General features: G+C 36.0%; 5 protein-coding genes and 1 long non-coding RNA gene across 6 annotated transcripts; 4 read left to right on the plus strand and 2 right to left on the minus strand.

Moving 5' to 3' along the window:
- The first annotated feature begins 3,476 nt into the window (after window positions 1-3,476).
- LOC103930338 lies at window positions 3,477-6,162 on the plus strand. Its single transcript, XR_007254468.1, has 5 exons — window positions 3,477-3,902; window positions 4,036-4,139; window positions 4,590-4,685; window positions 4,770-4,916; window positions 5,559-6,162. It is a non-coding gene; the product is annotated as an uncharacterized LOC103930338 (long non-coding RNA).
- Window positions 6,163-14,445: 8,283 nt separating this feature from the next.
- LOC125472424 lies at window positions 14,446-14,835 on the plus strand. Its single transcript, XM_048573840.1, has one exon. The coding sequence runs from the start codon at window positions 14,446-14,448 to the stop codon at window positions 14,833-14,835; it is 390 nt and encodes a 129-aa protein (XP_048429797.1).
- Window positions 14,836-16,836: 2,001 nt separating this feature from the next.
- LOC125472425 lies at window positions 16,837-17,226 on the plus strand. The gene has a single exon (XM_048573841.1). It carries the CDS (start codon window positions 16,837-16,839, stop codon window positions 17,224-17,226), a length of 390 nt encoding a protein of 129 aa, XP_048429798.1.
- Window positions 17,227-22,143: 4,917 nt separating this feature from the next.
- Window positions 22,144-23,319, plus strand: LOC103958481 (PI-PLC X-box domain-containing protein DDB_G0293730-like). Its single transcript, XM_009370742.3, has one exon. It carries the CDS (start codon window positions 22,282-22,284, stop codon window positions 23,239-23,241), a length of 960 nt encoding a protein of 319 aa, XP_009369017.2. The 5' UTR covers window positions 22,144-22,281; the 3' UTR covers window positions 23,242-23,319.
- Window positions 23,320-30,970: 7,651 nt separating this feature from the next.
- Window positions 30,971-31,679, minus strand: LOC103930333. The gene has a single exon (XM_009339657.3). The coding sequence runs from the start codon at window positions 31,609-31,611 to the stop codon at window positions 31,174-31,176; it is 438 nt and encodes a 145-aa protein (XP_009337932.1). The 5' UTR covers window positions 31,612-31,679; the 3' UTR covers window positions 30,971-31,173.
- A 600-nt stretch (window positions 31,680-32,279) lies between these two features.
- Window positions 32,280-35,769, minus strand: LOC103958482 (triosephosphate isomerase, chloroplastic). Its single transcript, XM_009370743.2, has 9 exons — window positions 35,424-35,769; window positions 35,094-35,120; window positions 34,717-34,786; window positions 34,272-34,395; window positions 33,725-33,809; window positions 33,471-33,603; window positions 33,211-33,384; window positions 32,783-32,865; window positions 32,280-32,655 (listed from the first exon to the last, which is right to left on the minus strand). The coding sequence occupies exons 1-9, from the start codon at window positions 35,637-35,639 to the stop codon at window positions 32,599-32,601; spliced, it is 969 nt and encodes a 322-aa protein (XP_009369018.2). The 5' UTR covers window positions 35,640-35,769; the 3' UTR covers window positions 32,280-32,598.
- Window positions 35,770-72,089: the final 36,320 nt, after the last annotated feature.

Here is a 72,089-nt window from a genome sequence, read left to right on the forward strand (position 1 = left end):
CTGTGTGACTTAGGTGTTTTCAATCATCAATCCATGTCCCTTTTCTGTGACAATCAGGCTACAATGCACATTGCTTCCAACCCAGTTTTTCATGAGAGAACCAAGCACATTGAAGTCGATTGTCACTATGTTCGTACACAAGTTCAATCTCAGGTTATCCAAACGCATTTTGTAAGGAGCTCGGATCAACTTGCGGACCTATTCACAAAATCATTGGCCTCTCATCAGTTTCAGCTTCTTCTTGGCAAGCTTGGATCTATCAACCTTTTGGATCCAGCTTGAGGGGGAGTATTGGATGTGTCATTATTAAAAGTAGGGTGGATAACAGCTCAGCTGCTGTTGGTGTTTAGCTGTTGCTTTCGGTCCTCCATCATCTATTGTTTTTATCCATTGCTTTCGGCCCTTCTTCACTGTAAAGCTAAAGTTAGATAATAGATTAAGATTAGTGGGATTGGAGGTCATCATTATGTTGGCTTAGCTACCATGGTCCTCCTTTCTTCTTCACGTTTTTTCTTCTCCCATATATGTTGCATCGTGTAATGTTTTTCAGATATGAAACATACATCAAACATTCAACAAATATTAAAAAAAATCTTCTGGTGAACAATTATTTCACAAATTTGAGTACTCAATAAGACACAGATATCCACTTAATTGAGTTGAGTTCTACGAAAACCTAGCACAGATACTATCATTTGGTTGTTCAGTTTTTCTTGCACATAATACTTTTGAATACATGTAAAAAGAGTAAAGTGGCTAAAATCTTGCTTCTTGTAAAATCGTTTCAGAAAGTGTTTTGCACAGAACAGCCCATCACTGCCATACTCTTTCAACTTGTGAACTTTCTTTCTATAGTCTCATGTGCACCTTTTCCCCAGCAGCCTACAGAATTCATATCTCATGAAAAACATTTATGTGCTTAATAATTGAAGCTCTCTGATTAAGTGTAGTCTTTGTAGCCATTCAATGAAGAAATTTGTTAATATTACCTGTTCTGTGTTTTTCAGGCTTCTTGTTGGCGGCTTATTAGATTGTCAGAATGCTTTGAACTCACATCATTATCACAAGCTCTTCAGGTTGTTTGTGTCTTGTCGTAAGGCCTTAAAACATGTAATTCTGGCTTGTGAAGAGCAGACAGTAGCTAGTCAAGCCTCACATGCTTCAGTGTTCCTTGAGGATACATTTCCTATTTTATGGCTTTACAAGTCAGTTTATGCGTTTCTTGGGACTCAAGAGTCATTTTCAAAAGATAATCGTCGCCCATTTAATGAAATGATCTTGATGGATCACACATTTTTTGTGTTTCTGACATCAAGTAAAAACCAACTTAATCATGCTGTTCATCTCCCTAAAGCTGCTGAACTGAATGCTGAACCTGTCTATGAACATAGTAATTCAAGTGAATCTGATCAGTGCTTGGATCCTTCCAAATGTAATGAAACCAGGAAAAGTGTAGCCATTATTGCTAACAGTTTCACAGAACAGATGCAAAGCCTACTATTTAATTTGAAGGAGGGCCCTTATGACGGAAAACTTGGGATTGATGTTGATGCTCTAAATTTGAACAAGTTTTAATCCTTAAGTTCTTGCCTTAGTGGGTTTTTATGGGGCCTAGCATTTGTTGTGAACCATACAGATGCGAGAAATAGTGATCATGAAGCAAACTCATCACAGTGGAAACTTGAACCCATCACCGAACTCAACCTTTGCATAAATGTTTTTGCAGAATCTGCTAGACTTCTCTTACAAATGTTGCTTTTTGACGATAATCAACGGTCCAGAACTTTATGTGATGCTCGAAATGTTCAAAAGACAGACTGCAACGTAGATTCAGGTGCAGAGGAGTTTTTACCAGAAGGCACTGGTGTTGAGACTGACATTGCACGCGGAAGACTACATAATGAATCAGAAGCTGCAATGACCTGCTCAGCATCACCTGACATCCATGGTAACTCGGGGTCTGGTAGTGTCCATAGAAGAAAGTTACATTTGAAAGGTGCAGTTTTGGCTGCCAGTGCATTGACTGATGTTGATTCATTTGAATTGCAATTTTTAAATAAGCCTTTGTTGAGACGCCTGCTAAAAGATGATTACCCAGATGCATCGTTTTTGTTCAGGCAGTTGTTTGTTGCATCGTCATCTATGTTGAGGTTAAGTTTGCATATGAATAGTGCTCCCCTGACCCCAAGCTTGGTGCATATTTTTACTGGCATCACACAACTCTTGTTGTTGGAATCAGTGGACATGGATCAGGTGCCGCACTTTTTTTATTTTGTGTGTTTAGATGGTGTTCTGAAGTACGTGGAAGAATTGGCGAATCATTTTCCTCTGACTAATCCTACGTTAACCAGAAATTTGTATGACAAGATGGTTCAGCTACAGTTACAGGCACTGGGGAAATGCATAACTTTACAGGGAAAAAGAGCCACCCTGGTATCTCATGAGACAGAGTCGAGCACCAAAATGATCCATTGTCCTATGGGATTTTCTGAAGCTTTTCTGTCTGGCTGGCCATACTTATTGGATGAACTTAAAACTAGGTTGACGTCATCGTTCACAGTGTTCATAAAGAAACCATCAGAGTTGCATCTTTTATGTGCTCTACAAGCTATAAAGAGAGTCGGTGAGCGGGAGGGGTGCACTATGAGTTATGACATACATACTGAAAGTGTATATGGGGGAAAGGTTTCTTCATTTGTTGCTGCTGGCCTGGATTGCTTGGATTTGGTACTGGAGTTTGTTTCAGGTAATCAACAAAACATTTGAGCATTTTGGAACCTATATTGGAAGGTACTGGTCCAGTGTTGGAGCATAGGGACTGTGAACTAAGTCTTCGCCTTTACATGTCTTCTACTAGTCATAATGTTTGTGAAAAAAAATATGAAAGTTTGCTACGAATATTTCATAATTCTATGAAATCACATTGTTTGTCACCACTCTGTTATGTGTAATGGTCATGTCCGCTATTAGTACGTATTTTATATAGATTTCAAGTGCATATGACTAAAGGTTGTTGGGACTTGCTTTTTTGATCATTTGTTTTCCTTTCAGGACGCAAACATTTGAAGGTCGTTCAAAGACACATCCAGAGCTTCATTGGTAGCGCCTTCAATGTTATTCTACACTTGCAAAGTCCAGTAATCTTGTATGAGAGAGTGATCCAGAGGAAAGGTAATGCTAATAATGATCCAGATCCAGGATCAGTCATTCTTATGTGTGTTGATGTACTGGTTAGAATTTCTGGCAAACATGCTCTGTACCAAATGGAGCCCTGGCATGTAGCACAATCTTTACGTATACCTTCAGCACTTTTTCAAGACTTCCATCTTTTAAAACTTCCGGAAGCTCCCGTTCCTGATGATTCTTCAACAATTCCAAATAACCAAGTTTCTAATCCAGTAACAAGTTTACATTTCTCTGGCATAGATAGGCAATACTCGGTTGACCTGTTTTCTGCCTGCTGCCGGTTGTTGCATAATGTTCTGAAGCATCACAAAAGGTAAGTGTATTCCTTTCGTATGAAAAACGTTGCTTTGACTATTAACCTTGGGCCAAGTTGGAAAACATGAAAGTAAAGGGCTGAATATGAAGAAGAATAGCTTTTATCTTTTATATGCATTTTTTGCAAATTGATTATTGAAGAGGGTTGAGATGGCATTCTGAAGTTATCATTTTATAGTTTCCTTCCTCATTAAGTAGACGCCGAATATAGTTGCAATCGTTGTTTTGAAATTTCAAGTGAAAGTGAATGGTGCGTTGCTATACTTGAAGCTTCTGTTCGTGTACTTCTTCATTGTTCGGAGACAGTGGACGCTGATGCAGTCTTCAAGAAAGGTTTCTTTTCATGGGAAGTGGCTGAGGGAGTCAAATGTGCTGGTAGTCTCCGAAGGATTTACGAAGAGGTAGGTAACTTTTCATATACATGCTTCACTAAAGTTGTATTTATCATCTTAGATTTTGGGTATGTTCCATTACATCGAAAGGGAGAACAAAATGAGATCTTCCTCAGTAGATTTTGTCATATCTGTTTTTCAGATAAGACATCAAAAGGATGTCTTTGGTCCGCACTGTGCCCAATTTTTATCCAATTACGTATGGATTTATTCAGGATTTGGCCCCTGTAAAACAGGCATCAAAAGGTAATTTCTGGTACCTTAAAATATTTGTTGTTGTGATGTTCACGAGATTTTTGATGAGCTCAAAAGGCATAACCGATAAGTTAATTATACACATGTATCAATTATATTTGTTATATCCAAATTTAGTACGTTATATCAATTCTCACTGGCCCTGGGTTAAGTTGAAAGAGGGGTGAGGTTGGTGTAGATCCTATGCTGATTAAGTCACTTTCTTCCCATTTTCCTCCCTCTTAAAACTTTTCCGGAAACTTGATTTCGAAATGATGTTATCGCCTTCCAATTTTTATACAATGGGAGGATACTTTTACCCAAAGACAAAGTATGTTCAAGTGACCTATTACAATTTACAATCTCCAAATGCGGTTATCTTTTGGAGTGGATAATCTTGGGGTGACCGAAATACTTTGTGTCAGGCAGAACTAGCTGAACAGTTTTATGTTTAATTTTCAGGGAAATAGACGAAGCTCTAAGACCAGGTAGGTGTATATGCATTAATAGATACTTGCTCGCCAGATGATCTTCAACGTCTTCATACCATATTTGGAGGTAAACAATTTTTATTTTATCAAAGCTCAACGTATGACTTGAAGGGAATTTAAGCAGTCCCACATTTTCTTCTTGTTTGTGCAGAGGGTCCTTGCAGAAACACCTTGGCAGCTCTAAAACATGATTACGAACTCAATTTCCAATACCGGGGAAAAGTCTAACCGAAGCTTCTTCCTATGGTGGGCTATACCGGCATCGTCATTTGACGTGACTGTACGACTCTTGTAACATGTAAGTTGTAACAAATAGGATAACATGTGTATGAGATCATAAATTTTGTAGTCATACCCTTCTCATTCTTTGAGCTACAATTGGTAGCAAATCCTCGTCGAAGAACAAAGCTGTTTGTTCATAATAGGGACTTGGGCCTAACATATGTATGTTAATCGGCCGTCTAATCCTTTTTGGGGTCAGAATTTTATTGCTAATTTAAGCATAAGTTTAAGCGTAAATGATGCATCATCAAATGTTTCCACATTTTTGTTCAGTTTGATTCGCGGTATTAGAGCGTGTTTGCAAACGTAAAAAGCACTTATGCTTACAAGCGTTTTTTTTCTGAGAATTGCACTGATTACAAACTCTACTATATGATCATGATGGATTTTCGCCTAAAATGTACTCAACCCACCCCCTTATTCAGCTGGTCCCCGTTCATTTCGATTATATAGTGGTGTTATGTTCCTAAATGGTATGATTAGGCAGCTGGTATGAAAACGATTGATAGAGCAACCACCAAACCTAATGCTGAGTCCAAAAGAAAACACCAAATACTTGTGCGGTTGAGATTATCAGACCTATATCTATACACAAATCCTTGTTTATATATCAATTGGGTTTCAAATTTCAAATTCCATCCACTTTGCTTTTCTGCAGAAACATCAACTTCCATTGACAAAGGCCATTGAATCTTTGATGGGACATCATCACTGTTGCAAAAGAGAAGCCCCCTCCTCATACCCGGTTCTGGTTTTCTTGGCGGTGGCCGCGGTGCTTCTTCTTCTGTCATCTTTGATCTCCTTCGATGTTGAAACCCCGAAATTTGAGATCAATTGGGGGCTCATAGCCACTCCGTTGCTGTTGCTAGCGGTTGTGCATTGGTTGTCGTCAGAAACTCCCAAGGCGCCATGTTTTGTGCCTCCACCGTGTTGCAAGTGTAGGCACGCTTGCAAGTGTGGCTATTACTAAAATGGTTGTGTTATTTATCCACTGTATCATTAAACACTGCGTTTCATGAGAGTTGGTTTGTCTAGTATGCATTTTAGGTAAGAGGATTGATGTCCTTGGTTTATTTATTGTAAGTAATGAGTTACAGTTGTTAATACTACGTCAAATTTGGGTTAATTATGGTCGTTGTAACGTTATTGAAAATTCGAGTCTTGATTGTAAATTTTGAATGCATTTTTGTTGTATTTTACTCTATCGTTACGTGGTGACTTGGTAGTACAACAGAATCAAAATACAAAGTTTCCACTAAGTAGCTTTTAGCCTATTACACTTCTTTTTTTGGTTCGACGCCCCTCTATGATTTCATGTTCTTCCTCCCGGGGGTGGGAGGATTGAGAAGATTCTATTGATTGCAGCTTTCTCTGAACCTATGGAAAAAACATGAGCACAAAAACAAAGGCCGGGTGCCTAATACAACATCAGCCGTTGCTGGCTTTAGGATCCCAAGAGGAATTTAGAACCTCATTAAAACTCCAAGGTTATCTTTGTACGAAAAATTTAAAGGCATGCAAGAGAGATTTGCAAATGACATATTTTAAGTTAAAAATTCACAAATTCCTCTCCGCATGCTTTTGTAATGTTCATTGAGCGTGTTCTTTATAAAGGAATTGGCAAGTGGCTCTCTACAATAATAATGAAGAGAAGTGTTGCTCTTATACCATTGCGTGGGTTCTAATCCTGTCGGTTTCTTAATCTAATATCTAATTTAACAAATCTATTGTTTGACAAAAAAATAAAATAAAAAATCTAATGGAATTTGAAAAAATCTTACTCCACTCAAGTTGCAAAATCTGCAAATGGTTTTACTAATTTCAGCGCAAAAAAATATGAAATCGACAGAAGGGTTTTCGATATCTGTCACAAAATCTACGTCCGAGTTAATGCCCACACCATCTGTTTTTTTCATTATTAAATTTTGCCTTCTGGTGGGAGAATTGAATTGGTATTGTAATTATCGTATGGCTAAGTGGGTTGATATTTTTAAAAGTTTAAAGTGCCTCCACGGCTCCACCGACTTTATGTTTAGAGACCACACAGATGTGGATGCATGCACTTTGGTCGACATAAAGAAAAATAGGTTTTTTTTTTTTGGTAAACAAAAAAATAGGTTTAGTGACCGTTAAATCATATTAACATAATGATAATGTTAGAGAAACTAAATTTTTTAAATTGAATTGACAAACCAAATGATATAGTTGTAGATGATTGGATTATTAACTGAACATTAATTAACGTGTTGGATTGTTATTGTTGATACATCATTTAGTTTACAAATTTGGTTTAAAAATTTGTTCTCCCTAACTTTACCCTTAATATAAGCCACCTATACTAATCTAAGAGAGAAAACCTAAAACAGAAAAGTTCCAACCTTGAGAAGTTTGGCCGAGTTTCTGTGAATCGTCGCTCGTTCAATTGAAGGTGTGCAAAACCAATGGAGCTTTGCCCCGCCTCCTTTGGTTCTGAATTAATGTCTTACTTTGCCGGCATTGGAACTTTGTTCTTGTTGGTCCTGGGTTGGTGGATATAGTTGTGATGTTTGACTGCTTCTTTCGGTTGGTAGGTTAATTGGTGATAAATTTCAATTTTATTTTGAGTATTTTGATGTTTTATGTTTGTGGTTTAGCTTCATTTATTATTTATGTATTATTTTGTAATCACTGCAGAAACAAATCATTATTCATGCTTTGTTTGCATAACTGGTGTTTCTTTTTGTTTGTCAGTCCTTTCTAGGGCTATGTAGAATGTAATTTGCCTATTTAAACTTTGTTAAATAAAAATTCTCAACCATTGACAAAAAATTTCTAAGGACCTTTAATGAAAGGGTTTTGTAATGGAAGCCGACATAGGTCACTAGGGAGAATAAGCTGTGTCTCTGTAAAACTCTCTTTTAGGAACTTGATTTTGGGAGCCTTGAAAAAAGGGGTTCACAAGGCATGTATGTCTCTGTAAAGTCGTAAGTCTATGTTCGGGGCTGATCCTTCTTCAGTGTCAAAAGTTCAATTTCTTTGGATAAAAAAAAAAAAAAAAAAAAAAAAGACGTCGACAATAGAATTTTAATTTTAATCACTGGATTTTTATCTTTAGGATATTTCATTTTGGCCGGTGCAGGTATCCACATATGCATAAGTTAAAAGAGGTCTTCTTATCTTACGGGTCTTCTTTTTCTTGTGGCCCCATGCATTCCCCTCCACTTCACCCATCAAAACCCCACAACAACTTCACTAAGCAATAGAAACAAAGAAACTTAAAATCAAATTCTAATCATATCGACTTAAAAAAGAAACAATAGTAACATTTAGAGCATCTTCAAAGAAGACTTCAAAACTACCATGTAGACTTACAACAGTAAAAAATGGTAGCAAACTCTTTTCAACCGATCTTTCAATTTTTTACGTGGCTCTGAGTTAATTGAAGACAAAACCTTTTACTATGAAATTTAACAGCACATGTCCAATATATTAAATGATTTTTAATAGATTAATATAATATCTAGTAAATGTTGTTATGTTTTCAACCATTTGATTTGTTGCCTCAATCATCGGACCTACAAAATGGTAGATTTTTTTTTATTAAATGACATTATTATTTACGAAAAATTCTATTTTAATCCTTGTGCAACGTTAGTTTTTGAATAAAACCTTGTCTAAGATTAAAAACTAATTCTAATCCTTGGCATTTAATTGTAGTTTTTGAACATTAAATAGGTTGTGATAGTTATTTAGTTTTTTGTTTGTAGGTTATACATTAATTTCCCATAATAAAAATGTTATTCATCATATATTTTTCATTGTGCGTAAATTTCTCCATATTTATGTATATGCATATTACGTACATATGTATGTTTAGATACTACAGTTATGTATCAATACATTAGTACTGACACATTTGTATCGATATATTCGTACTGAAAGTTATATACTGATACATTTGTACCGAAACTTACGTACTGAAACTTTTATATCTATGAGTAAAATAAGGTACCTAAAGTTATGTACTGATACATTTGTACCGAAACTTATGTACCAATACTTCCATACATATACATAAAATAAGGTACCGAAAGTTATGTATAAATTGTTTTTGTTTTGTTGTTGAATTTTTTTAATAATAAGAATTTGAATTTTTATTAAATTTTTATCTATTAATATGATTGGATGACACATCCCAATCCGGAATGTCCACTAGGACTCCTAATCGAGCTGTGTTGATCGACACCAAGAAGGTGACGAAGCCATAAAGTGTGATGATGTGGAAAAATGTGAATAAATTTAAACCTAAGAGTGCCTAAATACCAGAGTGCGCTGGTGAGTAGGAATGAACCCACTTCACACGTGACGTTAAAGCATAAGTAAGTACAGTGGAGTGGATAAGAATTGTACCCTCAAAAGTAACCACCTATTCTGAGATTTGCCAAGAATCCCCGTTAATACGAACTTTCAGCAATTAAAACCTGGAGGGGCGCAAAACAGAAAGTGTGAGTGGGCAAAAACAAACTTTTTAAAAACCATTTCAATTATCAAAGGGAGTAACCCCTCGTCGTAAAACCTGTATAATTTCCTAGAAAATAGAATATATACATATATCGAAACCATACTCGAATTAGCAAAATCCACATATATGCCATGTCAAATATCTCAGCATTAAATATGTAAGCCAGGTGATATCAATCAATGCAAATGATATGTCAACCGAAGTCACCTAATGTGACCTGTACGACTAAATCTAGAGCTTATCCATATAGCCAGAGTCACCTAACGTGACCTGTATGGCTCAAATCCACATCTCAACAAATATACCTACACACGAGTCGAAATCACCTAAAGTGGTTTGTACGACAGGACTGAATGTAAATAAATACACTTAAGTACTACAATCACGTGAAGACGGTATGAATAATTGCAGGTCACCTACGAGTCGGAACCACTTATAGTGGTTCGTACGATAGGATTGTGCACCTAACTTGGATCGAAGATAAGCGTATGGTGCGGGAGGTGAACATCACGTGAAGGACTGTGTCATAACCACGGGCGGGAGCACTAACACCGAGGTACATGTTTATGAGCTCTCAACACATCTCACATAATCATCAATTTACATAAACAATCTACAACTCACCTGGTACTTACCTGAGCGTCCACAGCGTCAAATCACATTTATGCATACTATACTAACTCATAATCTAAGTATAAAGCATGAGGCATGGCATTTCAAAACATAATTCCATTTAAACGCATTTTCTGGGAAAAATACCAAGCATACATATATATATTGAAAACAAAAGCCCACTCACCTGGAGTTCACGCTACAACTCCCTAGCATAACCATAAAGGCGTTACGAACGATTGGCGCCTAGAACAATTATCAAATCACAACTCAAAATTCTTATCAATAATATATGTAACTTACATAACACACATCCGTACGTAGTTTGATTTGGAAGATCCGCATTATACTTCCAGAACAACATCCTAAAGTTCCATTACGATCCAACGGTCGGATCTCCGCCAATTGCCAAAACCAAGTGGCGGTTAACATTTTACTTTGTGAACTTACAAATCCAATTCGGGAAGATCCGTATATCAGATTTCCGATCCGTAAGTTCCTATAGTCCTCAAGTACTACGTACTATAACATATTAAAGTTTGGTGACGATCCAACAGTCGGATCGTCGATTTACATCTTTACCAAGTAACGTATCTTAATGAATTTAGGTCCAAACGATCAACCTACGTTATACAATTACCAAAACTGAACTTAAGACAACTAATTTAGCCTAAGAATAACACTAACGGCCCCTGGCCACGCTCCACCGTCGGTGGCGGTCGGCCACCCCGACTCACCAAAAAATCCAACTATTTCAAAAAATTCTCAAACTTCACAGAAATAAAGATCTCAATGAGTAGAGCAAGTTTTTTACCTGTGGCCAAAACCAATTTGGCCGGGAAGAGCTCCAATTTTACTCAAACCCGCCGGAAACCCTAGAATGAGTGTGTTTCGATTCAACCACCATACACGCTCCAACGCCTCCATCAATGCTTGGGTTATGTTCCTAACCTTTAGAGAAGCTATTTGATGGTGAAGATCAATGAGAAGGGTTGCAGAAAAATGGCGAATTGCCGTCGAGTGTCCTTGAAGCTGTCAGCTTCGTTCTTCGCAAAATAGAGGCCAAAACCCTCAGATTTTTAAGTGGAAATGAGAGAATGGAGGTTAAGATTGCGTATGCAAGTAAGGGTTGGGTAGAATTCGTGGCAAAAAATCGATGGAGAACGCCGGATTTTGCCACCCAAAATCGGGTCTGCTGTCGGATCGACGAGATGGGTCGTCCAATACCCAATTTGCTGCCTTTCATCTCCTCTCCTTTCCCTCCTTTTCCATCTCTCAGATTAGCCCTCTACTCTTTTCTCCTTCCTGATTCGTTATGTTTTCTCCAATCAATGGGGTTCTCTCTCTTCTCCTCATTCTCATACTCCATCCGCCACCTCCTTTTTTCCTTTCTCAACTAAAATGAAATAAAATAGTAATATAATTATAAATAAATATATATATATATATACACACACGCACACACACACACATATATATATATATACATAAAATAGTAAAGATAACCTTTACAAAAATACTTTTCGGGTTTGTAATTCCGTAAAATTTTAATCGTAGCTCCTAATTCGCTTCTGCTTGTGCCTACACGTCTGTATCGTCAAGTACTTCAGGAATACGCTAAAGGAATATTTCACACACCTCACTATACGTTGATCAACAAAAGTCAAGACCCTCACCTCTAAGGGCATTTTCGTAAAATCACACTTTAAAAATTTGTAAGAACATAAAATTAGGGATGGATCGTCACATTGGAGCACAAAAAAAATACATTTATTATGGATGGGTAAAGAATTTTGAATGGTAACATAAATAATAAATGTGCTATAACTTCTTATATGGTAAATTTTAAAAATAATGGCTTATTAGATTTTGAAAATCATTCGGGTTAAAATCTAAAACCAATCTTATTGAAACCCTAAAATCTAAAAGCCCCTATTATTTAACATATCGGGTGGAGCAAAATATTGTATAAAATGTCGAATTGCCACATAAGCCATCAAATATCGTTTTGATGTTTAAAATTTGACACATCTTTTGAAGAAGCTCTTGGATAAGCAAACTCACTACATTACTTCTAAGAGCTATTTGTATTAGAGAATGTGTCAACAATGTGATCAATCTAATATATTTGCGAAATTTTTACTTTGAGAATTGTTAGTTACACTCTAAAAATCTAATTGGACACTCTTCATAAGAGTATTTGTTTTCTAGTTACAAAAAAATTGAAAGAGTTAAAATTTTAAAATGCTAATAATAGTTTCCTTTACTTTTTAATGATTATTTTTCTATACGCGTGAGCTAATAATTTATAAATAAAGAGAAACGACTTTTTAACCACCAAAACATTCACTCCCCCATTATCTATATATAAAGCCAATGGAAAAGTGAATAGTAATTTTGGTGTCACCAAACTTCAACAAAAATATTCGGACAAAAATGCCCCTATGACAAAAAATTCTAAAGGCATTCCAAAATAATGCATCAAATAAGACAGGAGCATTTTCATCATTTTAATAGTATTTTTTAATCATTAATTTTTTCTGTTTTTTTTTAATTAGTACCTCACAACAGGCTAGCAATAATGTGATTCAATTTCCCTATTTTTAAACAAGTTCAAAACATCTTAAGAGGCGTGTAATGTCGGTTATAAAAAAGGTCATTCGCACACGGATAATAATATGATGAAATTAGTTCTCAAATGATTTTTTTTTATTTTAACAAACGATATTATCTACACTAAGGGGGAGGGAGTGGGCTTAGCCTCACAATGGGCTAGCAATAATATGATTCAATCAATTATTTATTAAGTATAATTTTCTCTATTTTAAACATGTTCAAAACGATATTATCTACACTAAGGGGGAGGGGGTGGGTTTAGCCTCACAATAGGCTAGCAATAATGTGATTCAATCAATTATTTATTAAGTATAATTTTCTCTATTTTAAACACGTTCAAAACATCTTAAGAGTTGTGTAATGCCGATTATAAAAAATGTCTTTCGCTAGCGGATAATAATGTGATTAAATTAGTTATCAAATGATTTTTCTTTTTAAACAAATGATATTATCTACATTAAGGAGGAGGTGGGTGGGTTTAGCCTCACAATGGGCTAGCAATAATGTGATTCAATCAATTGTTTATTAAATATTATTCTCTCTATTTTTAAACACATTCAAAACATCTTAAGAAGCGTGTAATGTAATTTATGAAAAGGTTTTTCGTACGCGGATAATAATGTAATTAAATTAGTTATCAAATGATTTTTTTTTTAACAAAAGATATTATCTACAATAAAAGGGAGGGGGTGGGCTTTGCCTCACAATGTACTAGCAATAATGTAATTTAATCAATTGTTTATTAAATATTATTTTCTCTATTCTTAATGTAAATTCTATAGATATCGACTTTATTATGTGAATTCAGCTGCTTTAATTGATCTATGATGGGTTTCTTCTACCATGATCTAAGATTATTCATTTACTTCAAATATTTGACTTTCCTTTTATCAATATACGCATATAAATACATTTAAAACGTGTAAGTTGTGCATAGCATGCCGTGATTCCAAAAATGTTCGTCATTTTAATTAGTTTTTCTGTGCTATTTTTTTTAATTGGTACCTCACAATATGCTAGAAAGAATGTGATTCAATTTCTCTATTTTAAAACACGTTCAAAACATCTTAAGCGGCATGTAATGCGGGTTATAAAAAAAGGTCTTTCGCATGCGGATAATAATGTGATTAAATTAATTGTCAAATGATTTTTTTTTTTTAACAAACAATATTATCTAAACTAAGGGGCAAGGAGGTGGGCATAGCCTCACAATGAGCTAGCAATAATATGATTCAATCAATTGTTTATTAAATATTATTTTTTCTATTTTTAAACACATTCAAAACATCTTAAGAGGCGTGTAATGCTGGTTATAAAAAAAATCTTTCGCACGCAGATAATAATGTGATTAAATTAGTTGTCAAATGATTGTTTTCTTTTTTTAGCAAATGATATTATCTACATTAAGAGGAGGGGGTAGGATTAGCCTCACAATGGGTTATCAATAATGTGATTCAGTTAGTTGTTTATTAAATATAATTTTCTCTATTCTTAATGTAAATTCTATAAAGACCAATTTTATTATATGGATTCAGTTGTTTTAATTGGTTTATGAGGGGTTTGTTCTAGCTTGATCTAGGATTATTCATTTACTTCAAATATTTGACTTTCTTTTTTGTCAATTGACACATATAAATACATTTAAAATGTGTAAGTCGCGCGTAGCACGTCGTGATTCAAAAAATATCTTCTGCACGCGCGTGAGCGTGTGCATGAAGGCTAGTTTGTCTATAAAACCAAAAAGACTTCAATTCATAACCTCCTTTTGAATTTGTGCCTATCTTTCAACACCTAAAAAACCTTGTCTTCAAATCCCATGGCTTATTATGGAAAAAGCCCAACCAGCTCCTTCTTAGAAGGGTTTTCCTTAAGTCCTCTGCCCTACCCAGTTCTCCTAATCCTAGCAGTAATCTCCATCTTCTTAGGCATCTCATGGTACTCCTCCATTGAGTCAGTTGTGGACAAAGTTGGAGTGCAATTCAATTGGGTGTTTTTGCTCACACCAGTAGTTCTCATCCTCATTGTGAAGGCGCTCTCATATATGGATCCTGATTGGCTCTTCTCCATGTCGCTGTGGGAACAACGCCGGAGGACTCACCATATACCTTCAGAAGGAAGCTCACCTTGGGGTGTTGCTGCTTTCATTGTGCTCTTACTTGTTTTGCTGAATTACCAGTCATTTTTTCGTGATAGTTGGCTCTTTTAGTAAGTGTATGTAATAGTACCGTTTTCTTATGCTCTAAGTTCTACGTTTTGTATGTGTATATTGGAGTTGTATATACTGAAACTAGATCTTCTACTACAAATTTCTGTACTGCTTTTGACTTTCATATTAATCACGATACACACTTTACATAAGAAAGAGCTGTAGATTTTATGTTGTCTGATTGTGAATTTAGATCACACGTTCAAAAAAAAAAAAAACAATGAAAATGATTAGTGATGTAAAATATAAATATGCTATGTTCTCAAACAGCCTATCAATAAAACGTTTCCCTTTAATTATTCCGTTCATATACAATATGATCATCTTGGTTTTTGGATCATTCTATATGATGTTTGTTTAATTGTTTCATTAGCCGAATTTGATTTCTTGGAAGAAATAATTAATTGTTACAAATTATAGACAAACTTGGTACTGAAGCTAGGGTGGTTGTAGTTTGTAAGTGATCATATAAATTGAAATTGAAATATATAAGTAGGTAACATATTTGAGTATGCAAAAAATTACCCCACATCGAAAAACGAGTTATCAAGAATTCGGCAATTTTCTGATCGCGTTGCTAATTATTTTGGAGTGAACCTTCGTGATGAAATTAAGGGTTTGTTTTAAGTTTTACAAATATTTATAATGTTGTCCCGGCCTTGCGTGTGCAATGAAATGACTCATTTTCTTGATCAGTTTGCTGTTAATGAAAAAGTAACTAGGGAGAATAAGATGTTTCTTTGTAAAACTCTCTTTTAGGAACTTGATTTTGGGAGCCTCTTGAAAAAAGGGGTTCGCAAGGCATATATGTCTCTGTAAAGTCATACGCCTATGTGCGGGGCTGACCATTCTTTAGTGTCAAAAGTTCAATTTTAAAATATGTTCAAAGTTCAATTTCCTCGGATACATACCAAAAAAAAAAAGACGTGGACAATTGAATTTTAATTATAATTTTTCAAAAACTTAATATTGTAAAACACACACGTAGGGATCTTTTTAATCAAACCAATATTATGAGATTCATTTGTGGATCACCATATAAAAATCTGTCCAAAACAAAATCCTCCAAGACATTTCTAATCATGAAAGTTTAAAACAACAATTAAAATTGTCAAACATTATGTCCTATTTTGTTGACTTAAAATATGTAAAATAAACTATATATTTCTTATCACTGGATTTTTATCTTTAAGATATTTCTTTTCGGCCGGTGCAGGTATCCACATATGCATAAGTTAAAAGAGGTCTTCTTATCTTACGGGTCATCTTTTTCTTGTGGCCCCATGCATTACCCTCCACTTCACCCATCAAAACCCCACAACAACGTCACTAAGCAATAGAAACAAAAAAACTTAAAATCAAATATCTAATCATATCGACTTAAAAAAAGAAACAATAATAACATTTAGAACATCTTCAAAGAAGACTTCAAAACTACCATGTAGACTTACAACAGTAAAAAATAGTAGCAAACTCTTTTCAACCGATCTTTCAATTTCTTACGTGGCTCTGAGTCAATTGAAGGCAAAATTTTTTACTATCAAATTTAACAACACATGTCCAATTGATTAAATGATTTTTTTTAATAGATTAATATAATATCTAGTAAATGTTGTTATGTTTTCAACCATTTGATTTGTTGACTCAATCATCGGACCCTACAAAATGGTAGATTTTTTTTATTAAATGACATTATTATTTACGAAAAATTCTATTTTAATCCTTGTGTAACATTAGCTTTTGAATAAAACCTTGTCTAAGATTAAAAACTAATTCTAATCCTTGGAATTTAATTGTAATTTTTGAATATTAAATAGGTTGTGATAGTTATTTAGTTTTTTGTTTATAGGTTATACATTAATTCCCATATTAAAAATGTTATTCATCATATATTATCATATATTTTTCATTGTCTATAAAACCACAAAGACTTCAATTCATAACCACCTTTTGAATTTGTGCCTATCTTTCAACACCTAAAAAACCTTGTCTTTAAATCCCATGGCTTATTATGGAAGAAGCCCAACCAGCTCCTTCTTAGAAGGGTTTTCTCTAAGTCCTCTGCCCTACCCAGTTCTACTAATCCTAGCAGTACTCTCTATCTTCTTAGGCATCTCATGGTACTCCTCCATTGAGTCAGCTGTGGAAGAAGTTGGACTGCAATTCAATTGGGTGTTTTTGCTCACACCAGTAGTTCTCATCCTCATTGTGAAGGGGCTCTCATATACGGATCCTGATTGGCTCTTCCCCATGTCGCTGTGGGAACGACGCCGGAGGACTCACCATATACCTTCAGAAGGAAGCTCACCTTGGGGTGTTGCTGCTTTCATTGTGGTCGTTCTTGTTTTGCTCAATTACCAGTCAATTTTTCGTGATAGCTGGCTCTTTTAGTATGTGTATGTAATAGTACTGTTTTCTTATGCTCTAAGTTCTTCGTTTTGTATGTGTATATTGGAGTTGTATATAGTGAAACTAGATCTTCTACTACAAATTTCTATACTGCTTTTGACTTTCATATTAATCACCATACACACTTTACAGAAGAAAGAGATGTAGATTTTATGTTGTCTGATTGTGAATTTAAATCACACGTTCAAGAAAAAATGAACATAATTAGTGATTTAAAATATAAGTATCCTATGTTGTCAAACAGCCTGTCAATAAAACGTTTCCCTTTAATTATTCCTTTTATATACAACATGATCATCTTGGTTTTTGGATCATTCTATATGATGTTTAATTATTTCATTAGCCGAATTTGATTTCTTGGAAGAAATAATTAATTGTTACAAATTATAGACAAACTTGGTACTGAAGCTAGGGTGGTTGTAGTTTGTAAGTGATCATATAAATTGAAATTGAAATATATAAGTAGGTAACGTATTTGAGTATGCAAAAAATTACACCACATCGGAAAACGAGTTATCAAGACTTCGGCAATTTTCTGATCGCGTTGCTAATTATTTTGGAGTGAAACTTTCGTGATGAAATTAAAGGTTTGTTAGGTTTTACAAATATTTATAATGTTGTCCAGGCCTTGCGAGTGCAATGAAATGACTCATTTTCTTGATCAGTTTGCTGTTAATGAAAAAGTTTGTTCAACTAGTTAGACTGGTTCAGAATGGCTCATGAATCGTATTAAAAATGAGGATGTTACTTCTTGTTACAACAGTCAAAGTGCGACTATAATATTTTTTTTACTTGTCGATTATTTTTTTCATGAAGTAGGTAAACATTAATGAGTCTGATCAAAAGCATTAGATAAGTAAATCTTCCTGTCCTTGAAAGTTTAATGAAATAATTATATGGTTTACTTTTAGCGACGTTTACTTAAACTCGATTTTGATCTCTATTTTGCTTCCTATAATTTAAAAATCATCATTTTACTCCCGTACACTCATAGTTGGGTTCACTTTTCCCTTTAGAACTCAATTTTAACCCTACTTTGCCAAAAACTTGAAAGTCGTCTTTATAAAACTCAAAATTTGTTCTATATTGTCATGAATATGTTAATTTCTTACGTAGATTTGATTTGGATGCATCAAGCTAATAAATTTCTTTTCAATTTTTTATCTCAAATTTCTTTTAAAGTTTACATATCTGATTATTGAATGTTGACGCATAATGAAATTTTATAATCAAATTTATTACACATTTGGCATAGTTTTACTAAGTGTAGGGTCTCACATATATTTCAAGATGCGACCTTTAACTTTTAGGGAGAAGTAAGAATCTACAGACCAAAATGGAACAAATTTTAAATTTCAAAAGATAAAATATTGACTTTTGAGTTACATGAAACGAAATGATATCAAATTAGAGTTCATAAGGCCTAGTTAAAAATAAGCATAATTATATATAGAAAGTTGGAGCCACCCAGCCAAAAGACCAGGAATTGAGCCTCATAATCCGGGAGTTTACTGTTTCCAAATGTCTTTTCCTTTTCTTTTCAGCTGTTTGTTTAAATCGGTCCTCTTTCACATCTGTAATCGAACTTAGAAAATAACTAGCAAATTTTACCCCATGTTGTTGCAAGAGCGAAAATTTGACTATGAATTATATTTTTAACATATAAATATGCAAAGAGTGTTATAAATACTAAACAGAAAATGGAACAAATATTTTTACAAAGCTGGCTAAATTTATATAATTTACAGAAAAGACATTATCAAATGCCTTATTATCAGTATACAAAAATGGTTAACTAGTATTCGTCCTTGACAGTGATCCTAAAGAGCCCAATATTTATATACACAAAAAGAATGGGGAATTCATGTTTGAATCAACTATTTACACACACAAAAAAATGTGAATCAATACTTATTTGTTTTGGATAATATATGCCAACATCCTTTAACACATGAGCAAAAGTTTTTTGGTTGAAGCAGTCACCGCAGAAAAAACAGTATTGATCATCAGAAAAAAATAAAAAATAAAAATAGGAAGCTAAAAATGAAAGAAAAAGAGGAGAAAAAACAGAAGCCGAAAGCAAAAGGAAAGGAAAATAAGACAGCAGGAAAGCAAAGAGAAATAAAAGAGACGGGCCTACAAACATACGTTGCTTTATCACATTTTTTAATATTTTTTTGTCCTGCCACCAATTTTTTTTATTATTATTTTATCTTTTTCTGGACTAAAAGAAAGACTTGTCGTGCCACGCCGGGTTTAACTCATATTTTTTAATATTATTTTTTTGCCTTACTAAGGACATGTCATGCCACGCTGGGTTTAACTCACAGTTGCTTTATCACATTTTTTAATACTTTTTTTTTTGTTTTGCCATCGATTTTTCCTGCCATAAGTTGCTTTATCATATTTTTATTGAGAGACAAATTGTCTACCTTTCTGTTTAGGTGCTCTTCCTATTCTCTTTTATTTTATGAGATCACAGTTAACCTACGTTAACATTTTATATTAATTTTTTTAATAAAGATAATAAGACAAAAAACAATAAGAATGTAAAATGTTGACGTAACTTAACTGTGATTGTATAAATAAAAAGGGATATGAAAGGCACTCAAACAGAAGGGCAAACAATTTGCCTCCATTTTTTTGTCCTGCCACCAATTCTTTTATCTTTTTCTGGACTAAAAGAAAGACTTTTCGTGCCACACCGGGTTTAACTCACATTTTTTCAAAAATTATATACCTTGATGATAAAGAGCTTGCAAAGCCGCAGAGAAAAACTGGAAATTCGAGCAACGACTTTTGCTGCAACTAAAAATCAAAGCAGATCGGAAAAGTACACCCAAAGCTTGAAAAAAATTAAAGGGATACTTTGGATGTAGTTTCTAGTCCCTAACATTTTTTGATTAAAACCTTAATGGTATTCAAAGTTTGATCAAAATCCCTTGACTTTATACACTTCATTATTTTACTATTAATATTTATAATTTTATAGTTTGACATTAATTGTTTGATATTTTATGAGATTTATAATCCTATAAATTTAAAATCCCTCATTATAATACTATTAGAAACAACTACAATAAAAAAATTCAAACATTTTGATTGAATAAATGGATAAAAACTATGTAACAATAAGAAATAATAAATGGCAAAAGAATGTATCCATAGTGTTAAAAAATTGGTACATTTTACATATAACAAAGTGGTACATTAATAAATAAGAATGGGTACATTATAAATAAATTAGGGTACAAATAAAAGATTAAAAATTATGAGTACAAATGAAATTTTAAAAAATATGGGCGTAAAAAGAAATTAATACATGGGCACAAATTAAAACTAAAAAGAAAATACTACAAATTAAAAAAAAAAGGTTGCAAATTAAAAGTGGGTACAAACTAAAAATATAAATATATGATGCAAAGTTTAGCCATAAAACATCAATATACCATATGTAATTTTTCTATCATTGATTAATTATACAATATCACGTGACGGTAAACACATGGGCACAAATACAAATAAAACTTTAAAAAATATGGGTACAAATTAAAACGGAAAAGAAAATTGGTACAAATTAAAAAAAAATTGCAAATTAAAAATGGGTACAAACCAAAAATAAAAATATATAATAAATAATTTAGCCATAAATATAAATATACTAATTCTAACATTTTTAACACTAAAGGAATATATTTTAAAATAAAAAATATTTCATTATTGAAATAATTAATGATGTTATTAATACCCAAGGACCTTGATCAAAAATTGAAAAGGAATAATGTTTTAATCAATGGAGTAACAAAAGGAGGAATGAGAACCTAATTTCTCCTAAATTAAATCACACACAATCAGAAAAATAGAAAACTCACCGGTAAACGTTTGATTGTATCCTTAACTTTTTTTCTGAAATCAAAAATCAAAACACATTAGAGAACCACACATAAACCACGAAAAAAAAAATTGAAATCCCATGTGGCAAGAATACCAAATAACTCACCAAGACCCAATCAAAAAATTCAAATCTCTACTTGGTTGTATTTGTAATGAATTGAATATTAAATTGTGGCTATCTTATGTTATTAGCGTGACTTTGTTACGAAATATGAATGTATTATATCGTTATGAAAATATTTTATTTTTACTTTTCGAGAAAATGGAAAGCAATGAACAAATGGTGGATTTCCGTATGAAATGAGCAGGCAAACACTATGTCAACTTTGTCATGGTTGAAGCCGTCCAAATGGAACAATGGATGTCATGGATAAACCATTAGTCACAACAATGGAAGAAGATATTCGTCATCACTATCTTCTTAGGAGAGCTCTTTTACTGTGTGGGGATCGCATGGAATTGGATGACACCAAATACAATGATGTATTTGTGAGAGGTGAGGGCATTCCTACGTAAATTTCTTTTTAATAATGTGAGCAAATATTCGGATGTCTGATTAGATTAACTCTTACATTAAATAGGGATCGCAAGACATTGAATGAGACCAAATACAATAAGGTATCGTACTCTTGTAAGAGGTGTTACAGGAATGATGCGGTAATTAAGGGCATCAGTACATAAGTTTGCTTTCTAACTTTGGAAATATTAAGGAAATTAGACGAAAAACCAACTCATATAACTGTGGAGAGCCAAACAAGTGGACCAATCAAGGAAAAAATACACAAACGAATACAAGTGGGTCAACACAAGAGAAGCATCGATTATAACTCTCCACCAATAACTCAATCAAATGGAAGACTTGCCAAGACCAATAAAAAAAAAACAACACATTTGAAGATAAAAACATATAACAAGATTTCTGTAGAACAGAAACATAATCAATTTTTACAACAAATCAATAAATTTATATACTCTCACCCTAAAAAAAAATCTATTCTCTCTAAACATTACAATGCTTCCTTTTATATCCCATAATCATAATATTTCTCTGCTCAGCTTAATCCATTTTCATCCTCAGAACAAGAAGAAGAGGAAGAGATAAACCTAACTCTTCTTCTTCTTCTTCTTTAATTCTTATTAACAATGGGTTCCTGCTTCCCTAAACAGCTCGAACGCCGGAAGGCGATCTCAACAGAGCGGAAAGTGCTACATGATCTCCACCAAAGCGTTGGTGAGAACTTCCCAGCATGTGCCTACAGGCCTCCAGACAGGAAAAATTGGATAGCGGGGATCAACCCAGAAAAAGTCCACGTAAACAAAATTGTATGGCCAGGAACTCACGATTCTGCAACCAACAAGATTGGAATTCCATGCATCACTAGGCCTTTTGGACAATGCCAAACAATGTCTATATACAAACAGCTTGTCACAGGCACTAGAGTCCTTGACATTCGGGTTCAGAAAGATTGCCATGTGTGCCATGGAATTCTCGTCACATACCACATTGAGGTCGTGATAAAGGACATTAAAAAATTTCTGTCAGAAACAGAGTCTGAGATCATACTTCTCGAAATCAGGACGGAATATGGGCACCAAGACCCTCCTGATTTCGATAAGTATTTGGTGGATCAGCTCGGGGAGGTTCTCATCAACCAGAATGACAATGTGTTCAACAAGACTATTTTAGAGTTGTTACCGAAGCGAATAATATGCGTGTGGAAGCCAAGGAATTCACCTCCCCCTAAGGCAGGCGGGCCTCTGTGGAATTCTATGTACTTGAGGGATGATTGGATTGATACGGATTTGCCATCAACAAAATTCGAGAACAATTTGAAGTGTTTGAGTGAACAACCTCCAATTTCATCAAGGAAATTTTTTTACAGGGTGGAGAACACAGTGACACCTCAGGCTGATAACCTTGTGGTATGTGTTAGGCCTGTGACCAGGCGGATTCACGAGTTTGCGCGGTTGTTTATAACGGAGTGCTTCTCTAGAGGTATTGCAGATAGGTTGCAAATCTTCTCTACTGATTTTATAGATGAGGATTTTGTTGATGCATGTGTTGCTGTTACATACTCAAGAATTGATCATGGGAAAGCCTGAGTTTTCATGTTAACTTGTGGCATATATATGGTAAAACAAAGTATATAGAGATTGGGTATATCTGTGGTATGTGGTATGTTGAAGAATGTTAAAGTCCCACCTTGAAACCTGAACAAATTGGATAGAACTTATATTGAGTGGTTCTACTGCTAATTCCATCAAGATCTTTTGATAAAACCCCACAACTTTTAGAATGAGTTACATTTAATATCAGTGTAAATATATTTTTCCACTATGAGATAGATTTTTCCAGTGTGAGTTAAACCCTTGTAATTATAATTACTAGCTACTTTTTTGTATCAATGATCCATGAAATTTGGCCTCTTATTTATTAATTTTTTCTTATATATTGTAATATAGAAAGATCTAGAGAGATTAGGATCTTAAGAATCTTTTATGTTAATAACCAAAACAACCATTAGAATCATGAGTTTATTGCAAGACTTCACCTTGAGGGAATGCCTGAGCGAAAAGTTAGTATTTCATTTGCATGTGTATATTAGGGTTTAGGGTACCTTCGTAACATATCTGACCATTTTGCGTGTGATGTCTGTTAAAATACATACCTTCGAAGTTTGATAAAAAAAAAAACTCTTCAAATAAACATAAAGTTGTTTATAATTTATTCAACTATAGATGTTATAAGAATTGCAGTAATTCGAAACTTATGCTATAGTTGCAAGGTGTCATGGCCGCAGTCCATGTTCTACACTTACGCTAGAGCACAATTATAGTATGACATATTTTGACTTTCATCATTTGCATGATTTTAGAATTCAAATATCTCAGTTTTCTTCTTTCTATGGTTATTCAATCAAACTTAATTAACCATCTCAAGTGATTTATTCTCTCTTTTAAATGAACAAATAGGTTATGACGTTGTCTCAAACTCTAATATTATTGAACTTTCAATGTGATGAGCAAATGATAAAATATCGGAGGAAACTATTATATGGAAGATAAGGGGGGGAGGGTTTGGGAGGGGGCACATCCATTTATTTATTCACTGAAACTACCCAACTATTGGGATTAATTGCTAAGCTACATACCTTCTTCTTGGTTACCAAAATTTCATCTGTTTGTTTTCCCCAATCTCCCAATCCTTGTTTTCCCAATCTCCCAATCCTCCCTCCGAGGGTTTTCTAGGGTTTTGTCCTTGGTCATCATTATACTTGCATTCCAAATGATGCACATATTCTCCTGTTTGCTAATAACGTATCATGACCATATAAATTCAACGATGGAAACCATTCAATTTTTTAATCTTCAATTCAAGATCACTCATACGACTAAAATGATTCTTCTTAGAATAATTTATTCAACTACATATGTTATAAGAAACGCAGTAATTCGAATAGACCAACTATTCCCCAAGATGTTTAGACTATGGTTGCAAGGCACCATGGCCGCAGTCCATGTTCAACACTTATGCTAGAGCACAATTGCAGTATGACATATCAAAACCCGACTTTCAGATCATTTGCATGGTTATTCAGTCAAACTTAATTAAACATCCCTAAGTGATTTATTCTCTCTTTTAAAAGAACAAATAGATTATGTTATCTCCAACTCTAATATTATGGAACTTTCAATCTGATGAGCAAATGATGAAATATTGGAGGAAACTATTATATGGAAGATTAATAAGACAGGGTTTGAGAGCATATCTGAGGGGCACAATCATTTTTATTTACTGAAACTACCCAACTATTGGGATTAATTGCTCAGCTACAAAATTTCCATTTTCCCCAATCTCCCAATCCTCCCCTCCGAGGGTTTTGTAGGGTTTCATCATAAATATGTTACTTACTACCTACATTATCAATTAGTCTTATACATTTGAATGACTAAATGATATGTGATTCAAATGAGTTTTTGTAGGAATAATCCTCAAATGAAGGTTAAGATATTGAACGATTCCGATTATGAAATTTGTACGGTAAATTTACATTATTCACAAAGGAGAAATTTCCCCAAATGGAGAATAACTTTTATCCGGATTTTTAATTGTCTTTCTAATCTTCTAATCTTTACTTCAGTCATTTGTTTTTTGTTTTTAACTACTGCGTAGGATTCTAATTTATGGAATTTGTTTCCCTAATACCCAGATGGTTTAGATTTTTTTGCTGCAAATGGAAATTTGAAGCTTAGAGCAAGTGGCCCTTGATCACAGTGATGAAAAAGTGTTGAGTCTTTGCATATATAATGGCATGGGTTTGAACTCCAACAATCGCTAATCTAACATCTATTCTAACAAAATCTATCATTTAAAAAAAAATACAAATTGAAGCATAAACTGGAAAAAACTGAAAATTCCTATGTGGATTATCTTCCTTTGTCTTACCACAACGGCAACCAAGGAGACATACCACTAAATGAGTCGTGTATTTTATAGGTAATACTCGAGTACCCACTAATAAATAGTTACCTTATGATTTTGTCAAATAATATTTTAACAGATCTTTTATTGTTTTATACAATAATGGGCATATTGTTAACTTTTCCTTGGTTTTAAAAATAAAAAAATACGTGATATTTTTTTTATTGGGTCACATCAGGAAGTAAGTACATATAGTACTTATTAGTAAGTACCAAAGTATTATTCATATTTTATGGGTAATACTTAGGTTACTAAAATATATATAAAGTAGAACCAATCTTGAGTATAATTTTTTTGGATTCCAATGTTCATCTATATGTGTATGGATAAAGTGAGCATCCAAAATGGTGAAGCACTCAAAATATCATAAATTGCCCCTTTAGAATTTCAAAAATTACAATTAAATTAAAAGGATTTAAAGTAATTTAACACATTTTAATTTTGAATGAATTTAAAATTTAAAACTTTAGAAAAAAATAACCAAAAAAACCTCCACATTAGTGGGTGGTTTATGGTTGACTTCTAATTTAATTTTGAATAAATTTTGAATAAAAAAAAAGTTTCCTTTTTCTTTTATTCATTTTTGTAAAAAAAACCATAAAAAAAACGTTAATTTAGCATACCAAGGACCACTGTTCTAAAAATCTTCTCCTAGCACCGCCTAAGCATTAGACGGCTGGTCACCACCCTGATTAATGCCTAGGCGTTTGAAAATTAAGAAAGGGTGTCTAGACCTACTGAGGTGCTCGCCTAGACCACCTAGGCACCCCCCAGCCCGCCCAGATTGGCCTAGGCACCCGCTTAGGTTGCGACTCACTTAGACAGAAAATAGATAACTTTCATTTTGCATTTTATTTTATTTTTTCAATAAATTGTAAGAGACTTGTTGAATACTTAAATGAGCATACATTATGTGCTTGTTCCCTATGTTTTCATTATGTTCCAATACTTCATAATATTTATGTCATTCTATTTTGTAGTTTATGATGAGATTATATATACTTTAAGTATAAACAAACATTTATTTACATGAAATATAATGGATTTACTAGCCGCCAAGGTGCTAAGCCCCAGCCCACCACTCGACTAGCATCTAGCGTCTTTTATAACCTTGCCAAGGCCAGTTAAGCATGTAACAAGAGGCTAGTGATACATCCTCAATGGGGCATATAATTAATGACACAAGGTATTTTCTCCGTTCAATCCCCCAAACAAGAGTTCTCCATACCAAAAGAGAGGCAATAAAGTGGCTCATCGATTAGCATGCTTGGGACTTTCAAGTGAGCAACGAAGAGTGTGGTTTGAAGAACCCCTGATATTATTATAGATCTCTTATGGAGAATAGTTTATCTTTGTAACTAAGGTGCGGGACACTCTTTTCCCTTTGACCAGGTTGAAATTCCTAGAAAAGTTTTTATCGAGGCCCATTTTTTTACACCATATCCTCCATGTACTGTACAAATTTCAAATTCCTTTATAAATGAATATTGTACTTTGAACTCAAAAAAAAAAAAAAAAAAAAAGCGGCTAATGAATAATTAAAACTAGTGAAACTCATTTGGTGAGCAAGTTGCTCAGAGCAACTGTTGGTATAAAAAAACCAGATAGATCATGTGATTTGCTCCAAGTGTTTCTTTTGGTTTTATGGCCAAAGAGAGGCTTGAGAGAAAATGTGAAAATATGCGTGTTATTGTTGAAGGCTCGACAGACAGTTTTTGTGTAAGAATTTATAGATTTGCGGTGATCTTGACTTCTTAACCAAACTATTGAGCACTAAATGGGATGTTAGATGGGTTAGGTTCATTTTGTGCCTCTGGGAATGAGAACTTTGGATTTTTTGTGTGTTATACTTGCCTAAAATGTAAATACAAAAAAAGTTCTTTAGACATTGTAAACACGAAAATTCTTTAATGAATGAAACAAGAACACGTGTACAAAGTAGATTTGTATTGATGAGTTTGTAGGGTTACAATCTTTATTTACAATTTTCCTCTGATTCAGTCTTCAAATTTGATGTAAATGCGTAGGTTGTTGATCCAAGGGTTGCGATGACTTGATCTCGGACAAACGATTGCTTCAAGTTTTGAGCTTGAAACAATGCATGGATATTCTTCACCTCTAGGTTGTGTATGACCTGCGGCTAAGGTGATGTTGATGTGGGATTTTGTTGATTCAAGGGTTTTGGTGACTTGATCTTGAATCAAACGTCGTTGCAAGTTTTAAGCTTGCAACAAAGTCTTGAAGGAATCAGCACAAGTTCTTGTGGATTCTTCAAGGGAATGCTTCGACTTTGATCGAAAGAAAGCTTCGGCTTTGGTTGTACATTCTTTGAAGAGAGCTTTGGCAGCATATTAGTCTTCAAAGATTTGGCAGAGGTTCTCCTTTTGTGAGAATTTCGGCCCTTCAATGTAGAAATTGTCGACCTTTATGCTTGTCTGAGGACCTTGTATTTATAGATTTCTCAAAGCTTTCCTTTGGATGGATTTGGCTTTGATTTGTATCTTAATTCGTCCATGGGAGAATTTAGGCATGTTTTGTGTCTTAATTTCAGCCACTTTCCCTTACTTGGCCGAAATCTATAGGGCTTTCTTGCCTATTTGCGAGCAATCTTCAATTCTTGCTTGTTTTGTAAAGATACTTTAGCTTTCATTTCGGTTTTGGGAGCAATTTGGGCCCCTTGCCAATTTTAAGGAGATTTCTTCATTTTGGCCGAATTTTAGGGAAGTTTTGAGTTTCCTTTGCTTGATTTGTGCCACATAACATTGATGACTTGTCCATTTGTGATGAGTCATATGCAACGTGGAGCTTTGTGATGCATCATTTGCATGCAACGAAATTTACATGTCTACGATATAGTCCCTTGCAACTCTTATTTCCTAGATAAAAACCCACCTAATTCTAAACATCAAAATAAAATCCAAATTTGAAAAAGACTGCCAAATAGAAAAGTAATTAACCTATTATTACAAAACATTTATAACTTGTGCCACAATATTCAAATCAAATCAATAAATATTATTACTTACCTTAATTATAATGAACAATTAATTATTGCACATCCTATTACCCCTAACTATATAAATATATACACACACACATAAATACATTCAAAAGTATATCATAGTACTAAAATTCAATATACATATAATTAACCTATATGTATATAGTACTACTATACGTTCAAATATATATATGCGCAGTACTAACAAATATGTTAAAAAATTATTATATGTAATTAGTTACCTATTTGTAAATTTATGATTAGCAATTAACAGTATTTTGTAGGTAAATTATTATTAAATAAAATAATATTGCGTTATTATGTAGATAAATTATTTTGTATATGTTGGAGTTTGTTTATTATGTAGGTAAATTATTTTTCATGTATTTTGCATAGATAGGGTAAATTATTTTGCGCAATCTAACATTTTAAAATTTTAATAGTAGGTGCACTATTTGAATCAAATAACATTTTTTTTTTAGGTAAATTATTTTGTATGAAATTTTACATATATTAGTCTTTTTTATTTTTATTTTTTATTTTATGTATGTGTGTGAAATAATTTACCTACATTAGTATGTAAAATATAACTTTAGTGACTTAATTAAGCATGTCAATATATTAGACATGTTATATTGTTATTATATATTAGGCAATGAATTTATAACAAATGTTTTTTTAGTAAAATTATTAATTCTCCCTTATAATTTGCATGGCATTAATTGTGTACATCAAACATTCAAATAGGAGTATTTTAGGCATTCAGAAAATTTTAAATGTGTTAAGTCAAACATAATTAATGAATTTGCTGATGTGGAATCTAATAAATGAGTTTTATTCGAGTAAAAAACTTATGTCGGGTCATATATGGAGAAAATTAAGTTTTATGGGCTAAAGTTATATTTTCAGTAGAAAAAATGACTTTAATCACTTCATAATTGAAACAGAACTACCATTATTGAAAAGAAATGTGTGGGCTAGGACCCAACCAACATAAGTAAAACTGAAAATGAAATACGCTTAATGTGAGAGAAAGCGACAAATTAGCAAGATTCAAGCCATGAAAGGCAGGATAATGCTGAAAGAAAAAACCAACTATATATAATATTGGGCAGAGTCAAGTAAGAGACATTGGGCCTCAAAGAGCTGAGTGTAAGGTTGGAACTAGGATTCGAAGTTCCCTGGTGGGGAGGGAGCAAATAATTTAAGGAAAACTAATGAAAATGACTTGAAAACTTTGAGTTTTAATGATAAGGACAAAATAAAGGGTAAAGTGAATAGTACCAGGTTTGACCTTTTAGTGTAAAAATGTGGTTTTTCGTTAAAGTGAACAGTACCGTGGGTTTTTCGTTAAAACTCCCTTTAATTAACTTCTAAAATATTCAACAAAATGAAAATATGAAAAAACTTATTTTATTTGTTGTAAATAGTGTTACTTTAGGAATGTGATTAGGGCTGATTTCAGTTCAGGGATCGAACCAAAAGCCCAAGCCCGAATACCGAATTCGAAAGAATCGGCTGCCAAATTCTTACGAGTAACTAAATTCTTTTCTAGGGCTAGGATGATGCCCAAGCATGAATACTTATGGTTTTCAATGACTATTTGATGGATATTTAGTTTTTATTGGATGAATTCTTATTCATTATAAGAATTGAATGCTTTATGTTTAAGTTCTCTGACTGGTCACGTTAGGGTTTTGCATATAGTAATTTGAAGATAAATTTGAGGCGTAACTGTAGTATGATTTGATTAGATTCTTGTGAATAAGGTTTGTGAATCACATAGATGCTATAACAAGATTTATGATTTGCATGATTTTCTCGTTCTCTTGTACGTAATGAGTTCTACATGTTAAATTTATGGCCTAACTGGATAGATTGCATGTTCGAATATATGACATTTGCCCTAACCAAAGAGAATTATATAGTTAAGGATAACTATGGCCTATAGTGCCTTAATCGGACTTAGATACAGAAATTTTTCATTTAAGAGATTAAATATTCCGTTGAAAGCATTGAAACCTAAACTAGATTGTTTGTGGTTGATTGTGAATTCCTAGACTTTCATTCCTTGCCTTATAACCTAACGTTTTCTTCTTTTTATTCTCTATTTTTGCTTATTTGTTTTTTTTTGTTTTTTAAATTTGCTTATAAAACCATCACGACAAACTCTTCACAACTTGAATTGAATTGTTAAAGATCGAAAATAGTTTATTTTTTGCGTTTTATATTTTTGAAAATTTGTGTTTTTAAATAATTAAATCTGGTTTAATTTATCAATTGAAGATTGAATTAGAATCTTCGTTAAAATGACACTTGGAGTTACAAAACACTATACTACAACTATCTTGTGCACTTGCGTTTACACCATAATCGTATAAGACACAATTATTGATACTTTTGCCATACTTGTGCATTTATGTTAAAAGGAAAAAAATAAAACAAAAAGGAATGATGCTTCACACCCAAGACGGATGGTAAAAGCTAAAATGCACGGGCATTTGTTTATCCAATTCCAACCCATTACATCTTAAGTTAACAAACGATATAATCAATCCGACCTCCCACCAAACCACTTGGAATGAAGCGACGATTGGTAAGATACCAACACCAGAAGCAACACCAACAAGACAGCAACACCCCACGGCGAGCTTGAACCGCCGCCACCGCCGCTGCCAACTCGGTGAACCAACTCGTGCTCCCGACGCCGGACTCCGAAGTTGAACCATCCGCTAGAAGAAATCGAAGAATACGAAGCTACCAAAAATACCAACAAAATAGGCAACGATATTAGGAAGATCTGTAAGTTGATGGCTGTGTGTTGCATTTGGGACTTGTAGTCAGTGTACTGAGAGAGCCATAACAAAGCAATGACAATGGCAAAGATGGTGAGCAAATGTGGGGGAGGTGCAGAGATTGAGGTTAGGGTTTGGCCAGTCCAACCTTGCTTCCACTGTGGGCCCCTCCTCTTAGGGTAGAACCACTCCATATTTGTCCTCTCAGGTGCCCTTGCACGCTAGGGTTCGTGTATATATACGAAGTAAATGGGGGAGTGTGGGTTGTTTAGCTTGAGTTATACACTATGTTGTGGCTTTGGCATATATGCTTTGAGTGTATGCTTTGTTTCTGACAAACTTTTACTTTGAACAAATGCTCTCTCTAGATGATTTGATTCCAAATTGGTTTCTTAATCAAGGATGAATCCGTGCAAGTAATTGTCACTAATCATGTGATATATTTGATACCTAATTGGTTTAGATGTCCTCTGTTTTGTTTGACAAACGACAGGACGATATTCTATCATTGTGGGGGATCGAACTTAGGTGTAGAATCACGCTGTTTAGTCAATTTAACTAAGCTCATGTTTGTAGATGTCATTAGTTGAGAAATTTCCGGTGTCTCACGTCACCGCATAATTTTTGTAGATGTCATTAGTTGAGAAATTTTCGGTGTCTCACGTCACCGCATAATTTTCAGTGCGACTCGCGTCGCCTTACGATGTTCACCAATCTAGTCTTCTGTTATAACACAAATATCTATTTTTCATTACCAGACCCTACGTCCACAAAATATCAATCATTTTTTAGCTTGAAATTTGTCGAAGAAATTATTTGTTTTACAATATTCATTCACCATATTACCTACGTGAGATGAGAATTGAGATTAGGGCAGGAAAGAGAGGACCCCAAAATGTGGATTTAATTACGAGAGGACCATTTTGTTCAAAACGTTCATGCCACAGAAAATAAAATGACTAGTATTTGCTCTCTAATGTCCACCAGAATAAGTGGCCCATGGAAAATGGATAGAAGATATTTTTCCATCTTTATAAAGGGGGAAAAACTTCCAAAACGACCCGAAAAAAATGAGAAAAAGAAAAATGAAACTTCCTTATGATAAACTAGCTCATACATTTGTTACAACATGCTTCAATCTCAAGGCATTGGCCCTTTATTTGATCTTGGAACCACCATAATCAAGCAGCAACTTTCTTGGCTGTCACAGAGTTGACGATAGTAGCGAATTCAGGACCCTAGATGAAGAAACTCAACTTGTTAGTACCAACTACAATGGAAAACAAACAGAAATGGTGCTAAACAACCTAATGCTTTAATGGTTTTATGTTCGAAATATCAAGGCAAATAATTGCGGTAGTATACCTTTAAGGATGCACCGCCAACAAGAAAACCATCAATATCTTCCTTCTTCGCGAGCTCAGCAGAATTGCCTCCATTTACAGACCCTGTTATCATATCCAGATTTAGTTTAATTTACTACCAACACTCAGATATTCATTCAGAGCCAAGACTAGAATATCCCAACCAGCTGACTGTCGAGCAGAATCATTATGTCCACATGTTTTGATATTTACCACAAGAACCCGTTCGAATGTTTCCTAAATTTCTTACATCTTACAGTTAAATCCATAGATGGTGCCCTTATAGCCAAGCCAAAGACCACAAATATTGAAAGTCTATAGACACATATTTACATAAACTGGCCCCTCTTGAACTACATTCGGAAATCTGCAGAGGTAACATTTTTAATAAACAGACAATCAATCAGAAAGTTGCAGGAAAAAAGTTACCTCCATAAATAATTCTTGTTTTAGATGCAACTTCTGCTGACACGTTCTGTTTCAGCCAATCACGAACAGCTACATGTACTTCCTGAGCTTGTTCTGGACTGGCCACCTTACCAGTCCCAATGGCCCATACAGGCTCATAAGCAACAACTATTTTATCCCAGCTCGGTACTGCGTCTGTGCACAGCAGACATATTAGTGTTATACAAAGGATAAGCTATTAATCTTGACTGCAGAATCATTAAAAAGAAGAGTGAAGTTACCAGCAAAAGCCTTCAGTTGCTGAAAGCAGACATCAAAAGTTTTACCCGCTTCCCTTTCTTCTAGCTTCTCACCGATGCAAGCAATTACTCCAAGGCCCTCACTCAAGGCATAGGCAGCTTTCTTTCCTATAAACTGTAGTTAAAAAACTTCAGTAACATTTTGAGTACTTACAGTAGATCAGAAAGTTCATTAATTTTTTTTATCCAGGACACCTCCATAAAAGTTTAAACAATAGGTTCGGGCAAGCATTCACCTGATCGTCTTCACCAATCACATGTCTCCGTTCTGAGTGCCCAAGAATAACCCATGTGGCTCCAATATCCTTCAGTTGTTCCACACTGCAAAACCGAAAAGGGTATTTATAGTAATTATGTAAATTCATTAAAGTGAAAGCATGGACAAAAGTGTGCAAATGCATTCATAAGAGAACTCAAAACTTATATATACTACTGCTAGAAGACTTGAATGTTTAAGTCACAATCCTGAAAGGACCACTGACTTCCCTTGAAGTACAAGGACTTAATAACTTTTTTCTATTGAATCCAAATTCAAACAGGACTGGTATAATGTTTAATTGCATTCTATCGAGAAACAGTCTTCCCGACATAATAGTAGAAGATCTTCGGAAGGGGGCGGAAAAGAAACAGAAACGATGAAACCACTACCCACCAAGTTTAAAATGTCATAATGAGAATGGTCTCCAATCACACAACCAAATATTAATTTCCAATTGCAAATGAACTTATATGTATATGTGAAGAACAAACTACTACGGAATTTAACAAGGAACAGAAACTAACCTGATTTCTCCCGTGAAAGCCCCACCCTTTCCAACCCAAGAATTTTGACCAGATAATTCAATACGATCTGTTAACGAGCTCTTCACCTGATCTAAGTAAAGAAATGGTGGTGCTACAACAACATCTGTACATATTATAAGAAAACTAAAAGTTATAAACATTACAAACTTATAATCTGAAATGAGATTGGTACAAACTGACTTTTACATGCAAGGTAACATGTTGGAATTGCCACCCTACATCTATGAACAACACCTTTTTGCTCGCTATATATAGTTATCTTCTAAAGTAACTTACTTTTCACTTCCATTCATGCAGAGTAATCTTCCCACCCGGACTTTGGTCATTCATCATGTATATGTAGCGACAGGAGTAAAGCAATATTTTAAATCTACTGCAAACTGAAAGATGTATATAAGGAAGATCAAACAGAACATTATCTCACCAACATCCGCTTCCAATTTTGCGCTGTTCAAGTCAGCGACTAGCTTTCTTATGGAGTCTTTTGTGCCATTCTAAAATGAAACAGCAAAAAAGATGAAAATGTCAAAAGACGAACTGAACCATACTAAAAGGGTTTGAAATTTGAATTCCTATGCATCTTCAACATCCAACAAAAGAGGCTAAGAAAATAGATTAAACAAATTTTACAAAACTAGTTAGTTATGTATCATTGAAATTAACAACTAAACTTAAAATACTGGGGCAGCATTATCGATTGACAGATGGTAGTTTTTCACAGATGCTATCGAGGAATCATGCACAGAACAAAAACAAAGGTAATGCAAAGCAAATAGAAAATGCAGGAACAGGGGTACTTACACACTTCCAGTTTCCACCAACAAAAAACTGCAAGCAAAATCAAAGATACAAACATTTAGAAAACAATCCGAAAACGATAATCTATAGCATTTCAGAATCCACAAATATGAATAAATTTTGAGTACATCCTGTGAAAATTCCAGATATTTATAGTGAAGGACAGCTGTATTCTTAGAATAAGGACTAAAATGTACAACATTTCTACAAAAAATCAGCAAACAATAAGAAACTTCTATCGATTAAGATCGAAGATCCTTCCTTTCAATTCCACATTTTCTCGGAAACCAAACAAAACACAAGCAAACTCGGATAATGAAATCAATTATATACCTTTCCCGTGCCGGCCATGGCGACGACGCCTCTGGAGGCCTTGCGAGAGGAGGAGGAGAGGCGGAGGTGGGAGTGAAGGTGCTGGAAGAGGGATTGGGTGGCGGAGAAAGAGTGAGAGAATTCGAGCTTGCAGCACGACGGACGGAGGCCGGAGTAAGAGGAGAGCGATTTAGGGCTGGAGAGTTGGGAGGCGAGAGATGTGGAGGCCACCGCCATGGATGCTGACTCAGTGAGTTGGGAGCTTCCGAGCTTACGGTGTTTTGCTTGTTTTGCTTCCTTTTTTTTTTTTTTTTTTTTTTTTTTTTTTTTTTGGGTAAATGGGTGTTTTGCTTGTTTGGTGCGAGTGAGCTAGTGAGTCAGTGAGCGAAGCCTCGCCACCTGTGGTGGTTAGGTTTTATGGTGACCAGAAAGGGTTGTGAGCGTTCACGCGGTTGATAGAACGTCAATCCACGCGACCTCATATTTTTTTTTTTTTTTGGATAACATCGCTTTACTAGCATAGACCATCTCCAATCGAAGGTAGGTCAGATGACTCGTTTTAGCCCTTTAGCCCTCCAAGAAATTAATATTTTAATAAACAATGCAGGACCATATTTCTTACCGTCTCCAACCGAAGGCCAAGCCAAACACAGCCCTGTCACAAAAAACCATCTCCAAACGAGGGTCAAACATAATTTATTATTTTAATTGAATTATGGTTACTTAAATTAAATTACCTCAATAATTTTATGTTATGGATTGTCAATAATTTTCATGTTGTTAAATGTTTTTAAAAATGTTGTTTAAGTTTCTTGTTGTTAAATTTTTTGGTTAATCTCAATTTACTACTATGAAATTTCATGGTTTTCAATATTTGGTACATGAAATTTTTTTTCATCCTAAAGTCATACCTCAAGTCTTAATTTTGGGACAGTTTCATACATCTGTTAAGTTTTCCGTTAGAACTTTTGCTAACTGATAACGTGGCATTCACGTGGACAATAACTAGGTGCCACGTGTCAATATAGGCCTACTTCAATATTAAAAAATTCCAAAAATACAAAAAAAAAAAAAAAAAAAAAAAAAAACCCACCAGTCTTCTACCACCCCCACCCTTCCTTCTTCCGTCTGCAACTCGCACCCATTCCCTATCTTCTCTCTTCTGCACCTACAACACCCTATTCGGCTCCCCCTTTTCTCTCCCTATTTTATCCCCCATTCTCCACAACCACCACCTCACCACCATTCCTCTCCTAACCCCCACCCTCCTCTTCATCCTCCTTATCCTACACCCTAACCCAAACCCAGACTGAAACCCCTACACCCTTCCCTCCCTTCTCTCCATTCCTCCTTATCCTACTTTCTCAAATAACAAATATATCCTTGAGAGCAAAATCTCTCTCGATTCGAATTGAAACCCCCAAAACCACTCTCTCTTAAACCCTAACAAGAAGCTCACTCTCCCCTCACGCACACCATCGAGCTACCCTGCGATCTTTAGAACTTAATATGATAAAAAAAAACCACCTCCAATCTTCTCGCACTTTCCTGCGTCTCTCTACATCTCTCTCATCGGGTTTCAAGTAACGATTTGATTTTCTCCCTCGTAATTTTCTGCTTTGATGGGTGGTTTAAATTTTCAATTTCTTCCATGGAAGACGAAGGCATTTTAGTATCAGTACAATTGTTGGGGCTTTTGTTTGAATTTCTACCCAAGCATAGAAGGGGTGTAGGTTGTAGAGAGGGAAGAAGGAAGGGAAGGGGTTGAGGGGAGGTAGAGGATGAGCGGGTTTTTTTTTTTTTTTTTTTTTTGTGTTTTTAATTTTTTTAATATTGAAATAGGCCCATATTGACACTTGACGCTCAATTATTGTCCACGTGGGCGCCACGTCATCAGTTAACAGAAGTTCTAACGGAAAACTAAACAGATGTATGAAACTGTCCCAAAATTAAAACTTGAGGTATGAGTCTGAGATGAAAAAAACTTCATGTACCAAATGTTGAAAACCACAAAACTTCAGGCCAGTAAACTGAGATTAACCGAATTTTTTTCCTATGTTGTTTAATGTTGTTTCATGTTACTTAATGTAAAAAAAAAAAAAAAAAAACAAAAAAAAAAAATGACGTCAGCATGTAATGTAAAAAATAAATAAAAAAATAAAATAAAAATCAAATATGATGTCAGCATATGGCCTCGCCTCGGGTTGGTTGGCTGACCGGGGCCCACAAGCCCTTTGGCCTGGTCCTCGGTTGGAGACGGTTTTCGAGCTATTTTTGGCCCTTTGACCATCTGGACCCTTCGGTTTGAGATGGTCTTACCTTCAAGTTTATCAAAAGGGCAATTTGTGATATTATGTGGCCTGTGCAAAATTTATAAAAGGCCCTTCTTATAAAACATCTTAATGTTGAAAAATTGTGAGAATGAGTGAATGCCCATAGTAAAGGAAACTTGGGAATAGTATGGAATAGTAGTGAATAGTAGGGAATAGTTTGTTGTGTGGTCATTTTTCAAAAGTGTAATGTCACGAGTGTTGTTTGATTTGTCACAGGTGTGGCTTTTCATTTTCTATAAACCTTCACAGATGTGGCTCTATAAATAAAGCACTCCGTGTCTAATCAATACATAGCAACTAAAAGAGAAAAGAACTGAAAACAATAATATTAGTATCTCTCCCTTCCTCTTTTTATTTGCAATCCTTTTGTGTTATAGCTACGAAACAAAACAGTGTGATATTTTGCACCCGCTTCGCTCCTATTCTTAGCAAAGGTTATCTTTTTAACTTTTGCATATTTATAACATGTTTTCAGCACGACTCCCTAACCTTAACTAGTTCTTATCTCCATTCGCCGAAAAAAGCTTCCTCCAAGGATTTTCCTGTTCTTCTTCTTCCTCTGCCTCACCTGCCTGATGTACCCTTGTGAAGAACTACTACCACTATGCCTGCTTCTAGTTCTCAATATAACAATTACTTATATCTTTGATTTCTTGTTTGGTATAGCTCTTGATTACTAACACATTGTTTATTTATGTTAATTTTACTGCGATCGAAGATGATGCGGTATCATCGCCCATCTTGAACTGCAGATTTAATTTTACTGCAATTTTAGGTGGTGCGGTATAATTGCCCACCTTGCTCTGCATATTAAAACTTCCTATTGCTTAAGTGGTGCAGTACAATCGCCAATCTTATGCTATATTGTTTCAATGAGAGTGGTACGGTATAATCGCCCTCCTCATTAATCATGTAAGTCTCGAGCCTGAAGTTTCAAGTGCTTATCATTTTGGCCTGAAGATTAAAATGAAAAATTTGTAAAAACTAGAAGTTCTAACACTACATTCCTCTAGAATACATATTATTACAAGTTCTTACACATCTCATTTTTCTTTCAGAAAATGAAAGAAAATGGCGAACTTGTCAAAGCTTGATTTTGTTGTTCTGAATATTACTGGGAAGAACTACCTTACCTGGGTAATGGATGCCAAGATCCATCTGGAGGTATGGAATTTTGGAGAAACCATCAAGAAGGAAAACAGTGTATCCTTTCAAAATCGGGCAAATGCCTTGATCTTTTTTAGTCGCAACCTTGATGAAGAACTAAAAAGCGAGTACCTAACTGTTAAAGATTCATTAGCCCTCTGGAAAGCACTGAGAAATATATACAATCACCAGAAAACGGTAATTTTCCAAGGGCTCGTTATGAATGGACACACCTAAGGATCCAGGATTTCAAGTCGATGGCTGAGTACAATTCTGCAATGTTCATAATTAGCTATATGGGGAAACCATCACTACGAAAGATATGCTGGAAAAGACTTTCAACACATTTTATGCCTCTAACGTGCTCTTACAGCAGCAATGTAGAGAGCAAGGCTTTACTAAGTACAACAGCTAATATCTATGCTCTTTGTGGCTGAACAAAACACTGAGCTTCTGATAAAGAATCATCAGTCCCAACCTACTGGATCAACACCATTCCTAAAAGTGAATGTTGATTCCCTTGAAGTGAATACCACATCCTCTAGTGGTAATAATTACAAACAAAGATTTGGCGACAAGCGAGGCTGGTAGAATGGAAAGGCAAGAATCATGGTGTCCAGTTTCACAACCAAGTTCCAAGGCATAATTTATGTCCTAGCTTCAAGAATGCAAATCGCCATAAAGGCAAAGTTTATATGAATAACACTCCTAGAAATCCTGAAGGAGTTTTCCATAATTGTGGTGGCAATGGACACTGAGCGTATACCTGTCGTACCCCAAAACATCTGGTGGACCTGTATCAACCTTCCCTCAAGGAGAAGGGTATCGAAACCAATTTCCTCGACCAGGCTAAACCAATGGATATACTTGATCTATTGTTCGATTTAACAGGGCAATTGAACACAACCCACTTGGATGTCTCAGACTTCATTCTGGAAAGAGGGAATGAAATGTATCGGTTTGATTGAATTATTTCTGTTTGATGTATTCTTATTATCTAAATTTGTAGTTTAAAGCTCACATTTCAATTCAATAAAAGTGGCATTTCAATTTCCTTTTATTATGAATAAACTGTGGTTCCCTTACTCAGAGAGCATGGATAAAAACTGTGGTTGTTCTCAAAATAAGAGCAATGACAGAGATATTTGTCTTGCAGACAGTGCAACCACGCATACAATACATAGAAAAAATTTCTCAAGCTTGATGCTTACAAAAGTGAAGATAACAACAATATCATGCCAATTAAATGTAATTGAAGGCTCAAGAAAAGCCCAAATCATGTTACCAAATGGAACAATATTGTCCATACAAAATGCATTGTACGCTATTCGATTTACTCAAAATTTGTTGAGTTTTAAGGACATACATTTACATGGATACCACATTGAAATGAAAAGTGCAGAAAATGTGGAATGTTTATGCATTACCTCCAATGATACCCAGAAGTGTACATCAGAGAAGTTGCGTGATTTATCAAGTGGGTTGTATTATACATATATAAAGACAATTGAAGCACAAATGTCATGAACCAGAAGTTTATTGATTCAAAAATTTACATGCTTTTGCATGACCGTCTGGGTCATCTAGGATCCATGATGATGAGTAGGATCATTACCAACTCTAATGGACATCCATTATTGACCAGACACATTGCTATCTCAAATGATGACCATTGCAAGGCTTGTTCTTAAGGGAAGTTGGTAATTAGACTATCACAACTAAGGATTGATGCTGAATCCCTATCATTTTTTGCAAAGAATTCAAGGGGATATTTGTGAACCTATTCAACCACCTTGTGGACTATTTCGATATCTTATGGTTTTGGTTGATGCATTTACCCAATGATCACATATTTACCTTTTGTCTACTCGAAATGTAGCTTTTGTGAGACTTCTTGCTCATATAATTAAGTTGCGAGCACAGTTCCCAGATTACCCCATTAAGTCAATCTGACTTGATAACACTGGTGAATTTACGTCTCAAACATTTGATGATTATTGCATGACACTAGGCATTGATGTTGAACACCATGTTCCTTATGTCCATACTCAAAATGGTTTAGCAAAAGCATTTATCAAGCGACTTCAATTAATAACTCGCACTCTGCTCATGAAAACAAAATTGCCAGTCTCTGCATGAGGACATGTCATCTTACATGCTGCATCATTGGTTCGATTGAGAGTGATGGCCAACCACCAATACTTATCAATACAACTCGTGTTTGGGCATCAACCAAACATTTCACATTTACGAGTTTTTGGTTATGTTGTTTATGTGCCTATTGCACTGCCACAACGCACTAAAATGGGACCTTAGTGCAGATTGAGAATTTATGTGGGTTTTGATTCACCATCTATCATTAGATATTTGGAACCCTTGACAGGTGATATGTTTATAGCTCATTTTGCGGATTGTCACTTTGATGAAACAGTCTTTCTGTTGTTAGGGGAGAAAAGACCATTCCAAAAGAATGGCAAGAGCTAACATGAGTTGTACCCACCTTATCTCATTTTGATCCAAAAGAATGGCAAGAGCTAACATGGGTGAAAGGATCGTTCATCTTCAAAGTATTACTAATCAAATGCTAGATGCATTTAATGATGCTTCGAAAGTAACAAAATCATATATACCAGCTGCAAGTGCGCCTGCAAGAATTGATGTCCCTGTTGGACAAAATAAAGTGGCAGCGAATGATTCATCTAATGCACGCCTGAAGCGTGGTAGACCCCCAGGTTCAAAAGATTCAGCCTCTCGAAAGAGAAAGATGAGGGCATAGCTGAATCCAAATGGAATCATTCAAGAAAAGAAAGTGAAGGACAAATCCACAATTCATGATTCTGTACTTTCAAAAAAAAGAAAATGTCCTTGATGAGACACATGTCCATGAAGAGATAGAAGTACATGAAAGAAAAGAAATCTCCATAAATTATGCATGTACTAACGAATTGTGAGATCGAAATGAAATAATCATCGACAACATTTTTGCATTCGCAGTAGCTACTGAAATCATATTAAGTGATGATATTGAGCCCTACTCGATTAATGAAAGCAAACAGAGACAAGATTGGCCTAAGTGGAAAGATGCAATCCAGGCAGAATTAATTTCCTTGGAAAGGTGAAGTGTTTTTAGACCAGTAGTCCAAACCCCTCCTGGTGTAAACCCCATGGGTTACAAATGGGTATTCACAAGAAACCGCAATGAGAAAAATGAGATTGTAAGATATAAAGCACGACTCATTGCGCAAGGTTTTTTACAAAGACTTGGAATTGATTATGAGGAGACATACTCTCCTGTAATGGACGCAATTATGTTCCGTTACTTAATAAGTTTAGTGATTTCAGAAAAAACTTGACATGCGACTTATGGATGTCATCACCGCGTATCTATATGGAGAATTAGATACTGACATATATATGAAAGTCCAAGAGGAACTTAAGTTGCCTGAAACGACTAACAAACCACGAGGTATACTCTCAATCAAATTAAGGCGATCATTGTATGGGTTAAAGCAATCTGGACGAATGTGGTACAATCATCTCAGTGAGTATTTGATCAAATAAGGATATACCAACAATGTCATTTACCATTGTGTATTCATTAAGAAATCAAATTCTAGGTTTACTATAGTGGCATTATATGTCAATGATATGAACTTAGTTGAAACCCCTGAAGAGCTCAATAAAATTGCTGAAAATCTGAAAAGCAAATTTGAAATGAAAGACCTAAGGAAAACAAAATATTGTCTCGGCCTGTATATCGAGCATTGTGCTAATAGAATTTTGGTCCATCAATCAACTTACATTGAAAAAATCCTAAGATGATTTGGCATGAACAAGGCTTATCCACTCAACACGCCAATGGTCATTCATTTTAAGAAAGATCCATTCCGTCCAAAAGAAGATGATGAAATGGTACTTGGTCCAGAAGTACCATATTTGAGTGCAATAGGTGCTTTATTGTATTTGGCACAATGTACTAGACTAGATATAGTTTTTTTAGTCAACTTGTTAGCAAGGTATGACTCTGCTCCAACAATTCGTCATTAGAAGGGAGTTGAAGATGTATTGCGATACATTCGTGGGACAATAGACATAGGCCTCTTCTACTCAGAGAAATCCACAAATGACCAGATTCTTGTTGGATATGCAGATGCTGGTTTTCTCTATGATCCGCACAAAGTCCGCTCACAAATTGGATATGTGTTCACCAATGGAGATACATCAATTTCATGGCATTCAACAAAGCAAACATTAGTTGCTACATCTTCCAATCACTTAGAAATACTTGCTTTAATTGAAACAATTTGTGAATGTTCTTGGTTAAGATCAATGATCCATCATATCCAGAATTCATGTGGTCTACCTTCAAGGACAGACACTCCAACTGTCATTTAGGAAGATAATGCAGCTTGTGTTGCCCAAATGAAGGAAGGATTCATCAAGGGCGATAAAACTAAACACAAATATGTTCCAATGAAAATCTGGCAGACCTGTTCACCAAATCTCTACCAAGGTGCACGTTTCAGAAGCTAGTGCAGAGAATCGAATTACATCGGCTTACCAATCAGCTAAATTTGAAGAATGTGAAATTAGGGTGAGATACAATTCAGGGGGAGCATCCATGATACATGCCTGTTGTACTCTTTTTCCTTCGCCTAGGATTTTTCCCACCGGGTTTTTCCTATCAAGGTTTTAACGAGGCAACATAAGCATGCTTAACACTATATCAACAATCCAGGTAAAGTTGTAATTTTTTTCCTTCGGTATGGTTTTTTCCCACTGAGTTTTTCCAAGCAAAGTTTTAATGAGGCAACTGATGTTGATATGTGGGCATCAAAGGAGAAGTGTTGTAAAATTGTAAGGATGAATGAATGCCCACAGTAAAGGAGATTTAGGAATAGTAGGGAATAATTTGTTGTGTGGTGCTTTTTCAAAAGTGTTATGTCATAGGTGTTATTTGATTTGTCACAGGTGTGGCTTTTCATTTTCTGTAAACCTTCACGGATGTGGCTTTATAAACAGAGCACTCCGTGTGTGATCAATACACAACAACTGAAAGAGAAAAGAACTGAAAGCAATAATATCAATATCCCTCCCTTCCTTTTTTTATCTGCAATCTTTTTGTGTTATAGTTACGAAACAAAACAGTGTAATATTTTGCACCTGCTTCGCTTATGTCTTTAGCAAAGGTTATCTCTCTAACTTTTGGCTATTTATAACACTTAAAAGAAAAGTGAATAATGTATTCATGCTAAAAAGCAATACCAAATTTTTTTTTTTAAAGTTCACTAACTATCAGTTTTTGAATATTATTAGATGTAAAGAAAGCTACAGAGATATTATGTGGCCATGTGCAAAATTCATAAAGGGACATTTCTTATAAAACATCTTAAAAGAAAATTTAATAATGTATTGATGCTAAAAAGCAATACCGAAACAAACTTTAAAGCTCACTAACTATCAACTTTTGAATATTATTAAATGTAAAGAAAGCTACAAAGTAATCATATTACTAATAATCAACTGTAAGTTCAATCTTAAGAAACCAAATAAACAAAACTTAAAAAGTTTAGCATTGAAGTTGCACTTAAAGATGGTTATTCGTGCATTCTTTGTTGCAACATCATCAATTAAACTTTCATAATCAATTTTGTCTAAAAAACCACTTTCAATCGATATTAAAGCAAATCCATTTAACCTTTCTTGCAACATGGTTAACCGCAAGTATGATTTTAATATCTTTAACTTTGAGAAACTCATTTCCGCAGATGCAACGGTAACAGATACAGTCATCAAAATTCTATATACAATGCTTGTAGTCGGAAAACAACGCATCCTTTTCAATTTTCAAGTAGTTCAATATGTCAATGGATGTCTTCATTTCTTTTGGCAAATGCTCTTGTAAAAGTTTCAACTTTACAAATAATGCATCCTTAGGATAAAAAAAAAAAACTCATCTTTCTTGAGAAAGTTTTAAAGACGATCACAACAATCTTTGAATTTATCATTGTCCTTCGAATTCAACCTTTTTGAAGTGAACAAAAACCTAAATATATCATCATACGCTTGATATTCTTCAAACCTTCTCTTCAGTGAACCAATAACTTGATCTATTATGTATAAGAAGTAATGAACCCTAAAAGATTCCACTGCTGATTGTTCAATTGATTGGGATGATTCATCATCATTCTCATCAAGGTGTCTCTTTCTACGAACTTGACGATTTTCTTGAATCACGGGATCAATTCCCATTTCAATAGGAAGTTTTTTAGCATTAATCATGGCCTCCGCAAACCCAATTTCTCTGTACTTTACAAAATAAGCAATCAATCCTTGTTCTTGTGCTATATCAACATTAATATGCATGTCTTTAGATTGTAAATCTTTGCTAACCTCATTAACATCAGCCAATATTTTGTACCAAATAGTCATGCGTAGTAGAAACTCAAAATTCCCAATGTCATCTATTGCCAAAGATTTAGCTACACTTCTTGTTACTAAGTCATTGTCACTTTCTACTAATTAGAGTAAAGCTTTTTTTTTATTTGTAAAGTTTGGGATTGAATTGCTTTAACACTTGTAACACATCCTTCACATCGTGTGGCTAACAATAATTTGAGAGTTAGTCCTTTTATGTTTTCTTTCAGAATTAGCCATCGGTTCGTAGAATTCGCGAACAAGCTGTAAATACGTTGCACTGCTCCAAATAAGTCTTTCGCTTTGCCACAAAAGTTTGCCATATTACAAAGTGTTAAGATATGACTATGACAACCACATGGAGCGTACATTGCCTAGGATTTATATTCAAAAGCCTCATTTGTATACTTTGGTGTCTTCGTCTCATATTTGACCCATTATTATAACATTGCCGTCTCACATAATCAATATCAAGATTAAGAGCTTTTAATACATGATGTAACTCTTCGAATAGTCCTTGTCCTAATGTGTTATTCATTATCAAATGTTGCAAAAAATATTCTTCTACTTTTATTGGAGTACTATTCACATCCATACATCTCAAGATCAATGTCATATGTTCTTGTCGGCAAAAATCAGGAGTACAATCAAGTATCACGGTAAAATATTTAGCTTCTTAGATCTTTTGAATGATTGCAGGTTTGATTTTACATGACCGCTTAGATTGATTTGCGTCTTAAATTGCACAACTTTGTCCATTGTTTCATTTTTTGCGATCTAAGATGCAAATCAATCCAAGTGGTCATGTTCAAGATGTGATCAAAACTGGTTTCATGTTCTAAGCCTCACATTGAGATGTGTCCAATCTTTGTAGCCCTCATTTGCTTATTGACATTTGAGATGCCATTTCTTGGACAATCTGCAACAAAAATAGAACACTTTATCAACATCATTTGAATACACTAGCCAATAGTCTCTATCATGTTTCTCTCCATTGGATAAGTATCGAGTGTAAAAGGCTACATTAAAATGCCTATTAAATGATTGTACATTATTTTGAAAAAGAATTTGTGTAGCCTAGTAGATCAAATTTGTATAAATAAAGGTCTTCCTTCATTCATAAACACACGAAAAAAAATTCAAACACCTCAATCCATAAACAGAGCAAGCATCTGAAGCTTTCTTCCATCCTTTTTTTTCATCTTTAGTAAACTTTCATCCTTGTAAACATCATTTGTAAATATTTTTGTATATCAACAAAGGAGTAAGTGTAAATATTCAAGCAATTTTTTAGTCTTAAGTAACTTTGCTTTCTTTCTTTTAATGTGTTTGTCTAATTAGACTTTCAGACAAAAACAGAGAAACACTATTGTAGTTATATTATTATCTTGCTAAAATGACAATCATACTTTGTTTAAGTATTCTGTTACAGTTGAATGTTTGTCATACAAATAATTGGACATTAACCTAGGTGCCTATGAGTTTAGCTCTTGTGGTTTCATACCTACATTCTGAGTGGCCTTTATCTTGAAACACGTCGAGTTTTATGTCTAGTTGTTATATTGGTCATTTGACTATTTAACTGAGCCTCTACCTTGATTTTGGTATTAGAGCCAAATTTAGCATTTTAACAGTATAATTATAATAGTAAAGTACATTGAAGACGGAAGTCATCAACACAACTAATATCACACAATCACTTAATTTGGTATGAATACTTCTATTATTATCCCTGCAAACATTGTCAACCACAATTACTAGGAGTTTATTGTCCTAGATATCCAACTAGAACTAGAATAAAAAGAAGATTATCAAATATTTATATGCATAGACTCTGAAGAAACAAAAAAAATTTCTTAGTGCATTGAACACTTCAAGTTCAGCATAATATATTAACATCAAGTAGAGCAACTGATCATACTTTGTAGATTTTGTGAGAAGAAAGAGTATTTAAGAAATCTTTTAGCAATAGCTTTAGAGAAACGTATGCTTTAGTTTATGATAGGTTACCTTAGTTTAGAAATTAGTGATTAACAAAAAAGAAAAATCTCAAGCAAATAATATTGTAGATCTTATTATTAGTCTAACAGAAAATATGAAATTAGAAAATATTAAGCCTAATTATTCATTAAACTAGTTATTAGACTACTTTTAGAAAAACTCCATAAAGACCATTAGGCAGGATTTAGATTATATTATATCCCAATTAAAAAATAACTAAAAAATATTCCGATATTTCCTAGAAAAATAATAATAAAACAACTCATAGACATTATGGATTGGAAGCCCAAACAAGTAGAAATTAGATCACCAGAGATAATTAAGTAATTAAAATTAGAAGTTCAAAAAATACAATTAGTACAAAAAAAAATTAACAAAGCAAGTAGATAAGTTGCATAATAAAATAAATCCCCAAATGAATAGAAAATATATTCAAACTTTGTAAGAAATTAGTATATTAGATAAAGAACCAGTTAGTTTAACAGATTTTGCATCACAAGTAGCTAGTAGTAATATTCTAATTAGACAAAATAATTAGGGCTCATTTGAATATACTACTCTATAAAGTGATTTTACTCACTAGTGGTTTTTGTTTGTAACATTTTTCAATAGCCTTTTATGAGGAAGCAGTTTGTTATTTAGCATGCAACCAATTAAATGCTTTTATATTGTATAGAAGTACTTATTAATTAAATAGAGTGTTTGGTTGGAAAATGAAAAAGAAAGCTTTCATTAATAATTCTCAATTGTGACGACCCGTCCCAAATTATTGTACATATTTATTTCCGAGTATGTAAAGTGACGATTATGCCCTCGAGGTTTAGTTACGGGGATGTACGTACATAGTTTTAAATTATTTTTCTCGCTGACGTGATTAAATTATACTTGACGTCACAAGCGCGTTGATGCAAGTTAGGGTCGAATCGGGTTCGTAACGAAAATGTTACGAACAAATAGGTGTAATTGGGTAGAGTTATAATTTTGGGTTGTCCATAACATATCCACCAATCATCTTCTTTTCCTACAACCTTGGACCCAATTAGAATTTTTAGAGTTGTTTTATTTCTTTTGGACCAATTGTTAGGCCCTAAATCACATAGCTCAATCAGGCTTTGTGATCCTTCTATGTTGCCCAATCATGTAACACACATATACATACACACACGTGCAAACCTTCTTCTCTCTCTCATCTTCTCGAATTTTCTCTCCCGTTCGTACACCCGAGCCTACCAACTCTCAAACTCACCAAAAACTACACGGTTCAAGCTTTTCAAGGTCACCATCGTGTTCCTCTCAAACCTACGATCTCAACCATACCAATAGTTCGAGGAAAGGATAAGTTTTGCACGGGAACTCACGAGCTCCGGCAAGGTGCTCTGTTACTCCATTGTGATCGTGGGTGGACGTTTCATGGAGATCTAAAGCTCAAGGAAGTCTTTAATCAACTCTATAGAGACCCTAGAGTAGATTTAGGGTGGAATTGATGTCGAGATAAAGGGATTCACGAAGTTCTAGTTTGGCCGGATTATACCAAGCTTTATTTCGACCACTTCCTATTGGGTTTAGGTCCCCAAATAGGTAAGATTGTGTTCTTCTAGTTGAGAGCTTCAAATCCGTATAAAATTTGTGAAGTTTGGTTGAAAAATGAGTGAGATATTAAAGTTTTAAGATTTTCCAGAAACCGGCGACAAAGACAGTGGTCGGCTGCAGTTTCCGATGAGTCACCAGAGAAGACAAGGAATAATCCGTCAACCTTGAAGGAATATACTGACGGCGTCAGGTAACTCCATTAGTTTTTAAACGGAATATTCTAATATTTAATAGAATATTCCCTAACGCCGTTAGGGAATCCGTCAGTATGCCAGGCACATACCTGTGCGTGGCCCGCCCGTGAGGGCGCATGGGACATCGGAAAATTTTTCTAAAAATATGGAGGTGCTCATGGTATTGAGTAGGCCACGATGGTATATTCAAAGACCCCAATTGAGCAACGTATGAGAAGTTATTACACGATTTTGGTTATGTGCTTAGAATTAACATTAAATTAGTTGCTTCACATATAAGTGAGACGTTTCCGAAGGACGAGTGTAGCCAAGTGAGACTTGGGGGTTACGACCCTGCTACATACCAGTGAGTCGGTTTTTGGTTTTCTATATATATACGTATATATGTTTTCCATTTTCCCAGAAATGGTTTTGAAATGGCTTTACGTTTTAAATGCCATGTCAATTGCATTACATTTTAGTATATGCATTAGTATAGATATGCATATTATTGCATGACGCTGCGGACTCCGAGGTAAGCTTTAGGTGAGTACATATTGTTGATATTGACTGCCATGTGTATGGTTATGTTTAGATGCATTTAGTGCTCATTATCCTGCACCCCGATGCTAGTGCTCTGCCAAAGGCCAGGGCCTAGCCTTCACGTGATCGTTCACTTCCCATACCACACGCTCACCTTGGATCTAAGGTAAGTGCCAGCCTGTCGTACATACCACATTAGGTGGTTCGGACTTGTAGGTGACTTGCAATTTATCACACAGCTTTCATGTGATCGTAGCACTTGAACGTACTTATTTACATTCAGCCTGTCATACAGACCGCATTAGGTGGTCCCGACTCGTGTGTAGGAATTGGTATATGAGCTATACGCTCAGCCGTACTGGTAACGTTAGGTGACTCTGGCTGACATATCATTTTACATTGATTTATTTCACCTGGCTTACTTATTTCATTGCTGAGATACTTGACATGGCATATACTTGGTTTTCACTACTCTCAAGCATGACTTCTATATACGTATGTATTATTTTCTGGGAAATTATACGGGTTTTACGGTGGGGGGTTATTATTTTCGGAAAGTGAAATAGTTTTAAAAAGCTTTGTTTTTGCCTATTCACGTTTCTATTTTGTGCCCCTTCAGGTTCTAGTTAGCTGGACTGCATCTAGGTTACCTATGCTCTGAATATGTGTATCTACAGTTCAAATACCTCCACTCGCACTTATACACTTGTCTAGTGTAAGTTAGCTAGTTTGGTTTTTATTTACTCACATTTTCATATCACTGTCACTTTCGCACTGTGCATATGGCTACATCATCCTCACGTGACGACCAACATGCCTCGATTTAGGTCGGGGTGTGTTAGTTTGGTATCAGAGCCTAGGTTTGGCAGTCCTGTATATTTTATGAATATTTTAATCATTTTGATGTTTTATGTCAGAACCATGCCGCCTCGTAGAGAGCCATGTACTTCATATAAGTCTAATTTTCCCGATGTTGCCCAACTTGGTGAAGTTATAGCTAATGCTATTCAGTCCACACTTCGGCCTCCCAGAGAACTCCCTTGGAAAGTGTATATAACTTAAAGTTGAATGATTTCGTTGGCACTAAAGGACCCGAGGGAGCTGAGCGTTGGCTCAATCATGTCGAGAAAACCTGTCGAGTGATGTAGTGACATAGGAATTTCCTTGAGGATAAATAGGTTGAGACGACTACTTGGTTTTTGGGTGAGAATGATGCATCTTGGTGGAGGCAGGAATCTTTTTCAGTTTTCATCGGAAAAAGCTGCAGATTGGGAGGTTTTTAAGCATTTATTCCAGAAGTGATTTGTACCTCCAGAGTATTTAGATTGTAAGAAGGAAGAATTCTCGAGTTGGAAACAGGGGAAAATGTCTGCTAATGAGTATTATCGAAAGTTTACTGACTTGTCCCAATATTATCCGGAGATTGATGAAAACCCTGCTGAGATGCTTCAACGATTTCAGTGGGGTACTTGAAAGAAATGGCGTTCTATGGCGACTACGACTCCCTGTTCTACATATCTGGAGTTTTATGAAGTTCTACTTCGGGTTGAGAATGCTCTACATGATAGTGAGGAGGAAGAATAAAAAGATAATAACCAGAAGAAAAATAATAATAAAGATAAAGGCTAGTTATCACAGGGACCTCGCAAGACGCAAAGTTTTAAGAGAAGTGGTACTAGTTCTGGTTCTTCTAGTGGGGGCTCGAGTTCCACTGCACTGCGGAGAGGCAGCCGTTTGGGAGGTTCCAACTTTCAAATACAGAGAGATTTTGGTGGTTCTGGTGGTCCATTCTGCCGTAGATGTAATAGTCGACATTTTGGGGAATGTAGGCAAGGCAACAAAGGATGTTTTATTTGTGGTCAGACAAGACACTAGGCAAATCAGTGCCCATAGACTCAACATAAGCCTCAACCATCTACCTTGCCACCACTAGTTCCAGGGCCTAGTGGTTATACCCCGACGGGTTATGGTGGAGCATATCATTATCAAGGTGATATAGCTCCATATTAAGAAGGACAATATCAGTACCCACATGATCCGTATCACCAGGGTGGTTACGCTCAGTACCCAAGAGGTGAGACACCATATCCAGGTGGTGGATCATAGTGGTATCCAAGAGGGCAGTCCCAGAATGTTGAGGTTGCTTCTAGCAGTGCAAGGTCATCGAGCTAGCCTAATCTGCCTGGTCAGGGATGTGGGAATCAAGCTAACAGAGGTCATGGAGGATGGCAACAGCCATAGGGCTATGTTCACCACATTATTCTGCAGGATGCGCAAAGTAATCCTGATCTTATTATGGGTACATTGAATATTCTTGGCCATTTTGCTAGAGTATTAATTGATTATGGTGCCACACACTTTGTTATTTCTCATACGTTTGCTCAAAAGACACAACCCCACCCCACACATCTTGGTTATGAATTAGAGTTTTTTATGCTTAGAGGTGATACATACTATGTTAGCTAGGTATATCAAGGATGTCCTATTCTAGTGGAGGACATCATCATGCCAGCTAATCTTGTTCCATTACATATTGTTGATTTTAATGTTATTCTAGGCATAGATTGGTTACATTACAATCGTGCCAAATTGGATTGTTACGAGAAGACGGTCATTTTCCATAGGCCAGACTTGCCTGTGGTTACCTTTATGGGTGTACGTAGTGGATTAAAACACGACATCATTTCTGCCATGAGGGCCAAGCGGCTATTAAGGAAAGGTTGTCAGGGTTATTTGGCTCATGTAGTATTGAACGAGGATACTCCTATTAGAGGATGTACGGGTAGTCAAACATTTCCTTAATGTTTTCCCAGATGATTTACCTGGATTACCACCAGATAGAGAAGTAGAGTTCACTATTGATTTACTTCCAGGTACAGATCCTATTTCCTTAATTCCTTATCCAATGGCTCCTGCTGAGTTGAGGGAATGGAAAACCCAGTTGCATGAATTGGTTGATAAGGGTTTCATTCAGCTTAGTACTTCACCTTGGGGAGCTCCAGTTTTATTTGTTCGGAAGTAGGACAGGACTTTAAGGCTATGTATCGATTATCGACAGCTGAATCGGGTAACGATTAAAAACCGTTATCCATTGCCGCGTATAGATGATCTATTTGACCAACTTCGAGGTGCCTGTGTGTTCTCCAAGATTGATTTGAGGTCCAGGTATATTATCAATTAAAGATCAGAAGTGAAGATGCCCCTAAGACGACTTTTAGGACTTTATATGGTCATTACGAATTCCTCGTGATGCCATTTGGGTTAACGAATGCACCCGCATCTTTTATGGACCTGATGAATCGAGCATTTAGGCCATACCTCAACAAGTTCGTTATTGTCTTTATTGACGATATTTTGGTGTATTCTAAGTCAAAGGCAAAACATACTCAACATCTCACTCTAGTTTTGAAGAATTTGAGGGAACACCAATTATATGCTAAGTTTAGCAGATGCCAGTTTTGGTTAGATCAAGTGGCATTTTTGGGGCATGTAAAATCAACTCAGGGTATTTAGGTGGACCCACAGAAAGTAGCTGCAGTTGAAAATTGGGAGCAGCCACGAACCGTCACCGAGGTACGGAGTTTTCTCGGCTTAGCTGGTTATTATCGACGGTTTGTTAAAGATTTTTCAACTATAGCACTACCACTAACGAGATTGACTAGAAAAGATGTTAGATTCTAGCGGGATGATGATTATGAACGGAGTTTCTGGCAGTTAAAGTATTGCCTTACTCACGCACTTGTTTTGTCGCTTCCAGACGACAGTGGTAATTTTGAGATTTACAGTGATGCTTCTTTGAATGGTTTAGGTTGTGTGTTAATGCATCATGGCAAGGTAATTGTGTATGCCTTGCGACAGTTGAAACCTCACGAGATGAATTACCCTACCCATGACCTCGAGCTAGCAGCCATTATTTTTGCCCTAAAGATTTGGAGGCATTATTTATATGGAGAAAAGTGACAAATTTTCACAGATCATAAAAGCCTCAAGTCCATATTCACCTAGAAAGATCTTAACCTTTGACAGCGGAGGTGGATATAATTACTCAGTGATTATGATTGCACGAATGAGTACCACCCTAGTCGTGGAAACTTGGTGGCAGAAACGCTTAGTAGGAAATCACATGGCCGACTTAATGCTTTATATGCTTGCCAGATCCCTCTTCTCACATAATGAAGATTTACTGCAGTTAATTTGGGATTGATAGATTGGGAAGAAGCTCTACTTGCTAGTTTTCAGGTCAGATCGATTTTGATAGATCACGTGCTTGATGCTTAAGCAGGGGATCTAGAGTCTCAAGAATTATCAGAGGCAGTGTCACGAGGAAAAAAAGAAAGATCTCATGATCTGGGAATCTGATGGCATGCTTATGCAGGAAAAACGGATGTACGTGCCGGATATTGCAAAACTAAATAAAGATATTCTCGATGAAGCACATATATCGCCATATGCGATGCATCCTGGGAGTACCAAGATGTATCACACTATTCGATCTTTCTGCTACTGGCCTGGCATGAAAAGAGAGATTGCTGAAGATGTGAGTCAATGTGCAATTTGTCAGCAAGTCAAAGCTGGGAGGACTAAGCCTTTTGGATTAATGCAGCCACTTCCCGTTCCCCAGTGGAAATGGGAAAATATTACCATGGATTTCGTGTACAAGCTTCCTTATAGATGAAATGGTTACAATGGCATCTGGGTGATAGTGGATCGGTTTACTAAGTCAGCATACTTTATACCAGTTCGAGAGAACTATTCTTTAAGCCGATTAGCTGAGCTATTTATATCAGAGATTGCTAAGTACCACGAAGTTCCAGTTGGTATTATTTCTGATCAGGATCCTAGGTTTACTTCCAAGTTTTGGGTGGCTTTCCAGGAAGCTATTGGTTCGAGACTGCTTTACAGTCCATAGACAGACAGGCAATCTTAGAGAACTATCTAGACACTAGAAGATATGCTAAGATCTTCGGTACTACAGTTTGGCGACGTTTGGCATAAGCGTTTGGATTTGATGGAGTTTGCCTACAATAACAACTATCATTCTAGCATCGATTTGTCACCTTTCGAGGCACTTTATGGTAAATCCTGTCGTACTCCTCCATGTTGGTCAGAAGTTGGTGAGAGAGTGTTAATGGGCCCAGAGATTGTTGATGAGACTACCCAGAATATTCAGGTAATTAAAGCTAACCTGAAAGTGGCCCAAGATTGATAGAAGAGCCTGGCCGATAAACACGACACTGATGGAGTATATAAAGTTGGAGATTGTGTATTTCTAAAGTTATCTCCATGGAATGGCGTATTACAGTTCGATAAGAAAGGTAAGTTAAGCCCTCGCTACATTGGACCATAATAGATCACCGAACGAGTCGGTAAAGTTGCCTACAAACTTGAGTTACCTCTAGAACTATCATGAGTCTACGACGTTTTTCATGTTTCTATGCTTCGTCATCATGTCTCCGATCCATCACACGTGATACCTCCTTAACCATTAGAAATTAATCTAGATTTGACAAACAACGAGGAGCCAGTGAAAATTTTAGATTGGAAGGATAAGGTTCTTAAGAACAAGACTGTGCGTATGGTGAAGGTTTTGTGGATGAACCATTCAGTCGAGGAGGCCACCTAGGAGACTGAAGATTGTATGCAAGATTTATATCCATGCTTATTTTATGGCTATTGATATGTTGATGTGGTAGTGCACAGAAATTTCGGGGACGAAATATTCTTTAAGGGAGGTAGGTTGTGACGACCCGACCCAAATTATTGTATATATTTATTTTCGAGTATGTAAAGTGACGATTATGCCCTCGAGTCTTAGTTATGGGGATGTACATATATAGTTTTAAATTATTTTTCTCGCTGACGTGATTAAATTATACTCGACGTCAGAAGCGCGTTAACGCGAGTTAGGGTCGAATCGGGTTCGTAACGAAAATGTTACAAACGAATAGGTGTAATTGGGTAGAGTTATAATTTTGGGTTGTCCATAACATATCCACCAATCATCTTCTTTTCCTACAACCTTAGACCCAATTAGAATTTTTAGGCTTGTTTTATTTCTTTTGGACCAATTGTTAGGCCCTAAATCACATAGTCCAATCAGGACTTGTCATACTTTTATACTGCCTAATCCTGTAACACACATACATACACGCACGTGCAAACCTTCTTTTCTCTCTCATCTTCTCGAATTTTCTCTCCCGTCCATACTCCCGATCCTACCAACTCTCAAACTCACCAAAAACTACACGAATCAAGCTTTTCAAGGTCACCATCGTGTTCCTCTCAAGCCTACAATCTCAGCCATACCAATAGTTCGAGGAAAGGATAAGTTTTACACAGGAACTCAAGAACTCCGGCGAGGTGCTCTGTTACTTCATCGTGATCGTGAATGTTTCACGGAGTTCTAAAGCTCAAGGAAGTCTTTAATCAGCTCCATAGAGACCCTAGAGTAGATTTAGGGTAGAGTTGACGTCGGGATAAGGGGATTCACGAAGTTCCAGTTTGACATGATTATATCAAACTTTATTCTGACCACTTCATGTCGGTTTTAGGTCCCCAAATAGGTAAGATTGTGTTCTTCTAGTTAAGAGATTCAAATCCGTATAACATTCGTGAATTTTGGTTGAAAAATGAGTGAGATATTAAAGATTTAAGATTTTCCAGAAACCGGCGACACAGACGGCGACCGGCGGCGTTTTCCAGTAAGTCACCGGAGAAGACATTGAATATTCCGTCAACCTTGATGAAATATATTGACAACGTCAGGTAACTCTGTTAGTTTTTAAACATAATATTCTAATATTTAATGGAATATTCCCTAATGCCATTAGGAAATCCATCAGTGTGTCAGGCACGTGCCTACACGTGAGGGCGCGTAGGACATCAGAAAATTTTTCTAAAAATATGGGGGTAGGCCATAATGGTATATTTAAACACCCAATTGAGCAATGTATGAGAAGTTATTACACGTTTTTGGTTATGTGCTTAGAATTAACGTTCAATTAGTTGTTTCACACATAGGTGAGACGTTTCTGGAGGACGAGTGTAGCCAGATGAGACTTAGGGGTTACGACCTTGCTACATACTAGTGAATGGGTTTTTGGTTTTCTATACACACACACACACACACACACACACACACACACGTATATATGTTTTTCATTTTCCCAGAAATGGTTTTTAAATGGATTTACGTTTTAAATGCCATGTCAATTGCATTACATTTTAGTATATGCATTAGTACAAATATGCATATTATTGCATGATGTTGCGGACACCCAGGTAAGCTTCAGGTGAGTACATATTGTTGATAGTGATTGCAGTGTGTATGGTTATGGTTAGATGCATTTAGTGCTCATTATCCTGCACCCCGGTGTTAGTGGTCCGCCCGAGGCCAGGACCTAACCTTCCCATGATCATTTATCTCCCGCACCACACGCTCACCTTGGATCCAAGGCAGGTGCCAATATGTTGTATAGACCACATTAGGTGGTTCGGACTTGTAGGTGACTTGCAATTTATCGCACAACCTTCATGTGATCATAGCACTTGAGCGTACTTATTTACACCCAGCATGTCGTACATACCACATTAGGTGGTTTCGACTCGTGTGCAGGAATTGGTATATGAGTTATAGGCTCAGCCGTACAGGTTTAGGGTTGGGGCGACTCCAGCTGACATATCATTTTACATTGATTTATTTCACTTGGCTTACTTATTTCACTGCTGAGATACTTGACATGGAATATACTTGGTTTTCACTACTCTCAAGCATAACTTCTATATACCTATGTAGTATTTTCTGGGGAATTATACGGGTTTTACGGTGAGCGGTTATTATTTTCGAAAAGTGAAATGATTTTGAAAAGCTTTGTTTTTGACCACTCACGTTTTCTGTTTTGCGCCCCTCCAGGTTTTAGTTAGAATTTCGTGTTGGTGGCTTACGAGGACTCTACGGTGGTTCTGAGAGACTTCAAATAATGTAAGGATTTCTTTACCTTGTATAATTCTTACCTAGCTGGTTGGACTGCATCTGGGTTACCTATGCTCTGAATATATGTATCCACACTTTGAATACCTTCACTTGCACTTATACACTTGTTTAGTGTAAGTTAGCTAGTTTGGTTTTTATTTACTCACATTTTCATATCATTGTCACTTCTGCACTGCGCACATGGCTATGTCATCCTCACGTGACGGCTATCATGCCTCGATTTATGTTGGGGTGTGTCATCAATAATCTTTTCACAAGAGTGCAAAATGCATACAGTCCTATCTATATTATATTCATGAGAATAGGCGAGCAGTCTGTAAAATTTGAGAATTGATGTTATGATTCATAATACATTCTAAAAACAACAATCATGCATAGTATTTGTTATATAATATTGTAGGATATGTTATCATTAAAAATAACAATCATTAATGTTGCAGGTAGTTTATTATCAGTAAGTTAAAAATAACAATCATAAAAAAACAACAGTCATGCATAATATATTATCAGTAAGTTTGGTTCATGTTGCTTCACAACAATCACCAAACAAATATATATGAAAGGCAATGAACGATCTCCAAACAAATAATGCAAGAAATATCTATAGAAGGTCAATGAACGATCCCCAAACAAATAATGTAGAAAATATCTTCGGAAGGCAAATGAACGATCACCAAACAAAATTATTTTTGTTTGGTTCAAAATTTACAATAATTCCAGCAAACATAACATATCACCAATTAAATTCACACACTAAATACAAATTTAAGATAAGAAATAGCATATATACGTTCACAAAATTTTCAGATGATGAAGTTGTAAAGAGATTTGGGATAGATAGAGCTCAAGAGATGGGAGATCAAGAAAACTGCTCTAGCCTCCAAAATAATCTAAATATAAATAAAAACCTTTAGGTTTTCAACATGCATTCTAAAAAAAGTTGTTGATGGTAGTTTTAATGTTTTTTAAAGTGTAATTGCTTTTTAGACTTCGCAAAAATTTAAAAATAGAGATAATTTTGGAATTGAAAATTTTGCATGCAAATGAAGCAAAGTGTTTCCCATGTTTTCTCTGCGCATCACTTTTAGGAGGAAGCATCTCCTTGGTGTTTCTTGGAAAATGCTTCTTGCTACTTTTACTTCCAACTAAAAGCACTTTTAAAATATTTGACAGACGACATTTTTTTTAAACTGAAGCGCTTTTACTTATTAAGAAAAGTTTTTGGCTCTTTCAAAAGTACAACCAAACGAGTTTTTAATCGTTCAATTAGTTTTAAATTTAGCATAAAAATTAGATCAAATAGTAGAAATCAATCAAGTTATACATAACACATTTTCATCATTGCCACCACCTTTATTACAAAATTAGAAAATTTAATTTTGAGTACGCATAATCATATTAGAAGACCTAAGATTAGTCCCTTTGATAATAGAAATAAAACTTTTCAAAAAAAAAAAAAAAGGAAAAGAAATAGTGAGAACAGCAAATATTTATCCCATTGAGGAAGAAGTAGAAGAATCTATTAGAAGAGGATTTGAGAGAACTCAGAAAAATAAATATATTTGAATCAGTTACGCTTATTTGAAAATAAAAGGAAAATTGTAAGTACATTCAATATGAAATTAGTTGTATTGATAAAGAAGTCATACTTAAATTTAATTAGTAATGAAGCAGTTAATCAATTGAAAAATATTACATTTTAGCAAAATTCATATAGGCACCATTATGATTAAAAAATTAACTAGAACACAAATGGGTACAAAAGCTTTAGTGTAATTACCAACAACAACAGCTGAAGTCGATTTAAGTTCAATTTTAGCAGTCATAGATTGTATTTCGAATATGTTACGATAATTAATGAATTTAGTAAATATATTAAAGTAAGCATAAGAACAAAAAATTATAATATGAATATAGAATATATAAAAACTTTTCATTAGCTTAATGTACATAGGAAAAATATCTGATAAATATAATTATAAATTTCATTTAGAGTTTCAAGATTTAGTTCAAACATTTGGAAGTAAGCATGTAAATATGATAGAAGCAAAACTTCTACGTAATAACATTTTAGAAAGAGCCCAATGGATATTACCTAATTTACAAGTAGCAAAAATAGGCAGTCAGATCATGTACAAATATATGAAACTACTTCAGGAGACACAACAATTAAGTTTAGTAATTATAAGCAATTAGAGAATTTAGAAGATGATGAAAGTAAAATTGAAAGAATTCGTGAAAGTATTCATATGCCTTTTAATAATTTAGATATTAATTTATCGAACATAATTTTGATCATGCATGAGACAAGTTCATAGAAAATACTAATAATTTAGATGAGAAATAATATTTTGAAACTATAAAAAAAATATGATTTATGACTACACAAGATCTCAGATGAAGAAATGAAAAATTAATATTAGATAGAGGAGTAGAACATATTTGAGGAGCAAAAAAATACCATAATTTATTCGAGTTAAAAATTGAATCTAACTTAGAAAAGAATAATGGAACATCAAAAGTAGATAATAATTCAATATACACTATTAGAATAGACCAACTGTTTTTTTTTAGGCAAATAGGTGAGCAATATACTACTGAACAAAGAGGAGTAGATTACAAGGATGAAAATTGTCATATCCTGGCCCAGGCCCCCACCACAACCCGGGCCCGATCCACCACCGTAGCACGATATTGTCCGCTTTGGGCCCCGACCACGCCCTCACGGTTTTGTTTCTGGGAACTCACACGAGAACTTCCCGATGGGTCACCCATCCTGGGAGTGCTCTCGTGCGCTACTCGCTTAACTTTGGAGTTCCTACGGAACCCGAAGCCAGTGAGCTCCCAAAAGGCCTCGTGCTAGGTAGGGATGGGAATATACATTTAAGGATCACTTCCCTGGGCGATGTGGGATGTCACAATCCACCCCCTCTTAGGGGCCCGACGTCCTCGTCGGCACATTTCCGGCCAGGGATAGGCTTTGATACCAATTTCACATCCCGGCCCAGGCCCCCACCACAACCCGGGCCCGATCCACCATCGTAGCATGATATTGTCCGCTTTGGGCCCCGACCACGCCCTCACGGTTTTGTTTCTGGGAACTCACACGAGAACTTCCCGATGGGTCACCCATCCTGGGAGTGCTCTCGTGCGCTACTCGCTTAACTTTGGAGTTCCTACGGAACCCGAAGCCAGTGAGCTCCCAAAAGGCCTCGTGCTAGGTAGGGATGGGAATATACATTTAAGGATCACTTCCCTGGGCGATGTGGGATGTCACAAAAATTTGGTTGGACCACCTAAAAAAAAGTAGAAGTGATGACTCACCAAGAATCGGTTATTTCATCAGCATCTTCATTTTTATCTAAGATCGAATTTGATACATGTAGGTGTATATAGTTTAAATCGATTGTTAAACTGCCAATTCAATCACTTTTCAATATCCAATATCTCCATCTTCCAGTTCTGGATTTTAACTTGAAATGAATAGATTCTAGGCATCTCATTTAACAAATTCTTAGAAAATTGGTTAGTCAAGCAAATTCTGTCACATCCCGGCCCGGGTGGCACTACTTCCCGGGCCCGATCCACCACCGTAGCACGATATTGTCCGCTTTGGGCTTACCATTCCCTCACGGTTTTGTTTTTGGGAACTCACGAGCAACTTCCCAGTGGGTCACCCATCCTGGGAGTGCTCTAGCCCTCTTCTCACTTAACTTCGGAGTTCCTACGGAACCCGAAGCCAGTGAGCTCCCAAAAGGCCTCGTACTAGGTAAAGATGGGAATATACATATAAGGATCACTCCCCTGGACGATGTGGGATGTCACAATCCACCCCCCTTAGGGGCCCCACGTCCTCGTCGGCACATTTCCGGCCAGGGATTGGCTCTGATACCAAATTGTCACATCCTAGCCCGGGACGGATCACACCCCGGGCCCACTCCACCACCGTAGCACAATATTGTCCGCTTTGGGCTCACCATTCCCTCACGGTTTTGTTTTTGGGAACTCACAAGCAACTTCCCAGTGGGTCACCCATCATGGGATTGCTCTAGCCCCTTTCTCGCTTAACTTCAGAGTTCCGATGGAACCTGAAGCCAGTGAGCTCCCAAAAGGCCTCGTGCTAGGTAGGGATGTGAATATACATTTAAGGATCACTCTCCTGGGCGATGTGGGATGTCACAATCCACCCTCCTTAGGGGCCCGACGTCCTCGTCGGCACACACGCGACCAGGGTTAGGCTTTGATACCAAATGTCGCATCCCGGCCCGAGGCAGAACCATTTTCCGGGCCCGCTCCACCACCGTAGCACGATATTGTCCGCTTTGGGCTTACCATTCCCTCACGGTTTTGTTTTTGGGAACTCACGAGCAACTTCCCAGTGGGTCACCGATCATTGGATTGCTCTAGCCCTCTTCTCGCTTAACTTCGGAGTTCCTACGGAACCCGAAGCCAGTGAGCTCCCAAAAGGCCTCGTGCTAGGTAGATATGGGAATATACATATAAGGATCACTCCCCTGGACGATGTGGGATGTCACAAATTCAATACAACTGGAAAGCATTCTGACTTTAAGCTAAACACTATATTGCTAAGAAAAGTGCCCCTATGGTTGTGAATGTCAGAAAAATGAGTTTTCACTATCCACCCCTCATTTTGCTAAATGAGATGCCTAGAATCTATTCACAAAAGTTGTTTTTCACTTTGAATTTGCTAAATGACTAATCCAATATCTCCATCTTCCAGTAGCTCACTAATAGTTCATTGGATCATTTGAATTAGTGAGCTACTATTCTGTGTCCTTTAGATTTATTTTAGTATGCTATTGACTGGAAAATATTATCTATATGTTATATTTATCAAATGACATGAGAATCAAAGTGAAAAACAACTTTTGTGATCTTTTAATCTAAAGTTAGATCCCCTACTCTGATTTATGAACCAGGAAAAGGAAATAGGGGAATTAAAGGTAGCCTAATATTTATGGTTTCATAATCTTTAGCATGTGCACCCTTTTTTTTAAAAAAAGAAAAACAAAAAAAAGAATAGATTCCTTGGTTATATCCACTAGGTATGTATATCACATAAATTTATACTCCACAAAGGAGCATTATGATTGAGAGAAATTGCTTCTAACCCCGTTATATATATATATATATATATGTTGTGAAACAAAATATGAACATGGAATTGAGGTATCAACTGAAAGTGATGTGTATAGCTTTGGTGTAATTCTACTCGAGATTATGACATGAAAAGACCGACAACTGATGTTTTTGGTTGAGCTTGATTTAATGAAGTGGGTGAGTTCTGCATTTGATGTCACATTGAAGGAGGATGCATAGCTGATGTTTTTGGGTGAGCTTGATTTAAGGAAGTGGGTGGCTTATGCATTTGATGTCATATTGAAGGATGATGCATACTCGAGCAGCACACCTGGTGCTGCAATAGAGCTCAAACTATGCAACATTCAAAGGCTTGAGGTAGGGTAACGTGCAGAGGAAAGAGTCCACAGAGATGCCCCTGATGTCCTCGATTATGCCAATGTTGAAAAAATGCATGAAAATAAGAGAAATTGAAGCTACAAGTTTAAGTGTGGCTTCAAGATGATACAATATAGTGGAAAAAGAAGACAAAATTTTGAAAACTAAAATTTGAAATTTAGTAACTACTTTTATTTCAAAAAAATGAAAATTAGGAACTAAAACTTAAAAACCCCCAAATTTTGAGAACTTATTAAAGTAATTTTTATTTTAAAATTAAAATAAATTATCAAATAAAACTTTAGTTAAAAAAAATAAAAACAAAATAATTATCTAAGTGCAAAATAAATTAATATCTTGGAGGCTAAAGAATATTATTATGGACATGAGTCTATATTCTGGAAGCATGTTATTAGAGAAGCAAATTTTATTTTGGATGCAACAATATTAGTGTAGGCTTTAAAAGTACAAACTCTTATACCCGGAATAGATGTTTGCCGCATGTGACTAATCGGGTCCTCTTGTTTGATTGCAATGATGCTAGTGGAGTGGATGCAAATTTTTGCCGTCTTCTGATTTGACGAAAATGCACTTGCAAAATAATAACACCTAAGATTCAAACCAAAAGCCTCAAGCGCCCAGGATGAATGGGATAGGGCATTGGCCGAAGAATCTTCGATGCCAAAGTTAGAATTTTGAAAAAACTATGTTTAGGAGTTTGTGGGTAGCAAATGACTTAGCTTTTTAGTGGGATAATATGGCTATTTATAGGGGAGTGGCCGGCCTTATTTGGAGAATAGTGGTTGGCCACATATGTTGTAAATTACATGATATTATTTCCATTAACATGGCAATTAATCCTAAATTAAATAAGAATTTTGGGAGTTACCTTTTGAATAAGGATTTGATGAGGTGTGATGAAGGGAATTTGAATAAATACCATTCTAATAATTTTTTACTCTTCTTTGATTGAGCTGTTATTGTCTGCTGCATGCGTGTGGGAACCGCTGTGTGCCTCGAGGGTAATTTTGTCCCTTTTACCCAAAAGTTCACGTGTCACCTCCTTAATTTTCTTGATTATTTTTAGAAAGATGGGGCAACTAGATCTAAGCCGGTGACGCCTGCCGTGCTAAAGGTGGCTAAAACGATTACTGATAGGATTGCTCAGCGTAGAGGTTCCGTCGTGCCATCAGTGCTGAAATTTGTGCCTAAACGTCTGTTGGGAGCTAAATCTAGTTTATCTTCGGAGAGGCTTGCCATTTTGAAAAGCGATAAGGTGGACTCTATTGTTAAAGTGGCACCTAAACCCACTCTCATTGCTGCTGAGACTAATTCTCCTGCTGTGAAAGAGGAGACTGCTAGCGTGGGCAGTTGTGAGAAATCTACCAAACCTGTTTATGGGGAGGTTACCGAGATTTATGTGCTCTTGAAACCAGATTTGCTTGAAGACATGGATATGTGTGCCAAGTTTGTTAACGGTGTTAGAGGGGTTGTCTGCCCAAGTTCCTTTGCAAAGCATACGAATCAATATAAGAGGACTGCTCTGTTTGCCATGATGCAAAAAACAACGATTTTGGTTGCCGAATATATGTTCCTTGACCAAGGAAGTGGTAACGACTATGATAGCTGAGGCTTATTCTTCCGCTGAGAAGATGAACAAGTTGGAGTCTAAGCTCGTCGCTTTGAAGAGGTCCATTATCTCTACCCTCATTTCTCTGCATCTTGAGACTGTTCACTAGGAGATCGTTGACTTGAAGACTAGGCTTGACGCGATCCAAGTTAAGTTTGAAAGTGCAGATAATGAGATTGGTTGTTACATACCGCAAATTAAAGATCTTGAGCGTACTATTTCTGAGCTTCATTCTACTGCTTACGCAAAGAATAAAGAGTTGATTACTGCTTATAATTAAGTGATCTACTTCCAGAAAATCGTTAAGGCTTGAACCCCAAGTGTTGGAACTCCAAGGTGCGTTGAAGATGAACGAAAGTCTAAAGAAGGAAGTGGACGAGCTGTAACGCATCTTTGCTGGCCTACTCTAAAATGTGAGAAGGTTGGACTTGAGGCTTTGCTTGTTCAGAGTTAGGCCGATTTCTATAAGCTGGGTTATGTAGATCATCTATTTGGTAGGCCTCTGACTTTGAGTTTGTTAGGAAAGACTTCGAGACCTTCTCTATTTCTCTGGAAGACTTGCTTGCCTTGACTTTTGAGGCTTACATTGGTGAAGTAGTCGGAGAAGTTGGTGTCCAGGCTATGGCAGTCGGGGATGAAGCGCTGGATGATGCCGTTATTAAGAGTGTGACGGCTTCTGAATGTGTGGCAATCATGTGGGAACCGCCGTGTGCCTCGAGGGTAATTTTGTTCCTTTAACCCAAAAGTTCACGTGTCACCTCCATAATTTTCTTGATTATTTTTAGAAAGATGGGGCTGCTAGATCTGAGCTGGTGACACCTTCCGTGCCAAAGGTGGCTAAAACGATTGCTGATAGGTTGCTTAGCGTAAAGGTTTCGTCGTGCCATCAGTGTTGAAATTTCTGCCTAGACGTCCGTCGAGAGCTAAATCTAGTTCATCTTTGGAGAGGCTTGCCATTATAAAGAGCGATAAGGTGGACTCTATTGCTAATGTGGTGCCTAAGCCCACTCCCATTGCTGCTGAGACTAATTCTCCTGCTGTGAAAGAGGAGACTGCTAGCGTGGGCAGTTATGAGAAATCTACCAAACCTATTTTTGGGGAGGTTACTGAGACTTATGCGCTCTTGAAACCAGATTTGCTTGAAGACATGGATGTGTGTGCCAAGTTTGTTGATGGTGTTAGAGAAGTTGTCTGCCCAAGTTCCTTTGTGAAGCATACAACTCAGTATAGGAGGACTACTCTGCTTACCATGATGCAAAAAACAGCGATTTTGGTTGGCGAATATATGTTCCTTGACCAAGGAAGTGGTAACGACTATGACAGATGAGGCTTATTCTTCCACTGAGAAGATGAACAAGTTGGAGTCTAAGCTCGTCGCTTTGAAGGGGTTCAATATCTCTGCCCCTATTTCTCTACAACTTGAGACCGTTCACTAGGAGATCGTTGACTTGAAGACTAGGCTCGACGCTATCCAAGTTAAGTTTGAAAGTACAGATGATGAGATTGGTTGTTACATACCTCAGATTAAAGATCTTGAGCATACTGTTTCTGAGCTTCATCTGCTGCTTATGCAAAGAATAAAGAGTTGATTGCTGCTTATAATCAAGTGATCTACTTCCAGAAAATCGTTAAGGCTTGAACCCCAAGTGTTGGAACTCCAAGGTGCGTTGAAGATGAACGAAAGTCTAAAGAAGAAAGTGGATGAGTTGTAGCGCGTCCTTGTTGGCCTTCTCTAAAATGTGAGAAGGTTGGACTCGAGGCTTTGCTTGTTTAGAGTTAGGCTGATTTCTATAAGCTGGGTTATATAGATCATTTATTTGGTAGGCCTCTGACTTTAAGTTTGTTGGGAAAGACTTCGAGACCTTCTCTTTTTCTCTGGAAAACTTACTTGCCTTTACTTTTGAGGCTTACATTGGTGAAGTAGTTAGAGAAGTTGGTGCCCAGGCTGTGGCAGTCGAGGGTGAAGTGTTGGATGATGCCGTTATTGAGAGTGTGGCGGCTTCTAAATGTGTGGCAATCGTGTGGGAACCGCCGTATGCCTCGAGGGTAATTTTGTCCCTTTAACCCAAAAGTTCACGTGTCACCTCCATAATTTTCTTAATTATTTTTAGAAAGATGGGGTTGCTAGATCTGAGCCAGTGACGCCTGCCGTGCTAAAGGTGGCTAAGACGATTGTTGATAGGATTGCTCAGCGTAGAGGTTCCGTCGTGCCATCAGTGCTGAAATTTGTGCCTAGACGTCCGTCGGGAGCTAAATCTAGTTCATCTTTAGAGTGGCTTGCCATTATGAAGAGCGATATGGTGGACTCTACTGCTAAAGTGGAGCCTAAACCTACTCCTATTGCTGCTGAGACTAATTCTTTTGTTGTGAAAGAGAAGACTGCTAGCATGGGCAGTTGTGAGAAATCTACCAAACCTGTTTCTGGGGAGATTATTGAGATTTATGTGCTCTTGAAACCAGATCTGCTTGAAGACATGGATGTGTGTGCCAAGTTTGTTGATGGTGTTAAAGGGGTTGTCTGCCCAAGTTCCTTTGTGAAGCATACAACTCAGTATAGGAGGACTGCTCTGCTTGCCATGATGCAAAAAAAACAGCGATTTTGGTTGCCGAATATATGTTCCTTGACCAAGGAAGTTGTAACGACTATAACAGCTGAGGCTTATCAATTGTAGTAAGTATGTAAGTAGGGATCGTTCTTAACCGGGGATTAGGAGGGATTGCAAATCACTTGGAAACTGACTCAAAAACGTAAAATAAAGTTTAAAACACTAAACTAGACTCAAAGAATGCGAAACTAAACGCTTAAAACACTAAAACAAACCAAAAGACTCAAACATCACCCAAAACACTCAAAACTGCCTTAAAAACACTTTCTGGACAGTTTTGAGCACCTTGGTGAATTTGGACGAATTTGTGCAACAAATTGAATCAAAACACTTATAAACACAAACTAAGACACTTTCTAACTAATTTGGACAATAAAGTAAAGGGGGATTGGTTTTGGATGAATTTGAAATTAAAACAGAAACTTGGAAACAAAACAGATTGTAAAACGAATTTGATGGAATAGAATGGATGGGATGGCTAGCTAAGGGGTTCATCTCCACACATGTTACACTTGCATATAAAACGATTTCCAATTGCTTTTCAATAAATCATGATGCTCAACACCCCAAGTTAACCGTGATGCACTAATTAACTCTCAAATTTTCCTTATGTTATTGAATTGGATGATGCATCCGACAATTCAAATCATTCTCCAATGGTTCTCAACATGAATGCATAGAAGAGATACAATGAGAGATCATTATGCTCTATGAAAATTATAAGTGTTGACGAGGCAATTGTAACTATGAATGCATGAAACTCTTGCCAAGAATTCATTTAACGCGATTGTTTATAAGCAACCTCCACTACTTGTGAATATAAGTTCATAACTATTAGGTGAAACTCACTTATATTCTAGCGTCATACTCATGCATGAAAATTAAGCGTGCACTCTCAATAAACATACATAAATAAGTTATCAATCAAACAGTTAAACAAATTGAATTCACAACTTATGAAACGTAATTAGAAGTAATCAAATCATATTGCAAGCATAAACATATATTTCGAATCCCCCCCTAGCCAAGGGGGGGTTTAGTTCCTCATACGTACAAAACAAAGAGAATTGAAATTAAACATTGAAATCAAAGGAAAAGAAACACCTAAACATTCCAACAACTCAAACTTGAATTGTATGAACGTTTAGGCCCTCTTCTCTTCCTCTTTGTTGCTGCACAAGGTCTAAGGAATGGTTGTGTGATGGTGTGAATGGTTTGGGGAGTGGTGGAAATGGAAGGATGGTGTTTGGATTGTAAGGGAGACACAGCAATGAATTTCTGGTGTGTGAATTGTGTATGAATGGGAATCCCCTTTTGTGGCTGCAATGGATGCTTATTTATAGGTGAATGAAGGAAGAAAAGAGGGAATATTGCAGCTAGGAGGGAATGAATGATTATGGGTGCATGTGGATGAAATAATGAATGGGGAATGCATGTGCAACACAGCTAGGAAAAGTTGTGGAAAGCTGGAAATGGGATGAGAGTGTGCACGGCAAGGATTTGTGTTGGGTGATGGGTGCATGTGTTGGCTGATTTGTGGTGCAATGATGAAGAGTTGCATGTGGGTTGGAAATGCATGTGGAATGGCTGGAATGAAGGGGAAGTCACGGCACAAAGGTGGAATGACAGCTAAGTTATGATGATGAATGCATGTAGATTAGGTTGGATTTGCATGTGGAATGGCTGGAATGAAGGGGAAGTCACGGCACAAAGGTGGAATGACAGCTAGGTTATGATGATGAATGCATGTTGGAATTGCATGTGGAATTGCTGGAATGAAGGGGAAGTCACGGCACAAAGGTGGAATGACAGCTAGGTTATGATGATGAATGCATGTGGAATAAAAAGGAATATGGAAGTGAATAAATCAGAATAGGGCTGCAAGGTTAAGGGGCTAGGGTTTAAGTACATAAAATGGGCCTAAAATAGGGTGGTTTGCATGGCAAGGGAAGGGGAGAAAGGATAAGCCACGGCAAGGTTATGTAATTGGGCTAGGGCCATTGTTTTGTGTCCTAAAGTGCCTCAATTTCGTCCAACACCTTGGCTCCAAACATAAGCTATCCATCCTTAGCCCAAAAATGCTCCAAAAGGCTCCAAAATGCACTTCTTTGCTCCTTAAGCCCTTAAAACCTGAAAACACACAAAAGAAGCATAAAGGACTAAAATAACTAAAGAAACATAACGTAAATGCACGAGAACAAGCCATTTAAGTCGCATGAATATGCTCCTATCAAATTCCCCCACACTTAGCTTTTGCTAGTCCTCGAGCAAAACAGAAAAAAAAAAAAAAAAAAACAAAACAAAACGAAACGAAACAAAACAAACCAAAGACAATCTTAAACCTTCCAACGTTGCCTCAGGGATTTCCAATGCACATGACATGTTAAAAATCATCATTCCCACAGATTTTGGTTATCTTTACACTTAAGTACATACTTAATCATAGTCACCACATACTAGTTCACAATTAAGCATTTAAAACCATGTTTTGAATGTAGTAACATGCCTTAGAGAATTTGCTCAATTCCTTACAAGATATGCACTCAATTTTTCACTCAGATTTTCTAACTACACACCCTAATCTAGTTACATGTGAGAAGATTGATGTAAACATGAAAACGAACACTCACATATATGTATCACAAAGAAAGCAATTTCTGGAGTTAATAAGCATGTTTAGGTATGATCTCATGAATGGAATGCTACTACTTAGATGCGAGAACCAGTGACACCATATGCTCATACCAAGTTCAAACTCCACAAATTGAAACACATAACACTCAAGATTGAAGTCACGGGTTGTAATGGGGCTTAGGGTGTGTGGATAACAAAGAAGGGATATGGAAAACAAAGGTTCTTAAAGAAATAGTGAGCAAAGCACTTGAATCAACTTAGAATTCACTTTTGAATGAAAACTCAACGTTTGAACAAACAGGGAGAACAAGCTCTTTTCCTTTCTTTCTTTCTTTTCTTTTCTGTTTTTCTTTTTCATACGTTTTTCACAATTTTTTTTTTTTTTTCTTTTGAATCTCAAAACATACATATAAACTTAAGAACAAACTTTCCCTCCCCCACACTCATTTTCTTGCATAATGTAACTCAAAAGGAATTCATTTAAATCATGCTCACTATCTTTTAAGAACAAGGGTGTGGATTGTCCTAAACTAGGCTAGGTGAGGATAATGTGGGTTAACAAAGAATAAAGGCTAAACAAAGCTCAACGGGGCTAAAACTTACAACATATACGAAATATGGGAAGTGAGGCTATTTGGCTATGGTGGCAACTACACAACTTCATCTTGATATATGTTATGCAATTCAATGTCATGCTTTGAATGAAACGGATATAAGTTCTAGCATTTAGTTCTATCATGATACAATTGCATTCTAAGTAGCAACCAAGCAAGGAATAATGAGATCATGCAACAACTCTAGAAAACAAAGAATCACAGATTATAACTCTCCAAAGAAGGTAATGGCTCGAGTCTCACAGGGTTGTAGCGTTTGTTTGAGTTCCTTCCTTCAAGCATGTTACAAAAACGAATTTTTCTTTTATGATTTCATGTGAAGTCATACATTATAACCATAACCAAGCATATACCAAGAGTAAATTAAACTTTTCTCTATGTTTATAACTTTTTTTTAACAGTCATGCAATTACAAACCAAATCCTTATCATTTTGTTGGAAGGTACCTTAAGACACAAACACACAAAAACGACTCAAAACACTCTTTTTAGGCTTTTCAAAACATGTTTTTCAAATTTTTATGTGATTTTCGGAGTTATAAAAACAAAACATACTAAAACACTCTAAAACAACTTAAAAACACCTTAAAACAGCAAGGAACAACATTTGAAGTTATGGGTGATAAAATCCCACGAATTTGCATCAAATATACTTAGTTACCCCCCCACACTTCAATCAAACATTGTCCTCAATGTTTTAAGCTTAAAAACCACACTAAACACAAGCAAACACAAAAACAGCAACTAAACATACTAAACATGGCAGAATGTATCTAACAAAGAGAAGAGTTTAGGGATGCAAATCTGGTTATGGAGTGTAAATTCCATCTTCTCCTTGGTAATTGCATTGAGGCTTGATCTTGAGTTTTTCCACAGGCTAATCTTGAACTGAGCTGGAGGATGCTGACACATGGCAGGCAAGCACGAGGTGGAGGTGATGACCTGTTTCTTTGTTCAATCTGTCCAATTCGTATTGAAGAGTACGAATTAGAAAGATTGATGTTTCCTCGTCACTCATCTTAGCTGTTCTCCAAGCCGATGTGGTCCCTTCTCTGGAAGTGTATCACCCGTTAAAGATGACTACTCGAGAGCAACACTAGGTAAGCAACCAGGGAATAGATTCCAGGTAGTCGGTTCCAGATCGGAAGACTGACTCCAAGTGCCGGCTGATTGCTCACTTTACTTTGCCATGCGAGTAATAACAAGGACAAAGGAAAGGACAGGGAAAGATCATGATATGAGATACCTTTGCTTTCGCCCTTGATGATATGAGATACTTTTGCTTTTGCAGAAGCAGCGAATGAATCAGCACTTATATTTGTTGCGCTTGTCTCCACATGCTTCGATCCACCGTTTCCTCTTGCCTTATCTGTACTCCAAGCATCTGATATCTTCTTTGGGGGATACATCAATGGTTGAATATGTGTTCTCAAGAGAAGAAGAAAACTGAGCATGTTTGAGAGGTTTGGTTGCAGCTACATTCTCGGCCGAGAAGGAAAGTCATGCGTTTTTGGGTGTATGCCTTGCCAT

This window comes from the organism of the source record quoted next, unplaced genomic scaffold, assembly GCF_019419815.1.
Source record: "Pyrus x bretschneideri cultivar Hongxiangsu unplaced genomic scaffold, Pyrus_bretschneideri_v1 Contig7, whole genome shotgun sequence".
Taxonomy (NCBI): domain Eukaryota; kingdom Viridiplantae; phylum Streptophyta; class Magnoliopsida; order Rosales; family Rosaceae; genus Pyrus; species Pyrus x bretschneideri.

Bases quoted from the DNA above. Each gene is read 5' to 3' on its own strand.
- LOC125472424 (XM_048573840.1), top strand. From the start codon at position 14,446: ATGGCTTATTATGGAAAAAGCCCAACCAGCTCCTTCTTAGAAGGGTTT.
- LOC125472425 (XM_048573841.1), top strand. From the start codon at position 16,837: ATGGCTTATTATGGAAGAAGCCCAACCAGCTCCTTCTTAGAAGGGTTT.
- LOC103958481 (XM_009370742.3), top strand. From the start codon at position 22,282: ATGGGTTCCTGCTTCCCTAAACAGCTCGAACGCCGGAAGGCGATCTCA.
- LOC103930333 (XM_009339657.3), bottom strand. From the start codon at position 31,611: ATGGAGTGGTTCTACCCTAAGAGGAGGGGCCCACAGTGGAAGCAAGGT.
- LOC103958482 (XM_009370743.2), bottom strand. From the start codon at position 35,639: ATGGCGGTGGCCTCCACATCTCTCGCCTCCCAACTCTCCAGCCCTAAA. The intron at 35,121-35,423 runs GTATATAATTGA...TTTTGCTTGCAG, and splicing joins CCATGGCCGGCACGGGAAAG to TTTTTTGTTGGTGGAAACTG. The intron at 34,787-35,093 runs GTAAGTACCCCT...GTTTCATTTTAG, and splicing joins TTGGTGGAAACTGGAAGTGT to AATGGCACAAAAGACTCCAT.